Consider the following 72,089-nt stretch of genomic DNA (forward strand, 5'->3'; position numbering starts at 1 on the left):
ATTCATATTCATATGCAATTCTATTTTCTGGAATTCTCCTACCACTGCGTGTATTCCGAGATATTAGCGTCAAAATTCTGAGCTGGATCAGTCAGGATCAGCGTGACACTCTCACCGACGTGACGCGACGTTTCGTCTGTCAACGGCATAGAGCGACAGGTGTAGCTGATGTTTTTCTTTCACTTTCGGCTATCGAAATGAAAGAAACGCCCGACGCAACAACTGCGTCACATTAGGAGGAGTGCCGCGTCAACTGCCACCGGCTTGCATGCGTAATTACGCGAAATCAGTGGTAACTTTGAGGACGAATTATCTCGGAACACTTATGCTCTAGAAGAATTCTACCAATTGGAGCACTGTAAAAATGCGACCTCCTCTATGTTTCTAATATAAAGGTTAACGCTATAGCCGGTGTGGCTAAAACTGCATTTATATATTTTGATTAATTAAGTGCCTGACGGGCAAAATCGTTTTGGTTTATGTGGGTTTAAAGTCCCAAAGCGACTCAGGCTATGAGAGACGCTGTAGTGAAGGGCTGCGGGAATTTCGACCACCTGAGGTTCTTTTACGTGCACTGACATCGCACAGCACACGGGCCTCTAGAATTTCGCCTCCATCGAAATTCGACCGCCGCGGCCGGGATCGAACGCGCGTCTTTCGGGCCAGCAGCCGAGCGCCATAATCACTCAGCCACCGCGGCGGCCTGACGGGCAAAATCACCGTGTCACTTTGTGCTCCCCTGGCTGCATGACTCCTGTGCAGAGCTTTTTTCACACATCACTCAGTGTGTAATTTTAAGCCAGATTTAAAGCTTAATTTTGAACACCATGCATAGAAAGCGCAGAAAGCATTGATTAAAGTTTTTTTTTCGTCATTCCGAATCGATCTGTTTAGAGTACAAGGTGTTCGGACGGTTATATCTGCGGTTCGACCCAGCTGAAATGAACGTGCGTGTCACTAAGCGCGTTGTCAAACTGCCCATCAAGTAGGTTTACTGGTTTTCGTTACGACGCTGTTAAAGAACGCAGGCACAGGTTTTGAAAAATCACTCATGCTTTGCCCGCGTATGTCTATGTACAGCTTGTACTTTCTCAGCACAGTGTATTTAACTTGAACATGCGCAGCGTGATATTCTGACTTAGACTGATTTAACGGCATATTCACCACCAGAAGTGTGAAAACAATGAATAGTCGCACGTGGAAGGTGGATGTGTTTAGATGCAAACATTGAATATTTTGATGTCTAAAAATAATGCATGCGGAAAAGGCCCGGAAACCGCAGGCCGCCGCGCATCAGCGGTAGCAAAAGTTGCAGTGGCGCCATCTAATGGCATCAATGCGAAAACGGGCGGCCTGCATGGAGCCGTTTGCGCCACTAGGATATATCCTGGTTCGCTAGAATTATCACACAGGTAACTGCGCGCACACAAACAAGGACACGAAGGTAGTGAAGGGTGCATAACAAGAGCAGCACATAAACACGCTTCGCCCGTTGTGTACCATTCACGTCCTTGTTTTTGTTGACGCAGTCACCTGTGGGTCAATTTTGTGTTCTTGCCGCATCTCTGCAGTTCCTCCCAACGTTCCATTTATCATTCGTTTTGAAAGAGGTAGGGCTCAGCCTTCGCGGGCACCTCGAAGCGCAGCGCACTGTGCTCGCCCAGTATTGCCTTAGTCGGGCTTCTCTCATGGCAGCGGGCCGGCGAGAAGCGCCCAGTCATTTACGCTGAAACTCCCTACTGGGTCATCACTTGCAGTTTTAGAGGACATGAGAAAAGAATCATAGTTTTGCGCAAATTCCTCGCTCATGCTTCTCTCCCTCCTATTCGTTGCTGATAGGCACAGCGCGGAAGCACGCACATGCCGCTCAGCTTGGCTGCTATACGAATGATGTCCACACTGGCGTCACGCAAAGCGGCCCGCCGGGCCGCGTGCGGGACATTCGGTTGGAGTTTTTTCGCTGGTTTAAAATTATCGTCTCAGTATTTTAGATAACTAGGTGCATTCGGTCTAGGTAAGATTCCTAGTAAGATCACCTAAACGTTAAAGGACTACGCCAGATCGCCGGTGCCCTTTAAAGGAAATTCTCCGGCTGCAGAGGCCACTCAGCCAATTCAAACAGAGATTGACGTTTTCATGGCGGCGCCTGCTCGTGTCCACTCTGCCTGGACGGGCTTTTCTTCTGCCCTCACTCTGGAGGTGCGCACAATAGTGTGCATTTTATTGGGATTTCAAAATTTTGCAGTGCAGCTCCAAGCAAGCGGCGTCTGCCAAAATTTCACCGAGAGCAAAATATATTGCCCTGCATTTTGCTGGATTCATAACTACCTCGCCAATTGGCAAAGATGGGCACATATCAAAATCCATCGACTTCTTCAGTGACGTGAAACGTGACGTAAACGGAGACTCCGTGATTTCTGGCGGCTAGCGGTGCGTTCCAGCAGCTGCCGAAATGAAAGCTACCGCCGCCGTACGTTGAAGGCATCTATCGGGGGTCGCCACTGTCGCTTCGTTTACGTTTGCACCGGCGTCTTGCCAGCGTTACGATGTATCCTGTTCCCGAACCCGACGACGTAGTTCTCGCAAAAACTCTGGCCTGCATTTCAGCGACCTCAGCCCCACAGAGCGTGCGATGCTTTTGAGGGAGCACGGTTAGGTTAGGCGCCGGCGGGTGGTTTCCCCCTTCCTCAGAGAGCAGCCGTTGCAAACTAAATATGATAACCCCAGTGCGGGGAGCCGCGAGGGGTGCGTTGCGCCCATCGGAGGCTGGCCGGGGCTTCGGGGCCAACGAATTGTGATTCCTTGAACGGAGCGGTTGCACGGCGTAGCAGGCAGCGTCGAGGTCTCCCACGGTTGCAAGGGCGAAGTTATTTATTTTTTGCCATAAGAAACAAATGGGTGCTCGAGGGCGGTCGCGTTTAAAGTCGGCGGCTTGAAACCAAAGCCGGCGCACGACGCTTCAACGGCTTCCGATAGATCCAACGGGTCCACTGGATCTGGCTCTCTCGCCCACTTGCATGCCTTCAGATATGTACTGTGAATGGATTAAAATAGCCGAGCTCGAAAAAAGAGCTCCGCCGAACTACCGAAGCTATTGAATATAACGCGCACCTCGCCGCGGAGCCAAATCAGTCTGGCAGGGCCGGCGGCCGCTGGCGCACTCGGCGCGAAATAGATACATCCTACAAACTCCCCGCAAGTGCGGTCAGAGTGCGCCGAAGCCGCCGAACGCGTCGGCGGTCAACCGCAGTTGGAGTATAGAGGGTCTCGCTTTGACCGACGTGACTTCGCCGTGCAGGCCGCGCGCGCGCGCGCCTCGCCGCAGCATAAACGCGCCTTATCAGAGCCTGCGCTTAACCGCTAATCAACGTATTCAGCGGCGACATCCATCGGAGCCGCTGAAACCCCCCGCCCACTCACTGAATAAAAGAAAAAACAAGTCCGGTGCAGAGGTTCGGAATCGAACCAGGGCCTTCGGCGTTTGAGGCGGAAACGCTACCGCTCCGCCACGACGTAGAGCCGTCAATAAAGGCGCAATAATGCACTCTTCTGATGCAGATATCTCCGCGCTTTCGCTTGGTATATCCTGGCCTAACAGAGCTAGGCCATCAGCAATTTTTCTGAACTGCCTTGTACCTTGTCTCCCGTCCCTAATAAACGAGTTCCGTTAAGTAGTTTGAAGTTGACTGGCACAGCCGCGAATGTTTCGCCGGGCGAGCGTGCGAATACACAAGTGTTGCCTTGTACGATCACCGACCATCGTGCCATCATAGCTTTTCATCGACTGCAGCGATCATCTGACAAGTCTTAAGATGCTCCTTCAAAGGTTAACTAGCACTTGAAGCGGCACTTAGAGTTCCTCTGCTTCTAGGCGCTTGTAAATCGAAGCGCGTCAAAAACAAAACCACGGGGCACGCAAAGCTCATACACGCGAAGCGCCATAAAAAATCGAAACTCTCCTGGCCGCCTGTGGCGCCGCCAAGCATCGGTTTTCTTTGCTTCCAACTTTCAGGTTGTCTTTTGCCTGCCTTCCTTGTGTGATAAAGTGCACTATTGCTTTTAAAACAAAACTTACTTCAATATTGATCTGCGCAGCCTACCTTTGTCAGCCTCAGAGATTCGCGAAACCAAGTAGGATTGAAAATTCCTCCAAGGTGGCGTCTCTTGTCCTATGGCGTCACCACGCTTGTACTTGCGAGATTGGCGTGTGGTGGCGATACCTGTATTTTGGTTTTTGCTATTTTCTACCTTACAAGAGCTTTGTTTTCAGTAAGAGCGGCGTTTTTGTGATCAGGAGCTGGTATTCTATCGATACAAGCGAACTTCAATTTCTCTTCAGTGTCCCTTTAAGTCCCAAGTTCCCCTTGAATGAATACATTCCGTGTCTTGGGCTTGCCTTTATTGGCGCGTTCTCAGCTTCCCTCGAGACCTCACCTTTTAGCCCCTTACCAACAACGCTCTAGCATAAATCATCTCTGCCTTTCCTCAGCGCCAGACCACTGCTCACCTACACCCAGTCTTGCGGCGACCGCCCAGCACACTTCATTTCAAAGATGCCTTCGAATCCTTCATGAATAAACTGCGCGAAACAACGAGTACAGGAAACACGTACACACAGAGCGCAGACTTCCATATTTTATTCAAAAACGCTGACTGGCTGCGCGCTCTTGTCTATGAAGAAGATCCCTTCGTGGCAAACCGACGATTTTCAGAACTGAAAATGATTACTGCAGGTACCGCCGAATTTCTACGGCACCATGTGAGGCCGAAGCTTTCTTCTCGGAAGCTTGCCAACAATGCAGCCAGGGCCATCTTAGTGGAGGGCAACGTCAACATCCCTGGAATTACACAGAGCCTCCTGGAGAATGGTCCGAAGTTTTCCTTTGAACCGCTCTGAGCTTCAGGCAACAGTGCGACAAGTTTCCCGCAGCACAACCAACCAAGATAAAGGACGAGTTATCGGCGACGGAGTTAACAGCCTCATCCGCACTGTAAGCGAACAGCCACCAAAAAGCCCCCCTTTAAAGAAAATTGTGAACTACTTGAAAGACAACGACCTTACAGTCATCCTATCCGACAAAGAAGGCGGCTTCGTTGTTATGCAGGTTGGAACGTATGAAGAAAAGCCTCTGCAGGCGTTAACGAACTTCAGGCTGCCAGAATGTTATGAAACAAGCGCAAAAGAAGGCTGCCAGGAAGCTTCTGAAGAAGGTACAGCTCGAATCAATGGTCAAAGACGTGAAGAAAAATGGGTTCGTGCACGTTTTCTTCACAGGAAAAGCCCACAAGGTGAATTGCCCTCTTCGCGTCATTGTGTCAGAAAAAGACAGTTGGCAGCGTATGGTAGCGGATTTTCTAAAGAAGCACACGAGCGAAGTAATGGGACTGGACCTGTTTTAATGCCGAGCTCAAAAGAACTTCTTTCCACTCTAGATGACATGACCTCTGCCACCACGGCGTCATCTACAGACAGAGAGGACCTGTTCTATTCTATTCCGCATGAAGCCTTGTTTGCAGCAGTCAATCAGCAAGTGGAAGAATATGGTGAAGTCAGCTTCCGCAACGCAGTTCGCATGTCCTTGGAACTATTCCGTGAACAGTTGAAATTTTACCTTGCCACGACCGCGATTTTCCACAAAGGTAGTATATCCATAGGTTCATCTGTGGCATCTGTTTTAGGTAGTATTTTTCTCCTTTGGACCACCGCTTGGAATGTTGCCTCTACGACCAACATATTGTGCGCATTTTTCCGTACGTTGATGATTATCTCGTGATGTAAACCTCTCTTCTAATTCTAGACGGCCTGATTCAGTTAGTAGCATCCTTAATGTTTTCAGTTGGGAAAGAAAAGGGCTTCATTTGACGCACTAATTGCCTAAAGGCAACCAAATCCGATTTCTGTATATCGGTTTGGTTTGGTTTATGAGGGTTTAACGTCCCAAAGCGACTCAGGCTACGAGAGACGCCGTAGTGAAGGGCTCCAGAAATTTCGGCCACCTGGGGTTCTTTAACGTGCACTGCCATCGCACAGTACACGGGCCTCTAGAATTTCGCATCCATGGAAATTCGACCGCCGCGGCCGGGATCGAACCCGCGTCTTTCGGCCCAGCAGCCAAGCGCCATAACCACTCAGCTACCGCGGCGGCCTGTTTCTGGATATCAATCTAGAATTTGCGCCCTCACATATCTGTTGGTCCTACAACACTAGATCGAACAAGCAGTTCCTACCCTTTGGCAGTGCACATTCCAAGTTGGTAAAAAGTGCGATCGTTCACCTCGCCTGCCGTTCTGCCCTTGAAATGTCACGTGAGCACAAAATGAGTTGAAGTCTTAACCGTCAGATTGACAGGCTGCATGCTGCTGGGTGTCCGCGGCAACTTATAGCCTAAGTTTGCGAAAGCCTGGCACAGAGTATGAAGAATACGACCCGCCAAGCGAACGAAGAAGAACGAAAACCAGTGTGTGTCGTGCCTTACGTGTATCTAGTGTCACACTATATAAAGAAGGTTGCAGGAAGATAAGGCGTCCAACTCGTGTTTGCGGTGCCGTGTAAGCTAGCTAAAATGTGTGCAATCATGAACAGAGATGGTAGAAAGCAAAGATGCAGCTTAAATCACATCCTTGAGTACACAGGATGCTCCATAGAAGTTATTTATCAGGTTCCATTATCCTGTGGGATGATGCACATCGGCCAAACTGGGCGATGTTTCAATGAGAGGGCGGCTGAACATGTCCGCAATATCTCTACCAACTCAGGAGGCAATTGAGCTTTACATTGTAAGAAGTGCGAAAAAAGTGATTGCCACCCGTATCTCAAAATCACAAAGTTCCTGGCTACGGCTAGGACCAAAACAGAAAGGGAAATAACTGCGGCCTTCCGCAAAAAAACGCGGATAATTGTGTGAGCACACCGTCCATCATGCTCTCTGATAAAGAAATCTCGGTTTTAGAAAATAACACTTTAAGCTGTGCATCTTAACCCTGCACCTTTACTCTTTCATCCTTCATAGGTTTTAGCCTGGTTTTAGCCTTTTCAGTCCCGCGTCGCCTTTACCTTTGTTTATTGCTGTCTCCATCTTTAGCTATTGGTTTCATGGTTTTAGCCTCGTTGTTAAGCATTCCCAGACACTTTTTACATTTAATATTGTTTTGTAGAATTCATATGGTTTGGCTTTTAGTTCTTTTCTGCTTAGTTCTTAATGCTTTGCATCTTCATCTTTTACTGTTACTGTTGCTTCCACGTCTCATCCCCCTTTGCTGAGCAAGTTTTCGCTCGTGATACATGGTTATGTCTTTCATTACTTCTCCTTAAATTGTTATTTTCACCTGCAGGATCTTGATCTCCTTTCCTTTTATCTAGGTTGCGAAGGTTGTGTAGGCATGCACACATTGGTGTTTTCAGATTGCTTCTCCAGCTCATCTGGCTTTATGTACACTGAACTGTTAAACTTATCTGTTTTGTTTGACGCCAGCTGTGTCATGTGGTGGTTTGGAGCGTGTAAAAAGGAATGCTCGAAGCTCTTTCAAATAAAAGTCTGGAAGTCTGCGCCCTGTGTGTGTACGTGTTTCCTGTCTCTGTCCCCGTTCTTTCGCGCGTTTTAATCTTGAACGATAAGCACCAACTAGACTGCCAAAAAACCCTTCTCGAATCCTTCATTCTATCAGCAGAGCGTAGTCCTACCCCTGATGCAGAAGGACCATTTCACCGTGGTTTCTGTTCCACGCTCTCCTTTACGGCGATTTGCGGTGCATTTTGCGCGCTCTTTCTTTTTTTTTTTCGAATTCTGCGTAAGCGTGTCGACCAGACGGGGAGTGACTTTGCACCCTACGTTACTGAACGGAGCCATGCTTGGAGGAGACGACTATTTTCGTTGCTGCAGAACAATGCGTGCTGTGCAGTATCGTTCCGCCGCTTCTCCCTGTCGGCACTTTCGCCCGGATGGCGATCTTCGAAAGCACTTCCTCTGCACGCCGTTGTCACGGAACCGTCATGGGGCCGTGGTCCATTGACGTTGCGACCACGCGTCACGATTTTCCTCAACAGCTAACGAAACCGCGGCCGGGGGACAGGCGCGCTGTCAGCTCCGATGGGAAGCACGATAGCCGCACTCGCGCTGGGCGGCGCAGGAAAGGGGGGGGGGGGGGTGGGGGGAATGTGGGTTAGCGAAAGAAGCGCCGGCGACAACCAGGTGAACCGGTCACGTGGTGCCTCCGGCCTTGCGCGCCGCTTTCCCCTTTCAGCGAGGAAAGACGCCCTCGGAGGAAGTGCTTCCAGAAGGGCCCCCCCAGAGACCGGAGAACCATCGACGCCGGCTATTTCCGTGCGCCCATCCAGCGGAAGAAAAACATACAAGAGCAACAAGGCACGCTCTTTGCCCGCGATGATCATCGCCAGCGGAATCGTGGTGCTCACCGTAGTGGCTCTCGTCCCACTTTCGGGTGAGTGCACTCTCCTGGACCACTGTCAAACACCGCCGCTCACGACGAACGACGCCCGGCGCCGCCGTCGCCTCGGTCGTCGTCGAAACGGTGCCGCACTTACCCAGCGGCAAGCGTCTCTTCCGAAATGCCGCCGTTCTCTCCAAATTCCTCCCGAGGAATTTCGCCCACTCAGTCGTTTACGTATTTCGCCCCAGCATAACGCACGGCATCGCGAAGACAGAAGCTCCACCACGCGTCTGATGAAAGCCTTTCGGGTTCGACGTAAAATCACAACTATTCCTTATTGTGCACGTCGCCGTAATGCAGTGAGCTTTTTCAGGAAAACATTTACTTCTGATGTCAACGGCAATTTTAAATTGAAACGCAAAGCGCAATGTGCATGCTAACCTCCCTTCCCACCACCTAAAAATACATAAGCGATTATGCGCCAGCGATTTAAAGCCAGCAGTAACTATTTCTGGTTGACAGCTCGATTTCTTCGCTTCTAATGCTGTCAGTTCCCAAGTTACCGCAGAACGGTCTACGCTTCTACGAAGAGACAGGCTCCGCTGCTGCGCTTCCCGCAAGCGTGTTAAACCATTCTTACGTCACCAGTTTAAGCCTTTTTAAGCAGCTTGCACTTATTGAACTGCTAGTTCTTCTAACCATGCTGAATCACTTAACGGAAATTTTCCTTGGATAACCCCCCGAGGCTTGGATAACCCACCGTGGATAACCCACTATATTTAATGTAGGGCCTATCTCACAGCGGTGATTTTCAACTGTTTTACATTCCAACCAGCTTCAACAATACATACGTGGATTCAAACTGCGCTTATCGAACGCGACCTTGTCGCCGCCAGTGACTAATCTCGATTGCTATTATGTAGCCGTGCGAAATGTCACAGGCGTTCACATAATGTACGCCTTAGTCACCATGCCGGCAGTCGCTGCCTGGGTCTCGCATCCGCTGGTATCGCTTTAAATTTGCACGTGATTTGTTGACCTGAAAAACCTTGCTGGCTTGTCCCCACCTTACTGCATGCGTACCAGTTTCAAGAAAAATTGCGTAGCATACAAGCAGCAAAACAGCGAAGACAATGCTGCTTTGACGCCTTGCGGTTCTCGGAGGACCTTAAGGATGTGTTCGCACAAATTAGTGCTGTAAACGTTAAAAGCTTACGCAGTGCTACAGCATAATGTAATGTCATAATGACATGCTCTGCAGTGTTGCAGAAAGTTCTGAAAGCAGCGCCCATTAAGCGTTAACCTCGACTGAGCTTATTCAACCAGCTTTCGCACGCAGGTTTGTGCCAGCATTAAATAGGCGGCATTAGGCTAAACGTCGATTCCACCCGCATTATCAGCTGTATCTTATATGGATCTCATTTTACGCTGAAGCTCTGAGAGCTCCAAAAAGAAAAACTGGATCCGTGCAAGAAATTCTGCACGCAGTCATATCTGGGTCTGCATATATTTGTCAGTGGTGCTATTAGGTGTAATTTGGCAGTGCACCTGTTTTTAAGTCTCTCTTCTGTGAAGCACTGTCAAAGACTATTAAAAATACTCTTTCGTACAAAACGCCGTAACGGAAGTTTAATGAAGCGTAGCCAACGACTTCGGTTTTCCTTAAGATGTATAATTAGGTGCTCTATGCGCGATTTTTTCCTGAAACAAGCAGGCCACGCCTTAAAAATGAGAATAGAGGTATTGACATATTAGGAACATCCATACCATTAAGCCATAATAGCAGAGAATGAAATTATAAAACGGACCGTACATTACGTGGTCAGGTTTGACAGGACGTAACGCCTGTAAATCCTTGCCACCATCCCCAAAACGACGGGCGAAGTTCAACATAGCACGTTCCCGCCATCTATAGTACATATAGGCGTTTGAAGCTTCACGAAAGCTATGACGGGTACCCATGGTATCGCCTTTCGCTCACCTAATGAGTTTCGACGGCCTCGATTTTCGGTAAAAGAAACTAAGTTTTGGACATCCGTCTTTTTGATCTCCTTATACCGAATAATCATTGCTCTTCGCCAGAAACTGTCGCACTGCTGTCTCAAATGCCCACAATAACGGCAAAGAGAAAAACGTGGTTTGTCTCATTCCGTGCTGCGAATTATCTGCGCTTTAACGTAACTCTGTTACTTCTGACCTCAGCTCCGCATTGCGAAATCTGGCTTCAGTCTCAGATTCGGAACTCAAGTTTAGGTTTTGCCGTAACCATACCACGGTATAATCATTTCTAGAACTTAAGGGGATAGCGGGGTGCCCTTGTTTCGAAGCCTGTTCTTTTATGGCTCTGATGCATTGTAGTTAGTCATAGCGTTGCTACCGCTGCAAACATGAGTAACGCAATCGATAGACAGTGTGTCTGGTTAACCTCTCTGACGTTCCCTTCCCAGCTTCCTTCTTCCTCCCTCCTTTCTTCTTTCGAGGGGAAGAAAAAAGATGCGTCTTAAGAACACATCCGCTTCAGACACGCATTCACTTGTCACCATTGCATTTGCAAAAAGGGCGGCGATGCTCTCTGCAACTCGGCTGCATTTTGGTATTCGGAGCTCATTTTGCGTTTGCACAATAAAATTTATTCCACTTGTAGAAACACATAACGGCAGGCCTTCACAACCGCCGACCGACGGAAGTGAATCTACAAGTAAAAGTAGCGTAGAACTTGCGCAAAAGGGACTGATGCTTGAAATTCAGGCGCGACTGCACCTCGCTGGATTCACGTGTGTGTGCTCGAAGACAATGAGCCTCAGCGTCACGACTGTCGCTGCGTGTGACACGGCACAGAAAGAACTTGCGCGCCTGAAGGTTGCCACGTTAGTGAGATACTTTCACTCACTCGCGGTTCGACGCTCAACTCTTACATTCACTTGATTTTTCGCCACTTCCTGTGTCGTTAAAGTTAGAATTGCAAAATATTTCTTTAGAAACCACAATATTTAAAACACTCTGTTACCCATGTCGCAACATATAAATCTTCTTCATAGTTTTTCATGCCTGTCCGCGAAAATAAAAAAAAATGAACTGGAAACAAGTCAGTCCAAATGAAAGTGGTTTCAGTATTGTCAGCAGCTTCATCCTAGGAGTGCGTACCACATTGCCTGCTGGAGCACTCAACGAATGAAGCAATCGTTGTTCGCAGTTTGCGCGTATTTTTCAGCGTTGGTGAAATGTTTTAAGGGAATCCCCCAAGTTGGAGTAAATTTGTAATAAGGCTTAGAAGGCGTATTCTTACGACAATGCGGAGCGCATACATTATGCTGATGACCAAAGCAGGGTTCCACATCAGAGATAGGCTGCCTTCTAGCATATTACTGTCAAGTTAAATTTTATTAAAAAAAGGTGGTAGTCACGAAATATTTCCGGGCATGTAGCGCAGCAGTTCCCTTCAAGACGATAACAAAGATGACCCTAAAATATTCGTATGAGCTTTGTGAAATACTGTGATTCTTCGCGAGGACTTAAGCCACTCGTGGTTCACGGGACAACCCGTAAGCTTTGCCTTTCCGGAAGTCACATTCTGTTTGTCCTTCATGGAAAAAAAAAGCGACCGCTACAAAAAACGGCACGTTTGCATAGCGCAGGACAGGATGTTTGTTTAGACCGCAGCGGTGGCCTAGTCGTTTGAGCATCCGCCTGGCATGCGGGAGGTGCGGGGTTCGATCCCCAGTGCCGCCGGATACCCACCGGTGGTATAATGGGTGCAAGCTTTACCCTGCCTTGTGCTCGGCTTCTTTGGGCTGAAATGCTTGGCAAATTGGCCTTCGCCCTCGCACCATAAAAATTCACCATCATCAGTATGTGTTTCTGCTTCTTTAAGTGGGAATGCAGAGAAGGTGCAGATCTTCGGAAACGCTTTTGCCGAAGAATGCGTCGTTGTTTTTGGAAGCGTTTATTGCCCTCACTCACGGCAACAAGAAATGTGTACACTCAATTGTGGTTCCTTTTTGCTACGTCGACGTTGTAATATCGCGCGTAATTGCCAGCAGGGTGTATTCGCGACAAACAAGGCGCCGTACAACTCACCTTCGCGCGCCCACTGATCGCGCCTGTCGTGCGCGATGACGACGATGTCTCTACTTACTACCCCTAATAGAATGCTCAATGTATGTTGCGTGTAGCGGGGCAGCATCGAAGGATGCGAGTTACACTCACCAGCTATGCTACTTACGGAAGTCACTTTTATCTTCCTTTCTGGAAGTCTCCGCCGCACGCGGCTGACCTTAGGAGGCCTTCACTACACTACCTCACTGCACCTTCAACTTTCCACGTTTTCGCTCGTGGACCAACAGAGGCGACTCGCAGTGGAGCCAGGGCTTGAGGCGAAGACATGCGCTCTGGCCCTTCCATTTCTTCCCCTTGTTTCTTCTATCTCGTCACGGTGAACTTCGTTAAAAGAGAAGCGTTCGCGTTTTCACAAGTTGACAAGAACGTGGAACTGTTTCATATGCGCTGTCCTACTTCTACAGCGATAGTGCAACTTCTGCCGTACGCAAATCAGTTATCCAAAGTTCTCGTATATAGTGTAGTTCTACCGACGAGTTGGCACCAAGTCAGGCGAGAGAGATTAGAGTATCTTTTTCGTTGTGTTCTAGTGTCAAGTGAAAGTGGTCATTTCTACCCGTAAACTATTCCATGACCACTGCCCGGCCAACCTTTCAAGTTGTCTCTTATATGTGTTAGTCGCCAACGCCCGTAAGACAACCAGCCTACTACCACAACGCTGAGGGCGACAAGGGCCACGCAAGCTTCGCTGCGAAGTGCGGGACGATCTCTGCGAGGACAGCCGAAATCGGCTAAGGCAACGCTGTGGACCAGCGGAAAACAGCAGCCTGACAATGATCGCTTCTATTGCGGCAACTGGTCTGTCACTGAGACCTTGAAACAAGCAGTAACAAAGGAACCAGGATGAAGAGCGTGTGGTCGGAACGGCTCGTTCCCGAACAGCGAACGTCACAGCAAAGCTGCATTAGAGTGGTCGGCGATACTTAAAACAGAAACAAAACAGAATAGAATACAGCATTAAGGCTGAGGTTGAATGCTTTGGTTTTATCCGTGTTCGGGAAATGCATTCCCTACATGAATGCATTTCTCTTTGCTTTCAGCGTGTATCTAGGTGGTTATATTTTCACAACAGGAGACGTATTGAACCAGTTTACTCGCAGTCACTGGGTCCCACATTGCGCCTACGAAGAGATTGTTCATTGCTCCGGGCCTTTCAGTGCAGCAGCCTTGTCCTGGCGTCAAAGTATCACCTTCCGTCTTCTTGATTCCTGCAGTAACCGCATATTTGTCCTGAGTTACGCGCGTCTAGCACCGGCGTATACCACACATGCGGTGATCACTTGTATACTTTTCATTGAAAATACATGACACCGTCTGCCTGGCGTCCTTTCCGAACAAAAGGAACGCCTCCGCTATGAACGAAGGCCACGCGTATCGCCCATCTGCTCCGCACTCGGTGGCTCTATCCTTCATGGCTTCCCCTCCGATCTCGCCGATTAGTCCTAGCCACCTTACCAGTCTTATCTATTTAAAAAAACAGGTCTCACTGAAAACAACGCCTCCGGGAACAGCACGCGCATATTGGATGTACTGAGACGCGCCAGCGTCCTCCACTCCGAGGGGTGACAAAGCAAGGAATGAATGCCAGTCTTAGTTGATGCTAATGTTCACTGCAACGCAGTCTGGTTCCCGTTCGCTGAAAATAGCGCGCCTGCAGAGTTTGCTTCGCGGAATTACAAATTGGTTGTATAGAAAATGTCACAATCGTTGGAGATATTAAATCAGGTTTGGAAAAAATCAAGCTCTGTAAATGACAGTTTCTGCACGTCTTCATCAATGATGCAACTGTGGCGCAGGCATGAAATGATTCTGTACGGTTTGTGAAAACCGATGCTGGTGATAATGACCCATTTCTCGCTATCGCCTACAGAAATCAGATCCCGAAAATACATTGCAAAACATGCTTACGGTTGCTGGGCTATGAAGGCTACGCCGTATGCCACTTGTTGTAGTAAATTGGTTAAATTTTATTGAAGTGCCCTTGAAAAACATGCCTCTACTCTGTTGGCACACGGACTGGAAAGGAGATTTTTGATTTGATAACAGGGTCATACATATTCTTAATGAAGGTATTCATATATGATGCAATTATTTATATCACCATTGAATTTATTCCTATGCTTAGCATAGAATACTGAGTGTAAAAATTTGCAGTTGGACCGACCCCCAGGGGACGACTGACACCATAGTCCATTCCGTATTAATATTTTAACCATCCCTGGGGGGGCCGAATTTTAAAACGATTCTCTTCTCCGTTCAACTTTTGGCTTCGTTGCTCTCGGTGGGCCCCGTCTTCGAGAAAGGAGCTGCTGAATTTCACTCCTCACAAGCTGTAAATTATGACGTCACCCGTGGCAGCTGCCTATAATCGCGGAGGGAAATTCCAGCAATAAAGATGCGTGACAAGAAGCTCGCGTACTTTAGGCAGTACGTGGATAAAGTTCTTCGTTGCCTTCCTTTTTACATTGCTTGTTTCTTAATACTTGATGACTGCACCTTGTGATCACTTTTCCTTAATTTTCGCCAAAATCCCTTTGTTCCTGTCTTTTTCTATTCCCGTCTCTTTTCTGGCTTTTAGAATGTAGTTTCATGAGCAGGGCTTATGCGTTTGCGCACTTTGCACAAAGGGTTCGCCGCCGCGAGAAAGCGCTTCCTTTGGCGTGCCTCTTCTTGCGCGTGTTTCGCACTTCAAGCGGCTGATTGCAGCGAATTCTGCGTACCTCTTCGGAGTATGCTCGTTGTTCTTTTGGCGCTTTCTACTCGCGCGCAACCTTGCGGCTTGGGCATCGTGGAAGCAATCGCGTTCAATTGCTTGCTCCCTCAAGGTGAGCAAGTACACGTGAGAGCTGGCGAGAGCATTAAGAGCGCGCTTATTATTTCATTACGCCGTAAATAGATTCAGCTTAGAAAACCTGTATCTTAATCACGTGGGCACATTTTTGTTTTGTTTCTGCACGCATTATTGTCGCATACGCGGTATAACTGCACCACAAATCAGAATTCTCGCTCGCTTTCCCACAAGACTGACGCCAATCTTGCCCGTACATTTTGGGCTGCATTAGAGTGCAGCGGCAAGGAACGAAAATAGAAATCGAGCGTGTCCTTCCAAGCATCAGGGGTGGCTCGACTATTTCTTTATGTGGGGCTTCCCCGCCTGCGCAACAGTAGGGCACTCGCGGTCGGCAGCGCGCATACCATTGTGGCCGGTGCGCTTTTTCTGCTCGGTCCACTTAACGGGCACAGCAGCATTCCAGCGGTGACACTGTTCGCGTCCAATCTGCGGCGGGCGTTGCCGGCCGCAGCGCGCCGAGGGCAAGGCGGGTAGCACTTGCCCGATCAGCCGATGGCCACTTGCGCAACTGCGCCTGGAATGGCCCGCGGCGAGAGAGAGGAGAGATTCCGCGACGCAATACGTCCTGACTCGATAGCGATACGGGTGGGGGGGGCACTTCGTTTACTCTCTTCGCTCTCACCCTGCGCCATGCACGTGGCTGAAAAAAAAAGCGCGAACGGTCAGCCGCATTCAAGGGTGGAAATTGGCGCTCATCGGGCAGGAACGAAAAAGGAATGCCGCAGGAAAACGTCATTTTTAACGGCATGAAGCAGCGAAGAGGCTCCAGGAATTGTGCGCAAACGTGCAAGTGCAGCATAAATGGGGGATAGTGACAGGCCTTGCTCCTCAGCCTGCAATCTGTATTTCATATCAATAAGCAAGTAGTTAAAACTAGGCCAAAAACCAACCCGACACCACATGGGTCCACAAGCGTACGGCAAATATGACAGAGTGAAATAACGTAACTGAGCAGAATGCGTGATAAAATTGTTATTATAGTGTATTTCGTTCGTGTATACTATTAAGTATAGCTAAATTCCTTTCTTAAGTATTCCTTCAGACTGTCACGTCGTTAGTGGGGCTAAACCTTCGTCTGGCGAGCACACCTTTACACTTGCCAACCACGAGAAGCTGCATATTCTTCTGCAAATAAACCTATGCTGTTCATTGCCCACACGGTACGTCCAGCATTAATCGAATATCCGTACGCATAAGTTCATCCCTTCTTTTTACATGCTTCAACTGTTCTTGACCGCTATTCCTCTCGCACTGCAAAGGTACCAACAAAAATCCCCAGCACCGGAAAACGCGCCACGCGAATAACATCCGCTCTAAGGTTGATCCACCCGCTCAAGGCAAGTTCAGGTGGACACCGGAGTCCTGTTCGCGACACATTATTATTCACGCGTATGAAATGAAACAGCGCAGTGATCGGGCTAAAACGTGACGCAGGGCGGCACGGGAATCACTGCCGCGAGAGCAGCGCGACGTGAGAAGGCCGACGACATCGAAGGTAGTCATTACGAAATGTGATCCAGTACATTTCAGTAAACCTTTGTGGTGTTGTTCCGGTGGTACATCATCGAGCCAGCCGAGAAGGTTGTTTTACAGGCATCATCCGTGGCGCATGTTTGATGAGGGAGTGAGCAAACGCATCCTAGCACACTCGGCCGTTTAGCTGCCAGAGACGGACCGTGCCCGTGCACTTTTTGCGAAAATGGAGCGTTCGTACTGCACACATGTACCCTTTGCCAAACATATGCAGCCCATCATGTTTGCTTCTAGGCAGTGGAGTGTGGTTCGTTTTGCGTCGTCAGTGCTCCAAACTCTCGAGAGCTATATAGGCACTATCGCACTCGCCACTGTAGAGCTTAGAAGTTGCAGCTGTGCCACTCCACTGCACTGCTTAGAGGCAAATTTCTCGGGCTGCAGATCGTTGGCGAAAAGTGTACACGCTGCAGCGAAATAGAACGGATCTTGGTAGTTCACGTCGCCTCGCAGAATTTCGAGTTGTCTGTTTTCTTATTTCATTTTTACCACAATACCTTCTGTAGCGGTGCTGCAATCGTAGAGGTCGCTGCAGCAGTGAGCACCAGGCATAACGTCGAACAGATGTGTTCGATTACAGTCGTTGCCATTGATATCCGCCTACTGACGGAAGCAGCAATAGTGTCTTTCTGACACGATCTGCTTCTAGGAAATAAATAGGAAGAAGAATAAATAGGAAGAAGGCATTTACTGCAAAGATAAGATAACCGCTGGTCCTTAAGGGTAACGGTGTTTATTCCCAGAGAAGGCAAGTGCAGCAGGGGGCGGCAGAAAGTTAGCTGGGCAGATGAGATTAAGAAGTTTGTGAGGATACGGTGGCACCAGCTGGCAATGGACAAGGTTAATTGGAGAGACTCCGGAGAGGCCTTTTCCCTGCAGTGGATGTAGTCCGACTGATGATAACGACGATGAAAGAATGGGCAGTAAAATATTCCTTGACATTTTCTGCAAATCGTTTGTCAGTATTTTTTTTTGTTCCAGCAGGATGGCATCGCAAACACGTTGGATAACATGAAAATTTTCTGCTGCTGCCGTCTGTGTAGGGGAACCAGCCGTCAAGTTTTTCGCTGTCGCTGAAGTCGTGACTGTCAGAGCAGGGCGTTTAGTGCTTCTGGTAGCCGCGATGGTGTTTCCATCTACTAGTAGCAGTTCACCGCAACAAATTCAATTTAGAAAACTTAACTCTTCTTTAGGAATAAGTACAGTGCGTGTACAGATCCCTCCGATATGAAAAGAGAACAACCAGATAGAAAAAAAGGGCGAATTGTTTGGTTATTTCGCTACTTAAATAGAAAATTACTTTTGGACGTATACGGCACAAAAACTACCTGGAGAAAACGTGTGCTTGTAATATATAACTATTGAGTAATTAACTTAGCCCTTAAACTTTGTTCCCTGTCATATTGGAAAACCTGTGCACTGTACTGTATTTCATATAAGAAGAAAAGTTATGTTCTTCTCGATGATCAAGTTTTAAATTTGATTTGCGCCCGAGATGTTTCATTTCATCAGACAACTGGCGAACCAATGCAACACATCAGGAAACATGCGCCACCAATTTCATCGCAGCGCTGCTGCAGAGCAGTACAGGTCAATTGTTTATACTTACAAGAGTTTCATGCGCGAAAAACTGGTTCCTCACATGTCGTTGTAATGGTTGTGCAGCATTCATGGCCTCAGAATTACGCAGTAGATGTGAAAGCTTGATTCAACTGCGTTTAGATCGACGATTTACTCAGCTAGAAACGAGTACACCGCATTGTATGTGTAGCTCATGGGTGTAGCAGTAATTCTTTCATTGCGCAGTATATATGTGCTGTAATATACAGTCCACATAAGCATTGATATTTAATTCTGCAGTTTCATTTATGCCGCAATCAACCGTAATTTTGTTATGACTTCTTCCAGTAACGCTGCTCTGTTCTTCGTATTTCAGCATTTTCGAATTTTACTATCTGCGGCGATCCTTTGCAAAAGTGAGCGCCGAAGATTAAGTTTCTCTGGTGAGCAAGCGACTTTGGAAGTTAAGGCAAACTTTGAGACACTGAGCTTTGAGAACAGGCTGTCAATAAGGCCCAAAGTCTCTGCACTAACGAGGAAATGCGCGAGGGTTGTGATCTTGGATTTCTCGTGCGCCTTTCCTGCGACAGCACACCTCCCCTGTCAGTGGGAAGCCGGCAGGAGAAGTAGCTTGGGTTGCCCTGCGCGAATGCTTGCTGCGAGGTAAATGTGCGAGTGTCTTCATTCGTTTCTTGGTGGGTTTTCAATCCCTCACATTCATAGCGGGCGTTTCCTGCTTACGGGGAGCACTATGGCGAACGCTGAGAACCAGCGGTGGTTCCCGTGGCTTTGCTCGTCTACGCGCGCATTTGGTGGTGGATTCAAACCAAAGCAAAACTACCCTCCGTCGTGGTGTTTAATTGTCGCTGCACCCAGTGACGGGGAACACTATTCAGCTCGCTGGCGCCTTAGCCGACTTGCGAGGGCGAAAAAGGCTGCGGGCGCGCCGCCCTCCTTCGAGAGCGGCAGTGCTGCTTTTTGGTCGCTCGCTGCGGGTGCCGCACCCGAACGTGTGCAACGCCCTTTGAGTCGCGCGGGGATCAGGTGGGCGCGATATTGACGCGACCGCAGGCGGTTGACCCAGATGCGAGGCCGGTCTGCCGCCTCTGGGGCCCCCGCAAACTAGAATATCGGTGCGCGAGGCCTCGCAGAGCGGTTCTCTTGGCAAGGACAACGGCGCAATGCCGACACCGCCGTTGGCGTGGCGCCAGGAGCGCATTCCTTGCCGCGTCGCGCTGGGAAGGGTGGTGGCGGCGGTTAGGTGGGGATCGAAAACCGACCTTCTCCGCGCATATGTTGCGCCAGTGCGCGCGTGTGTGTGTGTGTGTGTGTGTGTGTGTGTGTGTGTGTGCGTGTGCGTGTGCGTGTGCGTGTGCGTGTGTGTGTGTGTGTGTGTGTGTGTGTGTGTGTGTGTGTGTGTGTGTGTGTGTGTGCGTGCGTGTGCGCGTGTGCGTGTGCGTGTGCGTGTGCGTGTGTGTGTGTGTGTGTGTGTGTGTGTGATCTCTCCGTGTCCGTTTGATTTTTCGCGCTGAAAAACAATTTCTTTAATGCCTCCGACTATCCCCATTCGCCGTTCACCGCGCAGCTTGGCCGAAGACGCACGCTCGTTCCCCCTGCGCGCCTGAAAGCAAAGTGAGGCAGTTCCACCACTGCGGACGAATGATTACACTCATGGCTTTCAACTTACCATAGAACTCCTAGCAGTTTACTACTGCGTCTTACAGCGTCTCTGACAATGATCTTTATACTCTATTCACGAGAAAATGCAGTCGGCTCTTTGTCGAGTGATCCGTGGCGAAACTGCGCTCAACAGACGCGGAGCGCAGAAAGTGTCGGTCGCGCCGCGTGTTTCTTCATGTATCTGTGTCAGCTACACAGCCTTCTAGTTTGCTGTTGTCAAGAGACGCCGTTTCAGTGTATTCTTTATTGAATTAAACATCACTTCAGAAGGCCGAAAATGTACGGTTGCAGAAACGGGTCACTGGAACACGTGTCGTACTGACAACCAGAAAATCTGCATTTACCGGAAAGCGTATCAAAAGCACGTGACAAAAAAAAAAACGACGTACTTTACATCTGCGTTCAAAGGAACCCAAATGTTCGTACGAAGTATAAGATGTGTAACAGTCAACGGAACAGGAAGATTAATAATGCCTCCTGAAAGTAAAAAACATGTTAATCTTCCAAGAAACTAAACTCCATATCGAAGTCGAGAGTTGGACGAAAACTCGTCTGGTCGGGGACGATCATAATAAAACTTAAAAGGAGGACACCGACGTCATTTTGTTTTTTGTTTTTACCTTTTGGTCGGCGTCCTCCTTTTAAGTTTTATTATAAACTCCATATCAACGGAGTGTGTATGCCTGGAAGAATAAATTCAAGCGAACGTTCCACATCACTTACATCGTAGGTCACCGGGACACAGTTTCCTTTCTAGTTAATTATTGTTGCAAAATAAGACATTTGATTTTCATTCTCATACTCAGAGTAAATAGAATAAAATGCCACCACGTATGCCCGTATTTAGTCTTATAATTCGGTACGATATATGATATCAACTTCAGCTACGCTGCTTAACGCGTTGTAGTGACCTGAGAAACTTTATTTAATTAATAGGGTAATTCGGCTCAGCAATGTGTGCTGAAAGCTAAACGGCCTTTGGGCGGTTGCTCATTGGTGCTCATCGTTCACTGCAAGAAAGCCGTAAGAATAAAAAGCACTCTGTAGTCTCTGCAAAATAAAGCTGCCACATTGCTAGTCTTTACAGGAGCAGATTCCGCTTTCAGTACGTGCTTCAAGAGTCCAGGCTGTAGTGCTCAGCTTGGCCTAACACCATCGACTGACGTGCCCAAATAAGAAACAAAGCCTATGTAAATATCATATTATTGCTCACACCCTTTACGAATTCTCTTTTTAGGTTGTATGGAGATGTGTACTTACTGCGGCACGAAGAAAACGTAATTTATCTGAGTTTAATTTCACTGATATAACCTACGCTTTCATCAGCTAGTAGGTTTAGTACTATAGAAAGGAATTTCTAGATTGAATGAATGCCATTGGCAAACACTGTATTGTGAAATGTTCGGTCGGCAGCTGTCGTCTATCATTCATATCAGCAAAATACAAGTTATAGCATCTATGGGCACTACTTTGCGCAACTCCAATCCCTATATGTGAAAACAGCGGATGGTTTTTGACCGAGCTCAATGTTGCGATAAATATCATTTACTGCGTTGAATAGTTACAATAAAAAGGAGCGATTTTCGACCTTAAGAATGCTAAATCGTGCACAAAGCACCTTATAGGGTTAACTTCAAATAGAGTATCCGACTGACACGAATGGTATGTACTGGTATGCGCGTACAGTCCAACCCTTGATCGTATTTTGGATCTCTTGTTCTGCAATTCGCCTTTCGGTCTGGTTATTTCAGGCATGCGTGATCATCGTGCGGTCCTCGCAAATGTGAATTCCGGAGTGTTCCTCTGGAAGGACAGCCTTTTTTTTTTTCGAGAGAGAGGGAGAGAGTGGCGAACATTCTAGTATACAAGAAAATCTCGTTCACTACTTTCCTGCATTTGAGGGTTTGTCTGAAGACTGCAATGTTCATGAGTTGTAGTTCAATCATGTCAATAAATACAGCACAGCTACAGAAATATGTTTGTATCAACCATCCAAAACTAGTCCTTTTAAAGGGCAACTGAAGAGGTTTTAGAACTCGACGAGCTTAAAGCCGTCTGATGTGTAAACTTGAAGGTAAAGCATGCGAAGTATTTTTGGGCTAGCATCACGAATGATGACGTAATCGCCGATAAAATCCGCGCCGGCGGTCAGGCAACTCCGCCGCGCACAGCGCCAGGTGAGGGGCGCATGATGGCGTGACCTACGGTGCTGGTATATTACAGCTCAGAAATTCTTGCACTGCAGGAAGAAAATAAACAACGCCATGGAAGGCAGGGCCTACGGCGCGTTGTTTGACGGCATTTGAGGACGCATGGCTAGTTATGAGCGAAGGCAGAGGAAATTTTCATCTCCCGTCCGTGACCTCATCACCGAGCTTCGCCGCACACCTCGCGTGCTGCGAGGAGAAACCTGAAATTTAATCGTCGATTGCGTCATTATTTTAAATAATACAGTAAAACAACTTCGTGTGCTTTATTCGCTGCTTACATAGTTTCAATTCTTGAATGTGAAAATCTCAAAAGACGATGCAACTGCCCTTTAAGAAACGAAGAATATCATGGATATTATCACGCGTCATGATGCTCATCCGATATGAAAAGCATTTCATTTTTCAATTTCATTTCATTTTATTTGTTTTTAGTTTTCTGCGTACAGAAACCTAAAGAATCAGAGACAAAAGGTATTGTGTACCTGACTAGGTCCCTAAACCCTTTCTTTGTTCGGAAACAGTGCAATTTTTTAGAACAAAAAAAAACATCGAACCTAGGGAATTCAAACGCAGCAACTACAAATACAACACTAAAAGAACATTCCATACAACATTTATAAAGGAGCACTTCAACAAACGCATAATAATTCAAGGAAAACATTACTCGAACTAATCAATAAAGCAGACATAATTCATCATGTAAAACAGCACAACAGATCTTTAACGAAAAGGGATAATGTATTAATAAACTGAAAGGTGTTATCGGACAGAGGTCAGCATTAGTAAGACATGAATTCATCAAAATATATCAAACAGTCCTAATTCTGTATAATTCTTCTTTTGAAAGCCGGACTGATTCGAAGTGGTAAACTTTAGGCTGTTTAGAACTGTGGAAAGCCTCCTGTAGATGAAACGTTCGCAGCTTTCGAAAAAAACACTTAATATATATATTGGCCTATAGTTGTTAAGGTCTTCCGCTCCTCCTCCTTTATGTGTTACCGTCACTCCTGCAACATTTAGAACTTCAAGGAAACAGCCATCACTCAGAATACAATTACAAATATGCGACAACGGTGCTGCAAGAACATCAGCTCCTGCTTTTATTGGCAAGGCTCTAATATCATCAGGGCCAGCTGCACCGGACCTTTTTAATGACTCAATAATCTCCTTAATTTCATCCTCATCAGAAGGTGCTAAAAATATTGAATGTTCGACATGTGTGTTCATGTATTTGCTCGGTCAGGTAGCAATCCATCATTTGATTGCCTATTACCACCTGCGAGAAAATGTTCATTACACTTTTCACGGAGCTCCAGCCGTGATGTTATTTCGCCACCTAAGTTTATGTCAGAGGGAGCAGTATCCATAATTCGAACATTTGAAAGTTCATTAAAAACCTTCAAGAGCTTATGTGGCTGGTCAGTATTTTCAAATTTGCTGTTCTGATAGGCATGTTTAGCTTTCTTGATCTAAACATTAACTTTATTGTGGAATTTTTTAAATTCCTTGAATTTTGATTGGTCCTTTATGTTAAGGTAATCCTCAAACAGCTTGTTTCTTTGTCTTATTTTCTGATAAATATCCGCGTTCATCCACGGCTTTCGTGCTTTTTTAGATTTCTTCCAATAGCATATTGGAAAAACTTTATCATATAGGTCCCTAATTTTACCATAAAAGGTGGGAAAGCTTTTCCGAGCTTCACTTTCACAAAACACGCCAGAGCATTCTGTCTCAAGAGTAAGGGTTCTAAAAGTGGATAGCGTGCTTTGATTAATTTTCCTGGCTGTATGCGCTTCTGCAGTCAGCTATCTTGTGACACGACCTCCTAATATACAGAACAAAGGCAGATGGTCACTGATTCCAGGCACAAGTGCACCGGAGGCGGTGTTGCCTTTCCCGTAATTTGCAAAGCAGATATCAATCATAGTTTCAGAAGTGTCAGTTATTCGCGTGGGACAAGCAATAGTATTTCTGAAGCCATGACAAATCATCATTGATAAAAAGTCACTCTGAGCATTGCTGGACACTTGTTTGGCGGCTGCCGCATAAACAAGTGTCCAGCAATGCTCAGAGAAAGTGACCAACGCAATGATAAGAAACCTTAGCTCAAAACATATTGAGCAAATGACCGACTACCTTAATGACCTGTGGGAGGAAGGACGAGTCCCAAACGAGTGGCGACACGCAGAGATTATCACAATTCTTAAGGCCGGAAAGCGGCCCACCCTTGAAACATTAAGACCGATCTCCTTTACATCCTGTCTCGGGAAGCTCTATGAGCGAGTTATCCAAAACCGCCTCGTGAATTTCATTGAGGACAGGAATCTCTTTCCAATGTCCATGATTGGCTTCAAGCACGGTCTCTCAACCCAGGACGCCTTTCTCTTGCTTAAGGAGGAAGTTCTTACAGGCATCCCAAGAGGAAGCGAGCATCTGATCCTGGCGCTTGACCTTAAGGGAGCTTTTGACAATGTCTATCCTCCGCGAACTGAACTCCCTGGGATGTGGACAGAAGATCTTTAACTACATTAGAGCTTTCCTCACGGACCGCACTGCAACAATTGGAATTGGAAATACCAGATCAGATACCATACCAATGCCAAACAAGGGCACTCCGCAGGGATCAATCATCTCTCCCCTCTTATTCAATATTGCCATGACAGGATTGGCTCGTCGGCTGCAGGAATTACCCGATACAGGATTTACACTGTATGCAGACGATATAACTATCTGGACGACTAAGGGATCCCTTGCACAGAAGGAACAATCCCTACAGGAAGCGGCATCAATTGTCGAAACATTTGCCGCTAGTAGTGGCCTTCGCTGTGCACCGGAGAACTCAGAAGTAATCAGGGTGCACGGTCAAAATTACAAAACCCTTGGACCAATAGAGCTCTATGTAGAAGGCCAACCGATTCGAGAGGTCTCGGTCATTAGAATTCTCGGGCTTTGGATTCAAAGTAACCTACGTGCTGGACATACCATAGAAACTCTCAAAACAACCACCCACCAAATTACACGTATGATTCGTCGTATAACACGCCACAAGAAAGGCATGCGCGAGGAAGACACTCTTCGTCTTGTACAGTCCTTGGTGATCTGCAGAATAGCATACGGCCTTCCGTATCATCATCTCACAAACGGAGAACTTAAGCAGGCCGACACTGTCATTCGCAGCGCGTACAAAACAGCTCTCGGCCTTCCTCCAAGCATCTCGACCGAACGTCTAATCAAGCTTGGAGTCCACAACAGCTTTGAGGAGATCATAGATGCGGTCTTAGCATCGCAGAGAGCCCGAATCCAACAGACCACCACCGGAAGAGCCATTCTTCAGCGCATTGGTATACCACGAGATCTACAAGAGCTCTGGCGACACACTTCCCTACCTGCAAACATAAGAAGACAGATCTCGGTGGCTCCGCTCCCAGAACATATGCATCCAGAAATCCACAAAGGCAGACGGGAGGCTAGGGTCACTCATCTACGCCGGCGTCTAGAGTCCGATCACAAAGCAGTCTATGTAGACGTGGCGGCGTACACTGAACCGAGCATCTTTGTTGCAGTCGCCCTTGACAACAATTTTCAACTACTGACGAGTGTTTCACTCCGGGCTGAGGATCCTGCCGCGGCGGAAGCCTCCGCCATCGCCCTTGCCATAAGACATTGTGATCTGGCGGACAAATCAGCTCACATAATAACTGACTCGAACCGAGCCTGTCAATATTACATTGCAGGGAGAGTCCCAAAAATGACAGCGGCTCTACTCATACCGTCGGGCCTCTCACCTACACTTCAACGCCCCCATAACATTACTTGGACTCCGGGCCATTCAGGTCTTGAAGGCAACGAGGCGGCAAACGATCTAGCTCGTGAGCTAACAAACCGAGCGGATCCTTGCCCGTACCTCACCCCTCTAAAATCAAACTATGGGGAACGGCTGGAGATGCTTAGATTAGATCGTAGAATATATCCCCCTCCCCATATTAAACTCACCACAGAGGTAGCCACATTTTGGAGGCGAATACAAACGAATACCTTCCCTAACCTGTACTTGTACAGCTTCATTCACCCTTCCAAATACCGCCCCTTCTGTCCATGGTGTGGCGATAAGCCTACGCTGTTTCACATTTCTTGGAATTGTCCCCAGAAACCACCTCATCTAAAAACATTACACACATCATACGAGCAGTGGGCGGCAGCCTTGACCAGCAATGGTCTGGAGGACCAGTGTCGCATCATCAGACTGGTCCAGGCATCCGCCCAAGCCACCGGAGCCCTGAACTGAGGAGTCCGCCTACCTGACTCGTAGAACACTTCAATGAAATAAATGTTTTATCTCTCTCTCTCTCTGGACACTTGTAAATCAATATTGATGTCTCCAACAATAGCATTTTCATCAGTTTCAGATAAGTCCATTAAAATTGTGTATAAATATTCAATTAAACAGGGTATTTTTCCTTCTGGAGGTCTGTAGACAAGTACCACAACTGCATCGTTACATCTTAAAGGGATTGTTTCATAATCACAATTAAGTTTTGAATATTCCTGTAGCACAGTGCATTGCAACCCAATCCTAACATATATAGAAACAGCACCACCTTTCTTGTCATATCTAAACAAACCAAAATGGCTATAACCGTCAAAAGTATGTACATCAAAATTATTAGCAAACCAGGTCTTCGTAAAACATATAATATCAAATTTGAGAGCAAGGTCATCAAAAAAAGCTTCGAGCTGTTCGCCCTTATTCCTTAGACTGCTAAATTTCAGTACAAATAGAGAAAGCGATTCACGTGTACATTTGTTGTCTCAGAAATACTGATTAAAGTACTCATAGTCACACTTCGTTCCGTTCATGGCCCGTATCATAAGCAGCTCTTGAGAAGCACAAAAAATAACAAGCCGATAATGCCACACGTGCAGCTATTTCTTTCTGCAGCTTTCTGGCCCGTCCCCGTTTCCACTGGACAACCGAGACTTCGCCGTCATGCGTTCGATATCGCTTAGATTTGCGATACGCAAGATAGGTAAGCAAGGCAGCAATGTGGGCTAGTTGGTGTGAATAACGCGCTACACACTAACAAAAACGACAACTGGAACGGGAGACACAGGAGAAGCGTCCACTAACTGAGATTTATTCTGGTACGAGGGTACATAAATACATTTCATGCACATGCTGAAACAATCAAATCATTGTCAATGGCCGTGTCGCACGGTTTATCGTTTCTTGATTAGATGTAACTCCTCACTTGATAACAACGCCGAGGGTGTGCTTACACACTCGTCTTCAGCGGCCTCCCATATCTCAAAGGCATCTTTTATTTCTCTTTCTTTCTTGACCTTTGCCAGAGCTAAAATTGTAGTCTGTTCAAAGTAAGGTGAACATTTGTGACTTGCGCAGTGGGGGTCAAGGTTTCCAGGATTCGTTATTTTTCCTAAGTTATTACTGTGCTCTTTCAACATGGTGTTTAGACAGCTGCCTGATTGACCTATGTAGCTCATGCCGCATGACAAGGGAATTTCTTAGACTCTACCGGTGGCACATTCTACAAATTTTTCTTGGTGTGCGATGCCACATGTGTTAGCTACTTCTTTCCTCGATTTATTCATTTCATAACAAATGCTCACTAATTTTCGGGATACGGTAAACACCAGGGGAACATCATATCTGTTTGCTACTTTCTTTAAGCCGTGCGAAACATTATGTGCATAAGGAATGACAACCACATCAGCACCCTGCTTTATGTGCTTTTTTTGCGGTCTTTTGCTACCCAGAAGCTTTTGCAGGTTCTTTTCAGCCACAGATGTTATTACCGCGTCAAGGTACCCACTCATCCTTAGCCTATCAACTTGCCTCTTGATGCTACGCTCTACCTGATGAGAACACGATTTCTTAAGACACTGAGCCAAACTGTTACTTGCTAAACTCCTTTTCACCAACTTAGAGTGCGCGTAATGATAACTTAAGAAGCTTTTTCCCGTTTTCGTCAGGTACGTCCAACACGTGTGCTTGCCACCTTCTTTTATCTCTGTCCAAGAATCTAATCACAGTGTTCCGGGGCAGCTCGAACGTGAATTCCAGCCGGGCGAAAACCTCACGGAAAACCTCATATGCTGCTTACTGACAATCGGCTCGCAATCGCAAAAGGGAAGCGAAGCAGGAAATCATCAACAAAACGAAATGCCTTTAGTAATTCAAACCGTGCCAATCTTGATTTCAAGGCCCGGTTTCCCCTTGGCATGTAGATATCCGAAATGACCGGAGCAATGCACGAGCCAATGCTAATACCAAGTGCTTAAAAGCGCATGTAAACGGATACAGTCGAGTCCAGCCTGAGCTGGGGCTCCATGCTTAGCATGTAACGTGATGCTACTTAGTCTCTAACCTGCCGGGTAGATGAGTAAAGTAGCGCAAAGTTTGTTCTTTTGTAAATTCAGTTCTGCTTTTTCCAGTTTAACTCTGTGTATGTATGTTGTAAATATATGCTCTGCTGTCATCATCTACAAGCTCGCCTCCTGTTCACCTTCCAAGCCGAACGACACTAGAGGAAGGGTTTGTGAACCATCCTCGAAGAAATGAACGACCTATTGAAATTCTGCTCCTCTTTTACATATGTCACTGGCCACAATCCCTGCAGGCACCGAGACGATAGCCGGGCACACTGTCCGTGAGCTGGGATCGTCCCTCCCGATGTGAAGCTTCCGTCGACGACAATCAGTGCTCCGATGAGGAATCTGCAAAAATTAGGCACGCAGTTTAGCGTCCTTCCTTCCTTCCTTCCTTCCGAAGCACCGCTGCCGAATTCAGCCCAACGCTGCGATTCAGTCCTCTTTTACATATGTCACCGGCCACAATCTGCAAAAATTATGCACGCAGTTTAGCGTCCTTCCTTCCTTCCGAAGCTCCGCTGCCGAACTAAGTCCAACGATGCGATGCAATCCTCTTTCACATCTGTCACCGGCCACAATTTCCGAAGGCACCGAGACGAAATCCGGGCACACTGTCCGTGAGCTGGGATCGTCCCTCCCGATGTGAAGCTTCCATCTACGACAATCAGTGCACCGTTGAGCAATCTGCAAAAATTAAGCACGCAGTTTAGCGTCTTTCCTTCCTTCCGAAGCACCGCTGCCGAACTGAGCCTAACGCTGCGATGCAGTCCTCTTTCACATCTGTCACCGGCCACAATCCGCGCAGGCACCGAGACGATAGCCGGGCACACTGTCCGTTAGCTGGGATCGTCCCTCCCGATGTGAAGCTTCCATCTACGACAATCAGTGCACCGTTGAGCAATCTGCAAAAATTAAGCACGCAGTTTAGCGTCTTTCCTTCCTTCCGAAGCACCGCTGCCGAACTGAGCCTAACGCTGCGATGCAGTCCTCTTTCACATCTGTCACCGGCCACAATCCGCGCAGGCACCGAGACGATAGCCGGGCACACTGTCCGTTAGCTGGGATCGTCCCTCCCGATGTGAAGCTTCCATCTACGACAATCAGTGCACCGTTGAGCAATCTGCAAAAATTAAGCACGCAGTTTAGCGTCTTTCCTTCCTTCCGAAGCACCGCTGCCGAACTGAGCCTAACGCTGCGATGCAGTCCTCTTTCACATCTGTCACCGGCCACAATCCGCGCAGGCACCGAGACGATAGCCGGGCACACTGTCCGTTAGCTGGGATCGTCCCTCCCGATGTGAAGCTTCCATCTACGACAATCAGTGCACCGTTGAGCAATCTGCAAAAATTAAGCACGCAGTTTAGCGTCTTTCCTTCCTTCCGAAGCACCGCTGCCGAACTGAGCCTAACGCTGCGATGCAGTCCTCTTTCACATCTGTCACCGGCCACAATCCGCGCAGGCACCGAGACGATAGCCGGGCACACTGTCCGTTAGCTGGGATCGTCCCTCCCGATGTGAAGCTTCCATCTACGACAATCAGTGCACCGTTGAGCAATCTGCAAAAATTTAGCACGCAGTTTAGCGTCTTTCCTTCCTTCCGAAGCACCGCTGCCGAACTGAGCCTAACGCTCGATGCAGTCCTCTTTCACATCTGTCACCGGCCACAATCCGCGCAGGCACCGAGACGATAGCCGGGCACACTGTCCGTTAGCTGGGATCGTCCCTCCCGATGTGAAGCTTCCATCTACGACAATCAGTGCACCGTTGAGCAATCTGCAAAAATTAAGCACGCAGTTTAGCGTCTTTCCTTCCTTCCGAAGCACCGCTGCCGAACTGAGCCTAACGCTGCGATGCAGTCCTCTTTCACATCTGTCACCGGCCACAATCCGCGCAGGCACCGAGACGATAGCCGGGCACACTGTCCGTTAGCTGGGATCGTCCCTCCCGATGTGAAGCTTCCATCTACGACAATCAGTGCACCGTTGAGCAATCTGCAAAAATTAAGCACGCAGTTTAGCGCCTTTCCTTCCTTCCGAAGCACCGCTGCCGAACTGAGCCTAACGCTGCGATGCAGTCCTCTTTCACATCTGTCACCGGCCACAATCCGCGCAGGCACCGAGACGATAGCCGGGCACACTGTCCGTTAGCTGGGATCGTCCCTCCCGATGTGAAGCTTCCATCTACGACAATCAGTGCACCGTTGAGCAATCTGCAAAAATTAAGCACGCAGTTTAGCGTCTTTCCTTCCTTCCGAAGCACCGCTGCCGAACTGAGCCTAACGCTGCGATGCAGTCCTCTTTCACATCTGTCACCGGCCACAATCCGCGCAGGCACCGAGACGATAGCCGGGCACACTGTCCGTTAGCTGGGATCGTCCCTCCCGATGTGAAGCTTCCATCTACGACAATCAGTGCACCGTTGAGCAATCTGCAAAAATTAAGCACGCAGTTTAGCGTCTTTCCTTCCTTCCGAAGCACCGCTGCCGAACTGAGCCTAACGCTGCGATGCAGTCCTCTTTCACATCTGTCACCGGCCACAATCCGCGCAGGCACCGAGACGATAGCCGGGCACACTGTCCGTTAGCTGGGATCGTCCCTCCCGATGTGAAGCTTCCATCTACGACAATCAGTGCACCGTTGAGCAATCTGCAAAAATTAAGCACGCAGTTTAGCGTCTTTCCTTCCTTCCGAAGCACCGCTGCCGAACTGAGCCTAACGCTGCGATGCAGTCCTCTTTCACATCTGTCACCGGCCACAATCCGCGCAGGCACCGAGACGATAGCCGGGCACACTGTCCGTTAGCTGGGATCGTCCCTCCCGATGTGAAGCTTCCATCTACGACAATCAGTGCACCGTTGAGCAATCTGCAAAAATTAAGCACGCAGTTTAGCGTCTTTCCTTCCTTCCGAAGCACCGCTGCCGAACTGAGCCTAACGCTGCGATGCAGTCCTCTTTCACATCTGTCACCGGCCACAATCAGCGCAGGCACCGAGACGATAGCCGGGCACACTGTCCGTTAGCTGGGATCGTCCCTCCCGATGTGAAGCTTCCATCTACGACAATCAGTGCACCGTTGAGCAATCTGCAAAAATTTAGCACGCAGTTTAGCGTCCTTCCTTCCTTCCGAAGCACCGCTGCCGAACTGAGCCCAACGCTGCGATGCAGTCCTCTTTTACATCTGTCACCGGCCACAATTTGCGAAGGCACCGAGATGATAGCCGGGGACACTTTCCGTGAGCTGGGATCGTCCCTCCCGATGTGAAGCTTCCGCCGACGACAATCAGTGCACCGTTGAGCAATCTGCAAAAATTTAGCACGCAGTTTAGCGTTCTTCCTTCCTTCCCTAAAGACCGCTGCCGAACTGAAATGCAGTTTCCCCATAAAAAAAAGCTGTGAACACAAACTGGATATAAAAAACACTAAAGACGATTACTTCTCCAGGCTAAACAAATAAATCAAAGTTAAACGTGTTTTATTAGGGTTCGACAGAAAGCACGCAGGAAGACGTGGACGAGTGAAAATGACAAACAAGCGCTTGTCCCTCGTCTTCAGCCTTCCTTGTCTTTCTCCGCCTTTTATGTTGAACATAGCTTTCCAACCAGCCCAGACCATTACCTTATTTAGTCTACAAGGGGCTACGGTTATGAAGAATTAAAAATAAATGAATTAAACATTAACGGTCATGTAGTCTCAAATGTCTAAGGTACAGCAACGTATCTGAAGAATTTCTTTTGATTGCGTAAATTTTCCAAAACGTGACCGCAATGTAGCAACGTTTGTGAGCGATGGCGTTACTAAGCGACGAGGTAAACGTCGTGTCGGCTGTATTCATAGCCTGTTTGAGAACATCGGCACACGTAAAGCAATTGGGCCTGGTCATATTTGACCGCCTATCCTCCAACGTTTCTCGGGATGAATTTTGCGCTATTTTTAATCAGTCGATAGCAAATCTCCTAAGCAATAGGCATTTTGCCAGATGGTAAATTTTGCGTGTCGTAGCTGATGATACTAGCCATTACAGACCTGAGTCAGTTTTACGAGTAGAATTCAAAATATTTCACGCAGCCGCTAATTTTCCCGCTGCTATCGGCCACAAGCGCTAATTGGCCCGCCTCAACAGACGAATGGGATCGCAGCGCCATTCGGTGGAATCCGCGACGAACGGACACTTTCCAACAGGCAGACGAGACCTGATGTCAAAGTAGTATCGCATGCCCACGTGACAGCACACCTGGCAGCCTCGCGGCGGGTTTATACCTCCCTCTGCTTCCCCTATTAGTTATGCCCGAATCGCACCTTACACATGGATGTATCACACATACACATATATCTAACCGTCCAAGTACAATGAACCATCTCAGAAATAGAAGTATTTTTTTCGAATTACCTATCACTAATTAGCATTGTCACAAATAACTAGGCACGCATCAGTAGATGTCCTTAAGACACCACGGCAAGCCAAAGACCAAAACGCATTCACTAGGTAGACCTCTATCCCACTTAAAGCGACAAAAGGAAAAAAGAACAGCGGTTTATGGGTAGCGTGCCCGTCTCGAAATCGAAGGGTCGTAGGTTCGAACCCTACCTAATTCCCCTAATGTACTTTTCACCGCAATGACTTTTCCCTGCATACATAAACGGCCTTCAGAGGTTTTCGACCAATGCAAGCACGCTAGCATCAATTTATATCCTTCACCATGCCGGTTACACGCGCTGACGGAGCATATGCAGGTATACACGAGGAGCAGGAGTGTGATCGCATGGTTTGTTTGAATTACCCGCGCGAGGTCATGTGATTGTGACGTCACGAAACGATCGGTTAGGCGCAAATACTCGGCCATCTCGCCTGACCACACTGACGCCGGTTCTTCTGCGACACGGCACCTTTGACGCGTTAATATAGATGTTTCTGGATGGCAGGAGTCTGGGCTTAGAAAAGTGTCGTAGTGACTGCCGATACGGGAATCCCGCTGTGAGAGAAGACATCAATGAGAGGGAGTAAAGATGGCGAGATAAAAAGTGCTGCGGTGGAATGCCCCGGATTACGTTATACGAGCTAGGTTTCTTTATCGTACACTGACACTGCACAGCACACGTGTGTCGTTTTCATTTGGTATGCAACGAAATGCGGCCGTGGCAGCGGGGATTGAATTCGGCGACCTGCTGCTCAGCATACGATCACGATAGCCACTCCAATGTAATTAGGAAACCCCCAAGGTAGAGTACATATTAATTTCGGGGGTAAGCCGCTGAGCCATTGTGACAGGTGGGTCATATTTCTTTCCGGGCTCCCGAGGGAACCTAGGCCTATGTAGCAAGTTGCATCACTTTAGAAGCTGTGAGTCAAGGCGTTTCAAGGCTGACTCTTTGCACATAAACGGAACGCAGCCAAGGGAGAAATCAGTCGTAAACGTGCTACATTCCCCCTGTGGGGCTAAATAAATACAAGGAATATTTGACGCACGTTTTGTCCACTTTAAAAGAGTCGACGTCTATTGAAAAAGAAAAGGAATTTAAACAACTGCGTATAGCTTTTCAGCGACTTACGGCGGCTGGTGCAACCGCCGATTGCTTATAGTAATAAAGCTATTTTGTCGGCACTGCACAGCGTTTCACATTTAGTCTAGGATGACAAAGAAACAAGGCGGAAAATCTGGCGTCAGCTCACTCGCTGAAAAAATTACGGACACACTTCCATACTGAATCAGCAAGACGCGGCGACGACCTCCAGACGTCAAAGAGCAACACTTACCGTTTGCAATATCGTTAAACGTGTGTTTCGGCTGTGGTCGGATCTCAGAACCGATGGCAGTCATGTTTGCCACGCCTTTTACGTAAGCAATGGACGAACCATGAGACACCGCTGTGAAGCATTTCTTTTCTGTAGTAAATAAACAAAAAAAAACATAATCTGTAAAACTTCTCATCATGTTTCTTGGGACTTGTGCCCATTGCTAGACAGAGCAGACAAAGTTTTCCGAGGCTCGGCATGCCATGAATCGCGCGCATTCCCATAATCGCCTGGAAACTGCCACTGGCGAAGTATTTAAACACGCACAGGACATTGGTTTCAACGAAGAGTCTGTGAGGCTGCAATCTAAGCTAACTCGAGCGGAAAGTGCACAGCTAACGCACCGCGGCTTTCGACAACCGTAAGAAAACCCATCCATTTTGCTGTATGCAAGATAACAGGAAGTGGAAGCGCAACGACCTGTGCGCCGTCTACACCCGGTTGACGTACCGAAAAACGCATTAAAACCGATGGGCCCACCCCGAAGCGAACGATCCGGCTGTACGGGGACTAGCCACTGTAGCCCCGCTTTAGACTCCGCCACCATGTTGGCCACGCTGTCCCCTTCAGCATCCGCTACAGGAGCCTACGATATCGATGTGACGTCACGGTCCGGTTTCTTCGGCACTTTCCGCTGCGTAAGAGCCGCCAGATCCGCGTCCGACGTAACGGCCAAAGAATGGATCAAAAAGGGACGCAACATGGAATGCGGGCCTGAGACGAACCTGCCCTGCTGGCTCAGTGGACAGGGCGGTCGCCTACTGAGCCGAGTACCCGGGTTCGAGCCAGGCCGCGGCGGCAGCGTTTCGATGGAGGCGAAACGCAGAAAAAAACACCCGAGTGCTGCGCGATGTCAGTGTACGATAAAGATCCAGGTGCTCAGAATTATTCCGGACTCTTCCACTACGGCACCATTCTTTCTTTCCATCTTTCACTCCCGCCTTCTTCCCTTCCCTCACGGCGCGATTGCGGTGTCCACCTAGAAGTGAGACAGGCACTGCGCCATTTCCTTTCCTCAAATCCCCTAAGGCGGTATGGGCTCCTGCACCACGTTTAAACGAACCGAGTGTAATGCTTACAGCCGGATGAGCAAGCGCTAGCCCCCTCCGTGTGCACGATAGGTATGGACCGTGTGCTCTCAAGGAAGGCGGAACAAGTGTGGCGCTCCCGGCGATGCCCACCTATACGTCACCAGTAAATGGCACTCCGTGACGCACCTGCCACGTGACCTTCAAAGCGCCACAAAGTTGCGTGCCCGGGTGGGCGTCACCGTGAGCGCGATTTTCGAGTTGCTCGTGAAATTGCAGAAATTTGTTGATCCGCAGCGAGGAGAATAGTCGCGTGTCCGAAATTCTGAAAACTAAAATAGCTACTACTAATGGCCGACTGCAAATATCTAATTCCAACCAGGTGCCTGTCTCTTATCCGTGGACGTATCTATATTCAGTGGCTGTGCCAACGAATGAGAACTTCGCTAGTCAGCTATTGGTGCAGCACTTTTCTGCACTTCGACTACCTTTGCAGCTCCATTGGTTACACGAGGCTTGTCGCGCGACAGTGCTACTCTCTTGTATCGACTGCGCACGCACTTTCCCAACACGCCAGCACGGTTGCGCAAGATTCAAAGCATCACCTCGCATATGTGTGTACACTGTGATGCTGTGGCTGGTGTGAACTATTTCTTAGCGTGCCAGAGTTTTTGTGCCGAGCGTGAGACGCTCCTGTAAAACCTGAGGAGACTTAATGCTCTCTTGGCGACGTCTCACGCGTCGTGTACCCTGAGGGCTCTCGAACCGAACTGAGTGACGATTAGTGTCACGATAACTATTGAAGTATTTAGAGGACACTGGCAGTGGCATAGCCAGAAGTATTTTTCAGGGGGTATTATACGCCGCCGGTAAAAAGAAAAAAGCCACCCCCAAACAATATCTAATTGATTTTTCAGCTTGTAAAGCCGAAGGCTGAGTTACTTCGTTGATTGTAATATCTAGATAAAAATTCGAGTGCGCACAGGACTCCGTGGGCTTGATTCGTTTAGAACATTTTTCTCACAAAAAAAAAACTCGTACGAAAAACCGCGGCTGTTTGCAATATATTCACATATTGTATAGAACACAAAAGCTTCTGCTCTACAACAGATTCAGCCACTGCGAAGGAATGTTGCTAGCTACCTACGTCCCAACGCTTGTTTACGCTAAATTCAAGCGTTTTGCGAGAATTTACACTCTTACATCCGCAGTTTTAGTTCAGCGCGATGTAACGGCGACGCAACGATAATGTCGGCTTAGTGGCGTCATCTGGTGTACAGAACAGGAACCATTTTTGTCATCAAACCGACACTCTTGCTATTTTCTTTTTTTACATTTTAATAGATCGATGCGGTTTCTAAATAGCGTGGGCGAAAAAAAAAGTCCGAAAAGAGGGGAGTGTGTGAGGCGGTAATGCAGCGCTCTGAAAATTTTCGAGGGTGTACTAATGCCTAAACACCCCCTCCCCCCCCCCCCCTGGCTACGCCTGTGGACTGACCTTATGGAACAGTGGTAGAGACGCAATGACATAAATCAGTGACTCAGGCGGAACAACTGCCGACAGCCCACTGTAAGGCTAATACCGCCTGTACATTCAAACCACCACTACTACTGAACACTCTCCACCTCGCGCACTCTTCGCTCCTTCCCCCTTCCTCCACGTTTCATCTGCCGGTTACGCCGCCGCCATCGCCACCACCGACGCTCCAGCCAGGCAACGGTGCTTACAAACTGCGCTCTGAAACCGGCGACAAGTAGGAAGACGCGCTGTACACTTAATGTTTCTCACAGGAGGAAGTGCAGCGAAAACGCACTATATAAATGGGGGGGGGGGGGGGGGGGGGGGGGCTAGGTGCCGGTGGTGCTGACCGCCAGCACTGCCAGAATGGTTTTGAGGGTGGCCGCAAGCGTCAGACCCTCCCCCTTCCCTCTCTCCGCTTGGCTAAGTGTCTGCAACATGCCGTGACACTGAAAAATAAGCTGAGGCCACTGTGTCAAGTTTATCAAACTTCGCTCCGAGCAGTTTCTTTTTATGTAGTGCCCACAGCATAAACCTACACATTTTTATACTGTCTTCGCTGTGTGTGCAAGCTTCACTGAGCTGTCTCGCAAACTTATTCACGCGTGTTCTAAGACTGAAGGCTCACCAGGAAGAATCTTGTCTGTATCTGCCTATTATAAGCGTCTGTTCTATATAAGATTGTATAGCCCGATATGGCGCGTTATTTATCGGAAATATGATACACTCCGTATAATGGCGTGTAGTTGTATCCTTATTCTTTGGAATCAATAAAACAGCCAGTTTTCGCTACTACTGACGACCATGGGGAAACTAGATGGGGATACTATTGAGAATTAGGAGTGTATTCGGCATGCATAGAAAGTCCAACATGCCAGTGCTTATGGGCCACTATGATTTTCGCGAGGGCAGACGTCTGTTATCTGTCGCAATTAATACAGAATCTTACTAATTTCACAAATATGAAGATAAAGCTAGCAAAGATTTGTCATTATTATAGAATAAACTTGTTATATTCAGTTAGGAGAGCAGAAAGTTGGGCTAGTTGGTTTGTTATATTCAGATTCCCGCGGTGGCTGAGTGGTTACGGCGCTCGGCTGCTGGCCAGAAAGACGCGCGTTCGATCCCGGCCGCGGCGGTCGAATTTCGATGGAGGCGAAATTCTAGAGGCCCGTGTACTGTGCGATGTCAGTGCACGTTAAAGAACCCTAGCTGGTCGAAATTTATTTCCGGAGCCCTTCACTACGGCGTCTCTCATAGCCTTATACCTGTGTTACACGGGCGTTTTCAACGGCAGTTCAGTTAATCGCCAGTTGAGGATTTCAACTGCCGTTGAACTCAACTGGAATCGCCAGCTGTTACACGAGCACTTCGCGTTCAGTTCAGTTAGCACTCTAACCACATGACCTCGCGTCTAGAGCAAAGTGTAAATAAGAAAAAGGCAGCGTCTGCATTTTTTTCTTGTTGTAAATGATCGTAGTGTGTATATTCTTTACTATAGTACAATTCTTTTTGTGCATTTTTTGCTTTGCGGAAGAAATTTGTGGGTGCGAAGCACACTGATTTAAGACAATCCAGTAAGAGGGCAAGTTTTTCAGTCCGTAGGTCGCCATCTTGTATGTTGGCCGTTCAACTGAGATCCCCGATATCAGTCGAACTCAACTGCCGTTGAGATTTGAACGGCAGTTAGCACTGCCGTGTAACACCGCTAACTGCCGTTCAGTTTAACTGAGAGTCAACTGAACTGCCGTTGAAAACGCCCGTGTAACACGGGTATTAGTCGTTTTGGGACGTTAAACCACCATAAACCAGAAGCCATGCACATACGTTTTTTTAATTCTTTGTAGAATTAATAATTGGTGCTCAAAAGCCTGGAATATCAAAACTATGAACCTCTTGATCTATCTGCGGATTATACGTTTAAAAATATATCAACTGCTTGCAGAGTTGACACGATTATTATCTGCGAGTTTCTTCCCTGCCATGATTCGGCGAGCAGCGGTGAGCCCCTCAGCACGGGCGGAACACAGAAAGTCACGTGGAACGTGCGCCGCAGAGTGACGCGATTTGATCGAGGTCGCCTGAGTGTTTAGCTCAAGCGCGCGATTTTTTAATTGCGTGGGAAATGGATAGAATTCTTCATCCGCAGCATCGTTGGTAATGGCGTTTTCAAAATTCTGAAAACTGATATACCTATTGCTAAGTGTCAGCTACAAATAACTTATTGAAACGAGGCTCATAATTCTAATAGTTAAAAAGTTAAGTATTAGAAATTAGTTCACCAGCTTAATAGCCACTGATTTAACGGCTCTTTTGTGTCTAAACTGGTTTTACCGTGCCGCAAAAGCCGTAACGTTACCTGAATAAGTCTGTTTTTTTTTCAACTAGCTGTGGGCTTCCTCGAAACACCTGGTAGGTACCCTACGACGTGTTGTGACAGCCTCTTCTCCACAAATGCTTTCTTCAACGCAATGGTCGGGCAGCTAAAGTCTTGGGGGCGTTTTCCAGCCCCACGTAAATCTATGCAAAGCAGATAATAAAGAGCATGCGTTTATGCGACGCTCGCTGGGATGAGCTCGAGCACACACAAAGTGGGTGGGATTTTAGCAGTCATTGTTGTAGCGATGCCACTAACTCGCAACGTGCAGGGCAGTGACGAAGACAAAGAAGAACGCTCCTGCTTAGCGGCTGTGTGTATCCTTGGCCCTGCTCTGACTGGTTTAAATTTACACCATAAACACTAATTAGCCCGAGTTGATGCCTTCCTGCAGTGATTAATGTCCTTGTGGTTCCGCAGGAGCTCAGCCTCTGATCGTGGGTCCGCGACACTGCCCGGACCCGGGCCTGCTGGCTTGGCCGCACCCAACGGCCTGCGACCGCTACACGCGCTGCGAGAACGGCACCGTGACCGAGGAGGTCTGCCCCAACGGGCTCCTCTTCGATCCCAACGGAGGCATCTACGACTTCTGCAACTACAACTGGCGCGTTGACTGCGGCGACAGGATCGAGAAACGTAAGCAGCAGTCGCCTTGAGTAACGATCGGTTTGCCGGAAAACGCTCCCTGTGCAGATTTATTCGTTCCAGGAAACCATTACATGCAGTAACACATGAGTGGTACTGGGAAATATATCGCCAGGCAGTGCAGAACTAACCATGAGTTTTCTATGTTAAACTATATCCTGCCGAAGTTCTTGAATACCTCGTTCCGTGAGCAAGTAAATATTATATCTTTATCTGCCATCCGGAAGAGCTTTATCCAACAATCTTATGCGGCAGTGACGTCAAGTGCTTGCATGTACTGTGCCACTCTGTGTTATAATTTCACAATTATTAATTACTTATTGCTGCCGATTACGAGACGTACACCCGTTTCTGTCAACACTGTTTTGTATAAGTGCACATATATCAGTACTCGTTTTGGTCCAGCGGTTGTTTATTCCTTGTGCCGACTGCTGACTTGTAGGGATGATCAGGCCCGTCAAGCAGTGTATAATTCACGGCTTTTTTCTCGCCATCGCCAGCGTGTATGTAATAACCGAAATAAAAGACTGACTTGCTGACATACACACTCACCTTCGTAAAAATAATTTTTTTACTAAATATGAACACTGACCTGAGTAACAGCCTTCTTAAAAAGAAAAAAATAAACAATAACAAGAGAACAGCCATGCAGGAAAGCGAAAAAAAACAAGATAACAATCAAGCAAACAGCCATCTATCTGTAAGCGAAGACAGGAAATCATGCCGAATAGCGCCAACTACATGACTCTGTCCATTGCCCTCGCTCTCCTCATCACCCGATGCGTGCCTGCTTACCACGTCATATGGGACGCGGGCACGCTAAATTTTGACACAACTACTTGATACTTTTCTTGGGTTCTGTTACTGCAAATTGGAAACAACCGTACCGTAGGGATGTTCAACGCAGGCCACTGTCACGGTCTTTCCGCCGTAACACACTTCCCCTTTAATGCCACTGCAGTCGGTGGCGCGACATTCGCAAATTTTACTTTGACAACTGAAAGAAAATCTCCTGCTTTACTTTTCTTGATGGTAATTCTTTCTTACTCAAGCCGCTAACAATGGCGCATTCTTCTACAATTTAGTGTGTTTTATCTAGAAATTATTGACATCAGTAATGCCTTGCAAACACTACGAGATTGCCGGAATTTCTTTACAGGTGAAGAAGATGCTCAGAAGATGCTCAGATGAAATTGGTTCCTTGAGTGTAACCAAAACCTGTACATTTCATGCAAGCTTGTCGGCGCCGTGCAAAACCTGGCTTCGCTGCGTACCCAGAAATAGAGCCGGCGCGCGTTTGCATCCCGATGCATCCGCGTGTTGGTTGTAACAAGAAGTAGTGCGGTCGCAATGCGATTACAATTTTTCAAAGGTTAGAGTTTTCATTGCGTTTTTTGATGGAATCCGTGTTAAAAACGTTGGAGTTAAGGATAGAACAGCACATGGACGCTTTCGGTTAGACAAAGGAAGACTAAGCGGGTTTGGGATCATTCAATAAAATAAGTTACATTAGTAAATAAAGAAAACAAGCGATTGGATCAGATTTTGCAAGAAGACTAGTCGCCCAATAGGAGGACAGATAATCAAACATTTTTTTTTCTGGCCAGGTCCGCAAGTAGGAGCAAGAAAAACATGGAGGAATCTTGTGAAGGCCTCGAAAGAGTCATGGACAGCCATGCCATTAGGAGCTTCGCAGTGGAACTGAACGAGGATAAAAAAATGTTTAAAAAAAGTTTACTTCATCAGTACAATAACAAGAGGCAAACGTTCGGTCGACGAGATGAACCTTTTGCGCACTGTGCTTGAATTTTTCCCCTCAACATGTGCCCATCTATTATTGTTGGTGACAGAATTCAGAAGAAAGAATTAAACGAATCTACTGAAGAAATAAATATTGAAAGCAAAGCGATGTGAAGTTGCTGAAGCTCTAGAATATTAAGACTGCAGGTGTGCTGTACAACAACCTCAGCAGTTCAGAGACTGTCCTCAAGCGTGATTATCCTGGTAGCATCCGCCTACAGCTGCCCTAAGCCTCTACATTGCAGCTGAGACCCTGTATAGGCAACAGCGGGCCTCCCATGTAGGCAATGCAATGAGCGCGCACTTTTAACCAGTATGCTGCTGAAAACGAGAGACTTTGTAGAAGTCAGTGCATTAGAGTACTTAAGATGAGAAGGGAATGTAAATGCCCCTAACTTGAGCACACTACAGGAGGCTCTTGCGGGTACGATTTATCGCTGAAAGTTCTAACCTGGCCGCTAACCACTCCGCAGCGGGTCCGATTCCTTCTCCTGACTGCCCGTGGCAGTTTGGCATCTTCCCGAGCGGCAGCTGCCTGCAGTACTTCAAGTGCGAGTTTGGCCTGGCCAACCTGACCAACTGCGAGCCAGGACTTGCCTATGACGACGTCACCCACTCCTGCAACTGGCCGGACTTGGTGGATGGCTGCGATTCCGAAGGTTTTTTTCTTTGTTCTCTTCTCAAATTAACCTCGCTTAACAATATGGTACCCATAACAGGACTCATGCCGCAGAATGCTCTGCAGTCAATTAATATGTTTTCGTGTGCGATTTTTGTAAATAGTGTCTTCATTAAACATGCGCCCTATACTTTCAGTTCTCTCAACCGCATGCCTGGAAAGTATTCTGGTCTAAAAGCTGCACTTTATCCACTGAAAGCGCATTTATTTGCAGCCTACTACAATAACAGTTTGTGCGAAAAACTAAGGCCAGTAAAATGAAGCAATGGAGGTGTGAACTAAGCAATCCAAATTTTCGCTCTTCTTTGAAGCGAGCAGTTTTGCTGACCATGGCTCTCCGCCTTTTTTCCTCCCACAATAGGACAAACTGCCAGCCACCCATACATGCACCACTTGACAACAAGTGGCAGGTTCTTATTGGTCAGTAAGTGAACACAAAGATGTTCACACACGGAGCTGGTGACTAGTGGGGTTGGCAGAATGTCTGGCATTTCGAATCTTGATATTTACCTTCCAATACCGAGTCCTCATAAGCAGGTGGATTTGTTCAGAAGACCATTTGCAATTTCAGATATTGTAGCCGCATGCCTGTGGCGACAAGAATAATAATACGGACACGCATTAGAAAGGCTGTTTTCGGATAACAATATCAAGAGCTGTCAGGCTTTCAGGCCTGACAGCTCAGAGCCCTGCAGTTTCCTGACAATTCGGAGCCCTGCATACAAGAGCCAACTCGGTTGAATCTCCCGGCAGCACAGAAAGCCTTTCTCGTTACAGCGCGAAGGGTCAGGAAACCGTTGTCAGACTGCCTTATGTAAGCCATTTCGCAAATACCTAAAAAGAATGTCAGCCAGTTTTTAGTTATTCTTTTAATGCGTACGCTGAAAACCGCCATTCTACCATCTTTCCGCTCCTGAATTTATTCACAGGACGAATGCCTGGACGAATAGATACCAACGGCCCTGATTTTTTGTTGCACTTGCTAGATTAAGATACTTGGTCGAATCTTCTTTATTTATTAATTTACAAATACGCTATAGGACAGCAGGAAGACTTCGTGTGAGAGGGCGGAATACAGATATAAATGGCTGTTTAGAGAACGAAGCAATGTGCGGAAGCAGGAGAGATCAGCAGATTCAGATAATAAATTAGGAAATACGATACGAAAGCCATGTAAAAAAACTATACATCATGCAACACAACAAGTAAAATAAGTAACCTAAAGAGAGGTAAAAATAACCGGCATAGAAAGTGCAAGCATATCTTAGGATGGCAAAAATCTAACCAGCAAACAGCCGCAGAGCAGATGACAACTAAAATAAAACATACATGAATCATGGACACAGAATTGACCGCCAAGGAGTTATCAGCAAAATTTTTGACTAGATGACCACGGAATGTTTCATGGTGGCGCTGCGAGACGGTGTAGTACAGAAGATAGTTGCACAGGCGTAAAGCATGTGGAATTGAAGAAAAATTAGTCATGAGTACCGTCATAAATACCGGAACTAGCTGGAGTTTCTATACAATCTATGTGATAAACAAGGAGGGCCCTGTAGGTGGGATAAGTGCGACGAAAAAAGTATGAATGCGTTTTTGAAAAAGGTAGAAATGGACAACGTCACGGCTGATAAATAACGGTGAGAGTGAAAGTTTCACCTACGTTTGGGTTCTGCTTGGTTGCTAACTATACTTGCATAAATCAAACGACTGACCCTAATGGGATTGCTTCTAACATGTCCATTAAGTATTTGTAATGCAGAGACTAAATGACTGGAGAAAGACTAAATGACTGAAGCCTTCTCAACCTGAGGTTACACGTAGCCCGCATGTTAGATGTAGTACTTTCTAAATTGTGACCAGGAAGCCTAATGACCTTGAATCATAAGCAGAAATGATGGTTACGGGGTGAACTCATGAGCGATTTGGTGCGAAGTCAACGCCTAAGTATTTGCAGTGTGAACCAATATGTTATTAATGTGGTATGCGAACCGCGAATTAGCTGATTTTCGGCTTAAGGAAATTAATTACACTCGTAGACATGGAGAGTCTTTATCCATGTTTTATACCATTCATTAGTGATGTCCAGGACAATTTGTAGGGAAATATGATCGTCATTATATATTAAGAATCGCTTAATAATGCTGTCGGCATCGAATATTCGCATGTTTAATGAGATATTATGCGGGAAATCATTAATGTTAATTAACAAAAGTAAGGAACTGAGGCCGCTCTCTTGCGGCGCACCTGCCGTAGCACTGTAAATAGGAGATGAGTAATTATTAACAAATATGAAGTGTTGTCGATTAGAAAGTTGCGGAGCCATGACAAATTTAGAGAGTCTAATAAAAGGGCACCAAGGCTAGATATTATGTTACTACATTGATGAAATGCATTAGCGAAGTCCAGAATGGCACAGTCTGTTTGTAATTATGCACAGTCGGTTTAGAAGTTGCTCCTCACGTTCGAAAAAGGTCAGTAGTGCATTAGAATAGCTGTCGCTCACAAGAGAAGTTATTTATAAATCCAGGTTACTTTGGGAAAAAACATTAGATTCGAGGTGACTAAATTTGAGACGCGATAATGTGCTCAAGCATCTTGCAGCAGATGCATGTTAGTGAGATGGGACGGTAATTTTCGCACGAAATTTTTATTGCCACTTTTGCCAGCTGGCACTTTTGCAATTTTCCAGAAACAAGGAAGCATGCCTGGTAATAATAGCTCCTAAAAATATAGCCTGCACTTCAAACGGAAATGGTGTCCTTTTCTATTTGAAATCAACTTCATCGACCCCACATGAACAGGATGTCTTAAAGTTACTGATCAAGCGTTCGATCTCGTAAAGTGTAATGTAAGTCTGGGTCATGCATGGACAGTAAAAACCCGGTACACAGGAAATGTCAGAACTGTCTTCTCTAGTGAATACAGATGTGAAAATGAGTTAAATGCATTTGGACGGTCAGCGTAAGAGTAAGGAGTGCTGTTGAAACTGTGTAGCCATCGCGGTGGCTGACTGGTTATGGTGCTCGGCTGCTGACCTCAAAGACACAGGTTCGATCCGGACCACGGTGGGAGCATTTCGATGGAGGCGAAATTCTAGAGGCCAGTGTGTACTTTGCTATGTCAGTGAAGGGTAAAGGTTGACTAAAGAGGATTCTGAGCTCGTATTTATACCTCGGGAACTCTATCTACACGCTCCAAACATTCTTAGAAACATATTTATTGTCCTGTGCAGCCGACTTCTCTATTAAATCGAATTAAACGTCCCGGCTCCTGCCATTTTTTGTTGTTGTTGAACTCACCTTTGAAAGCAAGAGGAGTCAACCAACACGTGAAGTGCCTTTCAGCCAGCCGCATGGCCGCTTGCCGCTGTGTCGTCAGCGGAGTGATACGTAAAGCAAAAGAGCCCACGCGTATTTTTATTTTCCTGGGCCTAATTTGCGGCTATGTTGCCTGCAACTGGAACTATTTATTCACGAAAGCCTAAAAAAACAAAACAAAAGCGAAAGCGACTGGCTGAAAGGCACTCCACGAGTTTATTTATTTCTCCTACTTTCGGAGCTGAGTTCAAGAAAAAAAAAGGCGGAAACCAGGATGTTTATTTCGATTTAATGAGAAAATCGGCCGTACAGGACCAAAGTTTGAAGTTTCTAAGAATGCTCAAGCGTGTAGATGAGTTCCCTGTGTAAAAATCCGAGCTGAGAATCATATTTAGTGCAGCTTTAAAGAGCCCCACAGGTGGTCTAAATTATCTGCAGTGCGCCACTACGGCGTCCCTCATAGCCTGAGCCACTTCTGAACATTCAACCCCAATAAAACTGTTGTTGACGCCGTATGTCGGAATGTTCCTATTCTCGCTACACTCACCTGTAACCTTCCGAAACTTGCTAGGATTAGTCTTGAGCAGTGCTGAAAGGTCTTATAAGTAGTAGTTATCTTTAGCGTCACAAATACCAGGCGAGGGCGATTTTATGTAGCTTTTGTGTATTGCAATCACTTGGAGCATTCTGACGCTTTGCGGTTTTCTACAGCCGTTGTTCTTTTTTTTTCCTTCGCTTACGAATTTGACCGAACCAAAGGCTAGATTTATTATTAGTTATTGAGATAAGTAACATGTGTTAAGCAACCAATGCTGAAAACTTTTCTCTTAACAAAAATAAGGCGGCAATGTTTCGTCGGAAAACGCTTCAAGTACTATGTTAATAATGTTTTAGTCTACTGTGTAATACACGCGAAGGTTTTCTTGTGACAACAGTAAAGGCGAGAGGAATGTTAATAGTCAAATTAAATAATTTATAGTTAGTAAATTCATGTAGGTAAGCTATATTGCTGACTTCTTCAAGGGGTGTTGTAAAGAAGAGGTTCCATTTATTGGATGCACAGATGGAATGGTTAGCTACCTGAAATAAGTTAAAAGTTAAATTCTTATTTATGAAGTTGTTTCATGCATTGCAACACGATGAGGTCGCTGTCGAGTTGACTTGAGGTAAGTAAAATCACCGAGCAATTCGGTGATATCACCCTGGAAGAGTTTGAATGCCCTCGCAATGCTTTCATGCAGTTTATTTCAGAACAAATTCTTGGAATCTGGTGCGCGGAAGTGGTTGCCTATTAATACTATAGTAGAAGGAATCATGCAAGCTCTCCAGATAACTTGAAGACCAGAATAGATATTAATTAAAAATGACGTGAGAGAGTTTTTTATAGTTAATAAGGCCCCACCCCATCGCCTATCATTGCGATCACGCGTGTATTTTTTTTAAATAGACTGGAGCCTGAGAGAACCTAACAGTCATCTTCTATGTACGGAAACTTCATATGGAGAGGTAGTCACGTTTCAATTATTAAGATGATATCGGAACCATATTATTCAAGAAAAGGGCACCATGAGCGCGCTTCGATAGAATACTGTGGATGTTAGCAAATTATAAGAGAGAAGAGATGAAAGTTGTAGCGCTTGTCCCTTCCTGTCCTCTTGTCCTTCGTCTATACCTGCGCTTTCAAATTACGGTATGTTATACCAACTAGCCCAGCAAACAACCTTGCTTAGCCATGTTTCCAAATTCATCAGCAACTTGGCGACCGTTCGCTCGAATTTCTTTTACTGGTTTTATGAAAACTGTCTTATCTTTCCTCTGGCTTTCCACGTTGCAAGTGAAAATCTTCACGAATGGCAGTCGTTGTTCCTTTGGCCAGGTGACTATATGACCAGCAGATAGGATGCGTGTCTTTTCTTTTTAGAATGCGACAACTTTGCAATTACTGGCTATCGCTTTTCAATTTCACGAATTGTATTTGACCGTCACCGAATTCGTTTGAATTGCTGACCAGTTGTACTGTTATCAGGTTTTTCCTAGCACAGATTGTTTACTTTTTGCTAAGACATTGCCGGTGCAGTGTTCTTTGAGGCCACCTTCCACTAAAAGGAAGAGAAAATCGGAAAGTTGCAGCATTTCCAGTATTGCTATATCCTGAAAACTACCAAACTGTACCTCAGTCGATCTGACGCCAGAAATAAGGCAATAGCATTTGTCCCGGCTTCCGGGGTTCTACGCGATGCAATGGCTGCTTCCAAGGCCGCCAATTTGGCGCTTAATTGTTGAGTTGTGTTCTCAGTTGCTACTGTTTTTCCTAGGGTTGGTTTTTGGTACACAATATGAGGAGCTGATAGTCTTTTTATAGCGTTTATCGGCCTTGACAATGATGCATCTGAATCCGGGGTTCAAGATCACGGCCAGACCAAGTTCTTTTCTAAGCAAATTAAGAAAACACTGCGTTTATCACGCTTAGAAGTATTTAAATAACTTGTTCCGTGACAGTCACCGTACCAGTGCAACAGACACATTGGCGCAACCGTCCAAGCAAGCCAATTCTTCGCTGAGAGTTCAAAGTCATTTATACCCGCAGAACAAAATAAGCAAACAAGCGTGGTGGCCTATGCAGTTGTTTATGTCCTTCAGTAGGCATGATTAGTTCTTCCACTTATTTCTCGAGTACTCTCACTGAACCGATCAGCACGCTGTCGTGCCCTGTTCTTTGCACACCCTTTCTGAGCAAGCGATGAATGACTAGCAGAAATTTGGAACGCCTATCTTTTATAATGAACATCGGAAGCTACCAAAGTATCTAAGTATATTAGCAGTTTGCGGGTGAGTTTCTGGATATATGATTACTTATGACTTTTCTTTAGCGACATGATTATTCAGAAGAAAGTGAACAATGAGTGTATAGGTCAGATTTGCATATTGTCACGGAGTTCTCACGGAGAGACGCTTCAACAGCTGGAGTCGGCAAGAGGAGACGGTAATGGCGGCCGATCCACGATAGCACGATCGCAACCTCATCGTCTTCGCGGACAGCTTGCGCCACCTGGCAACACTAGGTGGCATTATTCCCCCCTCCGAAAAAGAAGGGCATCGCAGTGGTGCCGCCAGCAGCGTTCAAAATTTCCTGATAGAATCTCACCGACTGCCTTGCTAAGTGTTTCAACCTTTTCTTTTCTATCAATTATTACATTTTGACTAAATCATTAATATTTAATCACACTCTTTATTATTATTCTTAAAATTTTAAAATCAAAACACTCATCCCTTTTCTGTTCATGACGAAAAATTCACCGGTGTTATGCTCCAACGTGCTTTTCCTTTTCGTTAACTGAGTTCAGTTGAATAGCCACCCGATTCTTGGCCGATCCCCCAGTGTGGGTATGTGCCATCTTTTGATAGGCTAACAACAACAACAACAGCAGCGTAGGCGCGCTAAGGTTCAGAAGGGAAACAGAGAAGAACGCGAGGAAAACGGAGCACACACAGAGTCACAACGGAGGGCCGCTAAGCCGTTATCGGGCATAGTACGGCTTAAGCCGCACAACGTGCACAATGTCAGAGCTGTTGGGCTGTCGACGTCTCGGTTGCGCGGCACCGTCGGGAACCACTTCATAGGTAACATCACTGATACGCCGTAGCACTTTATAGGGGCCAAAGTACCGGCAGAGTAGTTTCTCGGACAAGCCCTGGCGGCGGACAGGTGTCCACACCCAAACTTGTTCACCGGGATTGTAGTCGACCTGTCGGTGTCGAAGGTTGTAACGGCGCGCATCAGTACCCTGCTGCTGGCCGATGTGTACGCGGGCAAGCTGACGGGCTTCTTCAGCGCGTTGGGCAATTTCATGAACATCGGGTGCGAGTTGGTCGTCATCGAGGCATGGTAGCATCGCGTCAAGCATGCTCTGGACTTCACGTCCATATACAAGACGAAAGGGAGTAAAGCGTGTAGTCTCCTGGAGGGCCGTGTTGTACGCAAATGTGACGTACGGTAGCACCTCATCCCAAGTTTTGTGCTGAACGTCTACGTACATTGACAGCATGTCCGCAATGGTCTTGTTTAAGCGTTCGGTTAGCCCATTGCTCTGCGGATGATAAGCTGTGGTCTTGCGATGGCTAGTGCAGCTCAACGTAAATATATGGTCGATTAGCTGCGCTGTAAACGCTGTGCCTCTGTCGGTAATAACGCACGAAGGGGCTCCGTGCCGCAAGACGATGTTTTGCATGAAAAAGTCGGCGACCTCTGAAGCTGTGGCACAGGGTATCGCCTTGGTCTCGGCGTAGCGAGTCAAATAGTCAGTAGCGACTATGATCCACTTGTTTCCTGAGAGTGACAACGGAAAAGGACCGAGAAGGTCCATTCCTATTTGATCGAACGGAGAGCGGGGTGTAGTAACGGGCTTGAGAAAACCCGCCGGCTTAAGCGGTGGCGTCTTCCGGCGCTGGCATTCACGGCAGCTTTTTACGTACCATTGGACATCGTCCGAGAGTCCGGGCCAGTAGTACATGTTGCGTATCCTGGCGAGCGTCCGGGAAAAACCCAGATGGCCTGAAGTGGGCTCGTCGTGGCATGCCAATAAAATGTCGGCGCGAAGATCGGCCGGAAGTACCAGAAGGTAAGCTCTTTCTTGGCCTCTCGAGTTCTTCTTGTATAAGATACCTTCGCGCAAACAGAAAGAGCCGAGACGTCGAGCGAAGTGTCGTGGTAGAGGCATGGCGTGACCTTCAAGGTTGTCAATCAGCGGTCGGAGGTCCGTGTCAGCCCGCTGCCGGGCTATTATGTCCGATGCATTAAGTATACCGAGGAAACCGCTGTCGTCGTCGATTTCGGGACCGGAAGAGTCGAGTGGTGCACGCGACAGCGTGTCGGCGTCTTCGTGTTTACGGCCCGACTTATATACGATGGTAATGTCGAATTCTTGGAGCCGTAAACTCCAGCGGGCCAATCGTCCAGACGGGTCTCGCAAATTAGCCAGCCAGCATAGGCAGTGGTGGTCGGTTACGACTTTGAATGCGCGGCCGTAAAGGTAAGGGCGAAATTTCATGGTGGCCCATACGACAGCAAGGCATTCCTTCTCTGACGTAGAGTAATTGCGTTCGGCGCGGGAGAGAGTACGGCTAGCATAGGCTATAACTCTCTCAATGCCCTCTTGGTGTTGGACAAGGACAGCTCCAAGACCGATATTGCTGGCGTCGGTGTGGATCTCGGTGTCGGCCTCTTCGTCGAAGTGTGCAAGAACGGGAGATGTCTGAAGGCGTTGGCGGAGCGAAGAGAAAGCCGTCTCTTGGTCTATTGTCCAAACGAAGGAGGTGTTGCTCCTGGTGAGGCGCGTCAACGGCTCTGCAATCTTTGCGAAGTCCGCAATAAACCGTCGGTAATATGCACAGAGACCCAGAAAACGCTGGACAGCTTTCTTGTCAGTCGGAGTAGGAAAATTTGCGACGGCGGCTGTCTTGTCGGGGTCGGGTCGAACTCCGTCGGCGCTCACAACGTGACCGAGGAACCTGAGCTCTGTGTAACCGAAGTGGCACTTCTGGGGCTTCAGCGTAAGGTCAGCGGAATGGAGGGCTCTGATGACAGTTCGCAGGCGCACGAGATGCTGTTCAAAAGTTTCTGAAAAAACGACAACGTCGTCCAGGTATACAAGACAACTTTGCCACTTGAGGCCGGTGAGGACAGTGTCCATCATCCGTTGAAACGTCGCTGGCGCAGAGCACAAGCCAAAAGGCAGCACTTTGAATTCATAGAGGCCATCTGGTGTAACGAAGGCAGTTTTTTCGCGGTCCCGTTCGTCCACTTCAATTTGCCAATAACCGCTCTTCAGGTCAATGGATGAAAAGTACTTAGCACGCCGTAATCTGTCCAGGGAGTCATCAATGCGGGGCAACGGGTAGACGTCCTTTTTAGTCACATTGTTTAATTTACGGTAGTCCACGCAGAATCGAAGTGCTCCATCCTTCTTTTTAACAAGGACAACAGGCGAAGACCACGGGCTTTGGGAAGGTTGAACTACACCGTCGTCAATCATCTCCTGAACTTGCTTTTGGATTACTTCCCGTTCTTTGGCGGAAACACGATAAGGCTGCTGGCGGATAGGGCGAGCGTCGTCATACGTAATGATCCGGTGTTGCGTTAGGGGCGTTTGACGAACTTTCGACGAAGAAGCGAAACACTGTTTATACTCCAATAGCAAGTGCTCTAAGGCCAGGCGCTTTCCTTCGGGGAGGTTGCAGTTGATGTCGACATTCGGAACAGATTGGTCGTCAGTGGCGCGCGATGATTGGTCGTCAGGGGCCGCTGCCGCGAACGCAAAGCAGACCGGAACATCCACAACCGCTTCAGCGGTAGCGATCGCAGTTCCAGAGAAAAGGTGCCGGTGCTCTGGAGAAAAATTTGTAACAAGGATCGCAGACCGGCCAGCGCGAATTGTTAGTAAGCTTCGAGCGGCGCAGATGCCTTGAGTCAGGAGGAGCGAATGATTAGCCTCGGCGACTGCTTCAGCGTCGTGCAACTCAGCACAGGCGACTTCAATCAAAACACTGCTACGGGGCGGAAGTGTGACGCTGTCGGCGAGAACGCGAAGTGCGGCACTGCGTTGGCAGGAGTTGTCGAGTTCGGCGGCTTGCTCTGTGGAAAACATGACGATTCGGTTGCGCAGATCGATAATTGCTCCATACTCCCGCAGAAAGTCGATGCCGAGGATTAGGTCCCGAGAACACTCGCCCAGGACGATGCAGCTGACGACGAACGTGGACTTGCTGATCTGAACGCGAGCAGTGCACATACCCTTGGGCGTAACCAGATGACCGCCGGCAGTTCGAAGGTGCGCGCCAGGCCAAGGGGTAATCACGTTTTTCAGAATGGTCGCCAGTTGTCCACTTAAGATCGAATAATCGGCCCCGGTATCAACTAATGCGCTTACTCTGCGACCATCGATAAGAACGGGTATTTCTAAAGAAACGCGGTTTTTTAACTCTGGTGATGGCGTCGGCGGGTTTTTGTCGGATTGTAGCGGCGACGACGGGAGGTCTTCAGCACAGCGCCCCCCAGCGACCTCGCCCCCGAAGGTCGCGGGTTTCAGTTTTCCCGACGAGGACTTGGCGATCGGCCCGGTGCCGCTCGCGAGAAGCCGGGAGGTGTCGGGGAAGAGCGCCTCGGTGAGGGTGAGCGCGACTGCCGCTGCGCTCGGGATGGATTGCGCTGGTCCGCAAGGAATTCTTCAATTTCAGGGGGTCGTTCACCTTGACGGGGTCTCGGTGAGTCGGTGCGGAAGCCTTGGATGCCGATGCGTCGGTAATAACAATTTCGATAAAGATGACCTGGCTCTCCGCAGTGAAAACAGAGCGGTCGTCGGTTAGGTGTACGCCAAACGTCGGCCTTTCGGAGGGGTGCTCGACGATCCTCGAAGTACTGCACCGGTTGCACAGAGGGCCGCGGGGCTTGAGGCGTGGCGTGAATTGGTGGCGGCGAAGCGGGAGCCGGACGCCTTGCAACTTCGGCGTACGTCGGACGGTGGTAGTCCCCAGGCAGAGGTGGTACGTCGACCACAGGAACAGGGCCCCGGAACGCCTGTTGCACCTCCTCTCGTACAAGAGCGGAGATGGAACCGAGCGCAGGCTGCGACGGGCTACAAAATTTGTGAAGCTCCTCACGCACGATTGTGCGAATAAGTTCCCGCAAATCATCAGGATGCTGTCCGATGGTGGCAAACGATGATGTGACTGCAGCAGCATGCACGGGCCGGTCGTAACTGGCGCAATGCTGTTGCAGGACCTTCTCCATCGTTGTGGCTTCCGAAAGAAATGCAGCAACTGTAGATGGTGGGCTGCGCACGAGGCCTGCGAACAGCTGCTCTTTGACGCCTCTCATTAAGTGCCGAAGTTTCTTCTCTTCAGGCATGGCAGGATCAGCTCTCCTGAAGAGCCGCGTCATGTCCTCGACGTACATTTGTACGCTTTCGTTCGGTAGCTGGACGCGGGACTGGATTGCCCGCTCCGCTCTTTCGCGGCGATCCGCGCTGGTGTAGGCCTCCAGCAGGCGACGGCGAAACTCTCGCCAGGAAGTTAGAACTTCCTCACGGTTCTCAAACCACGTGCGGGCGCCATCCTCTAGGCTAAAGTAGACGTTTCTTAGTTTCGCGGCGTCGTCCCACTGGTTATAAGCAGCCACACGCTCGAAGTGAAGGAACCAGTCCTCCACGTCTTCGAAAAGGTCCCCGTGGAAGGCCTTGGGAACCCGCGGGGTCTGCAAGGTATAGTGGGCAGGTGTAGCACCGGCAGCTTGCGTGAGAATACCGGTGGCTGGCATCATGACTGTCGCGAGTGGTCCAAGCTCCGGTGAAAGTCCCTGCAGCCTCCGGCTGAAGCGGTGTACCGGGGTGTCAATCGGCGCAGGGCTGGCGGCACGGCTCCCTGGAGGGGTTTCTTGCATGGGATACTCGTACCCAGCAGGCTCCACCAAATTGTCACGGAGTTCTCACGGAGAGACGCTTCAACAGCTGGAGTCGGCAAGAGGAGACGGTAATGGCGGCCGATCCACGATAGCACGATCGCAACCTCATCGTCTTCGCGGACAGCTTGCGCCACCTGGCAACACTAGGTGGCAATATTATGCGCATTATTCAAAGCATTTATGATATTACTGGGCGGGATATTATGCAAAGTCTGGGGCAGTGATACTTTGTTTTCAACAAATACGAATGCATGAGCAAAGTTGAAGTTTAGAGAAATTCGAGCAACTACTGTAATTTTTGTGTGAAATGGGGTCATGAGCTCCTGTGTGATAGAACCTCATGTTACGTAAACGCAGATCAAGCTCTGGTATTGCAGTACATGAGCCTGTGACGCACGTAAGAACCATGATGGTCTGATGAACGTCGCAGCAAATCAACGCAGCGAGTGCTTTTTGCACTTTCGTACGTGAACGTACATAATGGCAATGCAGTTGCCCGGAATACTTGGAGCAGGCTATTGAAGCAAATAGTATGGTTTTATTTTAAACCTTTTCTCTGCGGTCGAGCAGTTGTATCTATATAGGTAAGGTACCCTTATGCCTGTATGCCACCGCGCTTGCTGCATGCTTTCCGGCATATACATTCCTACGAAAGGCAGTTTCATAACTCGTACTCTTAGCAGGCTATTGACTGGACGACAATGTTTCTTTAAAAATAATTGCAGCGTTGCCACCCGTTGCCTTACAACCTTAGTGGCACCACGTGAGTGGGAAGGTGGACAATGATAAGTGCTCTGAAAGCCACGTTTGTCTGATAGCAGCAGTGCGTAACACGCTTGAAAAAAAAAATTGTTCTCTTCGTTTTCAATGCGAAAGCATAAGTCGGCTCATTGATACGAAGACCCGGCGTCGCCCAAAAAAATCGCGTCGTTACAAAAACTCGCGATTAGTCGAAACGGTGTGACGTCATGAAAGGCGGGAAAATACGAAATGTTAAACAGCTGTTTATCAGCATAGTACTTACAATTGCACCGACTGCCAAGGAATAGAAAAGAATTGGTATTGAACTAGACTGGAATTGTAGTAGATCTGCAGTACTCTGGAATCACTCGCACAAGCTGTTGTCCTAGCACCATAGATTAGTAGAAAAATAAGCTTGCCTACAGCGACAGCCTGCTTCTTGCAGCTATTGTGGGCTTCCGCTGCCCGGACAAGGTGACCGGCCCCGGGGCCAAGTTCTACCCCTACCCGCGCTACCCACACCCGGTGGATTGCACTCGCCTCATCACCTGTGTCAACGACAAGCCGCGCCTCATCAGCTGCGGCTACGGCAAGGCGTTCAGCCACTACAGCTACACCTGTGAGGACGCTGCCAACGTGCCCGAGTGGTATGAAGGTTTCTCTTGGAGCTCCTTTCTTCCTTGTGTTTTTCACTTGTCTCTCCCGCTCTGCTAAGTTGTTCCTTTGATCCTCAGAACTCTGCACATTTTCGTTTGCGCTTCAATGATTTCATTTCATATTGTGTCTTAAATATTTCTTTTCGGTATTCTGGGTGGCACCTATTCTTTCCATGCCCTCTGCATAGGGCCATCATGCTTGTGTGAGCTCAATGTGCACTTATTTTCTGATAACACTTATCACGTGGGAGAAGTTCGCCCTGTCACAACTTTCGAAACGCTTGGCGTTTTTTATCACTGTTCAGTATCAGCCTTATTACTTTATATCATTTAAAATCATACAGAGCTAGAGTGGTGATACAGAGCTGCACGCACACTTATTAGAAGAATGAATAACTGGGTGCGTTTGCAGTACATTCTTTCCTGTCCTTCGCACTTTCTTTTAGAGAGCACATGATGTAGCATGCATACAATGTGTCACTCTTCAAGTTGTTGCAAGACACTCTGCTCAGTTACAGCTCAAGAATGCAGCGGCGAACGCACCCCAAAGGAGGCCCTCCAGCCAATGCCGTCGACGGGTTCTATGACGTCGCGGTTGCAATGCAGGAGAGGATAGGCAGGAGAAAAAAGGAGACTGTCCTTTGTCCCCGCGCTATGAGGAGTTGGTTGTTCTGCCTAGGGGTACAGAGGGGTGAAGGCGGGAAGATGGAGAGAAGGTTCAGGGCCATTAGTTCTGAGGGGCCCACGCCCCACGGCAAGAGAACAGAGGACCGTCCCCTGCTGTTTCGTCCCTAGCCTCTGCTGCATTGCAACGGCAACTTTATGGGAACTGTGGTCGACGCCATTGGTGGGAGGGCCACTTTTAAGGGGCATTCGCCACTGCATTCTTGACCTGTATCCTATAGTTAAATGAACTCAGTTTCCATGTGGCAAAGCTCTTACTAACTGGGTAGTCTCACTGCACGATGTTAGGACAGTAATCTCACTTTTTCATGGATCCACAAACCGAGCTCTCTGGTTAGCTCCGGCTTGTCGAAAGACACCGGCGAATCGTAAACACACAAACACGAGGCAGCGTTTCTTCGGCGTTGCGTCAGTGTCTCGTCTACCGGTGTGGTTGCTGGGCGCCCACAGGAGAGGACGACGCAACCCATGAGGACATACGAACTGGCGTCTCCAGACGGGGTGTGTGGAGAGATCGTGGATAAAACCCCACAGCTATTCCTTGCCCGTAGCTAATCATTCTGTCACCGTTCAGAGGAACCTACTGCAGGGGCAATGGGTACATTGGCGCGGAGTCAAAAGCAGCGCTCCTGACTTCGCAGAAACGGGCCGCGCCTATAGAGGTATGGCAGCGTAGATTAATCTGGAACTCACTTCCAGTGCGCGGCTAGTCATTGCTCCCCATCAATCCCTGCCTGCGAGGCATTTGCGGCGCCGACGTTGTCATCTGGAGTCGCCAAATGTCCGCGTCTCGCTGCGTCGCCTCGCTGCAAGCGCCGGAATTTTGCCTCTGGAGAGACGATGAACGCGAGACGCTGCGAGACGAGCCGAGACGCTGAAGCGACGATGAAGAAACGCTTCCTTGTGGTCAGGTCTTAAATGTCTTTTGACTACTGGCGACTGACAGCTGCAAATGCGATCATAAATTCTAATGTAGTTTGTCAACTGGTTCAATGCAACGTTAAAATTTAAGCAGCGCTAACTTTTAGGACGAATACACAGAAGACATGACAGAATATGCATAACCAACTAGCCCCGCAACGTGTTTTACTAAGCAATGCAACGTGTCGCGTTAATGTTTGTTAATAATGAATTTCCTCGTTCCTTTTGCTTAACGTTAACCTAATGGTATTCATTTAACCGTTATTTCAACACCGTGCGCTCGAAACTTCACTCTGTCCCTTCGCCTGTGCTAACCTACAAGTTTTTGGCAAGGCAAACACATGCCGTTTATTGTATTCTGTCTGCAGGACAAGAAGGTCCGCGAAGCGGTCAACTGTTGGTATCGCCCACTCATGCATGCTTTTCAATCCTTAGGAAACAAGTCGGATTGTGTTGAACCTGATTATGACGCATGGTTGGCTACCGTGTCAACGATGCTCGCGTACACCTCCCTAATGGTATGATAGATGGTAGTAGCAGCGCCAACTATTCTTTTTAAAAGCGCTTTTCTCTTCCCCGTCAACTCTTCGCCATTGCAGCGTATGATAGATACATGCTTTGGGTTCATGCGACCTCTGATTAGGCTTTTCCACGCAACCGATCACGTCATCAGCGAAGTGGAAGTCCTTGAAGCAAAGGAGAACAGCTTCTTAATTAACATGTGTGCTAACAGAAAAGTCATGGTAAATAAAGTAGATGAAAAAAAGGAACACATGACGATCTTCGCATGTTGCATGCAGTGCAATACAAACAGGCTAAGGCGGTAGCTGTCTCGCCATGCGGAAGTCGTTGGTTCGGATCGCGCTGATCGTATGTATTTCTTTAAAATTATCTCCTGTTTCTAATTGTTACCCATATCACCGCTGTTATAAGTAACATTCTCTTGTGCTTCCGTTGGGTTGAATTGCTATCAGGTTTTGTATGATATTTTTGTTAGAGTCGCCTCGCCTCTCTATCTTAACACTTGGTCTTTTCTGCAGAGTATATTTAATGGCTGTTGCAGAAAAAATAAATGCAGTGTAGTTGAGTTTGCCGGAAGGCTGCATGGACCCGCTACGGTGGATCAGTGGTAGGGCGCTGGGCTACTGAACCGAGGCCCCGGACTCAATCCCGGTCTCGGCAGCCGTGTTTCATCGACACGAAACGCAAAAGGCTTCCGTGTGCCCCGCGATGTCAGCGCATGGTCAAGAGCCCCACGTGGTCCTAATTAATCCGGAGCCCTCCATTACAGTGTCCCCTCTAGCCCATCTGTCGCTTCGGACTGTTAAACCCTAAACTTTTTAAAAGGTTGCATGACGATTGATACAAACACGAAAAGAAAAAAAAACTATATTTCAGAGAAAAAAGGCTTCTACAAAGGCATGTAATAAAGCAAATAAAAAGCCTTGTAATTCCAAAGAAGGTGTTTTGTACTATCAAAATTGTTACCGTGTTGCTAGATGGTATTTCTCGAAGGGGTGTTCGCTTCTCGTTACAGTTTTACTGGTTTGCCTTAATGTCTGCCGTAGCGTCCATAATACACACAAATGACATGGCTTCAATGCAGCTTTCATAATATCCTGCAAACCATATGAAAGTTTAAACATTGCAAAGTTGCAGAGATAAAAAATTCCTTTACATATTTATAAGTGTTATTACTGTCCTCGTTTTTATTTCGCAGTCCTATTGTCCACATCCAGAAGAAGTGATCATCCTGCATCGAAGAAGAGCGACGAAGTCTACGTGATGCAATATGTCGCCTTTTCCAATGCAAAGATCCAATCCGTTTACTACTATGCATGCTCAAGGAAGTTATGGAGTGACTAAGATATGGATGCAATAAATTTTATGGAGGGCACATACAGTATAAGGAACTTCTAGCACAACATCACTTCAAACGATGAAATGTGTTTCGTATAGCTGTTAACATATTTATTGCATCATTGTGGCGGTAGGCCACAGCATATAAGATATTTTACTAGGAAAGTGGTATATTCTTTCACTCTGGAAATTTCCACGGCCAATAAACGTTGTTTTAGCAAGCATGTCTCTTATGGCAATTGTCGCCTTCGGGACAACAACGGCGGTGGCAGCAAGTCAGTCTCGGTCGGACGTGGTGCCCAGATTAGAACAACGTTCACAGAATTCTTAGCTTGTTTTATTCGCTCAGTTCTCGTCATCAGCGGAACAGCCGGGACAAAACAGCTGAAAAATATTGCTTTACTGGCCCTTGCTTTCGCCAAGCGAAACAAAACTATAGATATTTAGCACAGCTATTCCATAAGGAGGCAGTTCCCTAAAAAATAACTAAAAAAGTATGCAGTCTTGCTCCCTGCTCAACTCAAAGAGAATCGGTGCGAAAGGCAAATCAGAACAGATGCAAGTAAGATATAAACACTCAGGCTATTTCCGCTTAAATGTCTTAATATACGCATGAACATAAAAAAATTAAGATCACTCAATATGATAAAACTACAAAAGCAAGATGGGATTAAGCACTACCATAAGCACAAGAAATGACAGTGCGGATATTGTTCGTACAAAAACAAGCAGCAATGTCCAGCTGACTTGAGTCTAATACTTTATAGTTTGAATATCTCAGTCGCATAACTGAAATTAGGATCTTTATTTAATGTTATACTGTATACGTAATAATATATATGTGCAGAAGGAGGTGGCAGAATCAGTGACTGAAAGGGCATGACCGCCTATAAAAAGAAATGATCTATGCAGGCGCAAAATGTTTTTTTATTATAGAAGAAAAGAATAAGAAATGGGAGACATGTACACAGAAAATGAAACTAAATAATGCGGAGAACAACATAATAGACATAGGAAACAAAGTAACTGCGCATTTATTAGATATTACCGTGGCTTGAAATGATTCGCTGGGCAAATTTTGTGTCAGTCGGCTGTCGGCTCCCCAGTGCAACCAATCAAAAATTAGCTGTTAATCGGCCGTACCTTATTTCCGGCTACCATAGTAGCAGATTTTCCTGGTGCTGCTAGACGTGCGGAGGAATCATGAGGAAGTCAGCTATCATATATATACCAGCATAACGAGACAGGGCTGTTTTTACAATATATCCCATGAGTCCGCAATAGAGAAGCTGTATTAAAAGTAACTTTCCTAGTAGAGACGAACCGTGTATTTTTTTAACAGGCTGGACTGGAATTAAATTCAGTGACCATGCGTCGCCCCACCACAGGGTGCTGCAAACAGATGATTGTGAAAGGATAATAAAACGAAAGCCAGTATTGGATGCTCAAGGTTGGTGGAACCTTCATTCACATTCTGAGAAAGTATGCCATTTCTTTGTTGGAGAAGCAAAGTGCAATTGAAATTCCATATTGTTATTCAGTTGAACAACAAGAAGGTATATTTGAGCGTACTCCCGTCTCAGCGTATATATCGCTCGCCCGGAACTATTATTTGACACCCGCAGCGGTAACTCAGTGGCTTTGGCGCTCGGCTGCTGATTACAATATACCAGCACCGAATCCCAGCGGCGGCAACAGTATTTCGGTAAAGGTGAAATACCAAAACTCCGTGTGCTGTGCAATGTCAGCGCTCGTTGAAGAACCACAAATTGTCTAAATTCATTGTAAAACCCACAATTTCCGATATTGCCAATAATTTTTGACGAGATAAATGAACACAGGAGTTGACGCGTTAACATTCAGTATATTCTTGCGGCGTCAGTTCGCAACAAGTATGGCGTAACGGTTTAGTTTTGCAAGAAATATATGCAAACATTTCCCCGCGGTTAGTCGTCGGCGTAAAGAACGCAGCTAGGCGGACCAAAACATTGAGGAACATCGTCCCTCATTGAAGGACATTGAGGAATATTGAGGGACATTGAGGGGCTGCTACCGAGATGCACACCGACGCTAGCAACATTGGGCTTGGTGCCATCCTCGTTCAACATCAAGAAGGCGTGGAACGTGTGATCGCGTATGCGAGTCGCACACTCTAGCGCACCTAAATCAACTACTCCACGTCAGAAAAGGAATGCCTGGCTGTCGTCTGGGCCACGATGAAATTTCGGCCTTATATCTATGGTCGTCATTTCAAAGTGGTCACCGACCACCATTCCTTGAGCTGGCTGACCAATCTCCGGGACCCATCAGGCCGTCTATCGCGCTGGAGCCTTCGCCTTGAAGAATTTAATTACACAATTGCCTATAAGTCCGGGAGTAAACACGAAGACTCCAACACGCTCTCACGTGCACCTGTCGAGCAAGCTGATGACAGCGCAGAGGATGACAATCGTTTCCTAGGCGTCGTCAGCAGTTTGGACTTGGTGGCAAGGCAGCATGCTGACGCTCACCTGCGGTCTATCATGAATCATCTGGACGGTCATGCATCCAATGCACCTCGACACTTTTCCCGCCACTTGTCCTCTTTTTGCATTCGCAATGGCGCACTGTGCAAGAAAAACTCCAGCAACAGGGACCGGAACTACCTCCTAGTCGTGCCATCAGACGTCCGCGACGACATACTTTCGGCGTGTCATGATGAGCCCACCTCTGGCCACTTGGGATTTGCACGCACGCTCGCTCGAGTGCGCCAGGCCTATTATTGGCCTAAACTTGCAAAGACCATCCACCGCTACGTCAGAGGTTGCCGTGAGTGCCAGCGTCGTAAGTCACCACCGCTCAAGCCCGTAGGTTTGCTCCAACCAATTGCGCCACAACGAACACCTTTTGACCAAGTCGGCATTGATCTTCTGGGCCCATTCTCTGTGTCGTCTTCTGGCTATAAGTGGATTTTAGTTGCGACTGATTATTTGACGCTCTATGCGGAAACCCAGGCGGTGCCGCGCAGTACATCCTCTGAAATCGCGCGCTTCTTCATGCACCACATTGTTTTACGACATGGCGCCCCGTCCTCCGTCATCACCGATAGGGACACCGCGTTTACAGCTCAGCTCATGCACGAGCTGTTCCAGCTGAGTCACACGAACCACCGCAAGACTACTGCATACCACCCTCAGTCAAACGGCCTTACGGAGCGCGTCAACAAAATCTTAGCGGACATGCTCGCAATGTACGTCGACGTGCAGCACAAGAGTTGTACGAGACCCTCCTATATGTGACGTTTGCCTATAACACGGCGATTCAGGAAACGACTCGCTTTACGCCGTTTCGCCTCGTCTATGGGCGTGATGTACAAACGATGCTGTGTGGGTGTGGACCCCGGTACGTCGCCCCGGCCTGTCGGAGAAGCTCCTGAGTCGCTACTTTGGACCATACACAGTGCTGCGCCGCATCACGGATGTGACGTATGAAATCCTCCCCGATGGCACTCTGTGGATTTCGCGCCGTCGACCACAGCCTGAGGTCGTGCACGTACTGCATATGAAGCCTTACTTTACGCAGGAACGGGCGCCCCTTCCGTGTTTTCATTTGTTTTATTTTTGCCTGCAGCTGTTCGGCGGCCCGTGATCGTTTGTTCGCCGGTTTTACTTACTTCCGTTCTCTCAAAGTGCCCCCACGTTTTGCTTTCGGTTTTTTTTTGGGGGGGGGGGAGGATAATGCCGCCAGGTGTCCCCGGGCAGCGTCTTGAGGAAAAAGAAGTGAGACGCGCGTGCTCTTGCACCTGGAACACTGCTTGAGTCCTGTGCCTTGCCCTTTTGGTTCTGCAACCTATATGCGACCATATCCTAGTCATTACTCGCATACATGATAATACACGCTTCATTTCTACGAATATAGAAGAAAACACATCAGTTCCGCTGCCTGTCTGTTATTTGAATTCGGAGCGTACTCAATGGGCTCCCAACAAGCCATGTTTCAATGACCTGAGTAATTATAAGGACACTCTAAACAGGAATCTCAGTGCATTGCTTAGTGGAAATCAGCTTTCTACTTCCAGCCGCCAAACAGCCCTCTTGTTTCTTGCGTAGTACACCTATTTAATAGTAAATTTCATCTCATATGCATTCTGTTGTGCATGCGTTTACCTAAACAGACGTCATAAGACGTTTTTGCATGTGTATGCAGGCTGTGACTCACGTTGCGGAGAGCATGAAGACAACTCATAGAGGAATAAATGTATTTATTGCTCCAGAACTTCTTTTGCAAACAAAATTCACGAAAAGAAAAGCACGAAAGTAACGAAAGGAAAGGGCACGCGCATAAATGGCACCTTGGGTCAGTGGACCCATCAATCGCGCTTTGAGCTACGTGCCCATAGTGACAGATGCGCACTGCTTGCGTTTGCTTTGACAGCGTTTTGGAAGAAACATGCCACTGGAGCAATAGGCCGCCGGAATTCGTTGGGTTCATTGGCGTCCGCGTTGAGAGCGTTGCAGACTTCGTTAATTTTGAGAAAAGGAAAGACGCATAACTGGCTCCTAGGGCCACTAGACACCTCAATCGCGCTGAACTGCCAGCAGCTCTTTACTGAAGTGCGCCAGCTTTTCGAGTCGTCGTGTGGACTGCTTCTCGCGCCAAGCCCAAGAGCAGACGCTTCCAGATAAGCGTCCCTAAGCGCATGAAATCGACGCGCCATTCTCGGACCACTAGGTGACGCAGCAAGGCATTTGTGTCAGCGGCGGCGCTTCCTATGGACTTCTGTACCCGATAGTGCATTTAAGGACAGAACCATACTTGAGAAATCTCTTCGGATTAACGCTGAGTTGTCGGACTTTTGTTGGGGTCTGTCAACGATGTATGTGAGAAAAAGAAGTGGCCTGAGGATCGATCCATAAGATAAACGTATATTAGTTATGTTACGATAATTTTATTTCAGAGTTCCTCTAGTATGCAAGTCAGCAGACAAAGGTAAGGACGAAGGTAAGGTACCTTTTTTTTGAGAATGCAAGCGCTTTCTAGTTGGTTCAGAGATGTGTAATCAACTAATAAGGTTATGTAAGTTGTTGTTTTTAGCTTTTTCATTAACAACCATCGTAATATGTCCTTACAGATGTCTCCAACCTGTTGCAGGCGTAAGCTTGTAAGGCTTTTATTGGGCACGGCACTGACGTACGTACGTGTTGGTATTTGAACGGCCTTGTCCGCGCTCTGTCCTGTTGGTTTTCTCCTCGTCCCTTGTCTTTTCTTGAACGTGACCAAATTTCTGCCCGTTACCTGGTAATCTTCATTCGAGGATGTAACACAAATGCAACTGTGATAATAAGCAACGCATTATGTAGGGCAGGTGTATTTGTTTTAGTAGATTTCGGCTCTAGAGAAGGAAAATTCATTCTGAGATTGAGGATGGAGCGAGTTTTATGGCCCCTCGCAAGTATGGCGGCCACTTCTCCGAAGACGAAAATGAGCGCTGATCATGAGTATTTACAGATTCGAGATTTCACTGTTATGCATGACCACTATGAATCCCTCATGATTGAATGTGTTAGCAATATATTTGTAGTTATGTACAGGCCACCCACTAGAATTGTTTCTAAGTTGTTAGAGTTCTTTGAACGCATGCATGATTACTGCTCACAGCTGGGTAAATCCCTGATTGTCACGGGTGATTTTAATATTAACCTGCTCTATTTCGGGCCCTTCTCACGGGCATTTTTGGATGAGTTTTTTTTTCCTTTGGCTATGATAATGTCATTACTGTTCTGACCAGAGTGACGAATGCATCTGAAAGCCTGCTTGATTTGTGCTTCACGGCGCAAACAACTGGTCTAGAAACAGGTGCCCTGATATCCGAAGTAAGTGATCATATGCCGATATTTGTATTCTTTACACCTGAAACAAAAATACGCAGACAAGGTAAACATGATGCGCGACCACCATACAGAGCGATAATTAAGAGCACGATTGCAGATTTTGTAAGATCAGTAAGCAAAATAGAATGGTCTTTCATCTACAACTTGACAGATCCTGTAAAGGCGTTCGGCCAATTTTCTACAATAATGAGAAAGCTTTATAATGAAGCGTTTCCTTTAAGACAGACCAAACGCAATAAGAAATGTAGGAAACCATGGATCGACAATGAGTTGTTAAGAAGAATAGAGGAAAAAGAAAGACTGTTTGCCACTTTTATAAAAGCAAGGCAACCAGAGCACTTAATAGAATTAAAAAAAGTGAGTAATAGACTGAGCCGAGATATAAAGTTAGCACGCGAAAGGTTTCAGAATAAATTCACAAATATTCTTAATGACCCCCAAAAAGTCTGGAAAGCATTAAATGAACTGCTTCCTAACGTTAAAGAAAGTTCTGTTTCTGAAATAAGCGATAACGGAACAATATACACACGAGATTCACTCGCGAATAAGTTTAATGAACATTTTCTAAAAAGCGGATCATCAAGTGCTTTGAACACTTGCAACCCTACCTATAGATCTTATATTTCGACTAGTATAAGCAGGTCTTTATTTCTGGCACCTTCAAATGACGCGGAGATAAGTAGCCAACTGCTCAAATTAAAGAACTCAGCAGCCTGTGGTGTTGACGGCATTACAGCAGAGCCTATAAAAACAGTTGCGGTGTACATAAGCAAACCATTGTCATACATTTGCAATCTCATATTGTCTACTGGTATTTTCTCTGATGAATTAAAAATTGCAAAGGTATCGGTAATATTTAAAGGGGGTGACACGAATGACTTTAACAACTACAGACCAATTTCGATCCTGCCAATTTTTTCTAAATTAGTTGAGCAAGTGATTAATGAACGTATCCTGAATTTCTGCGCTGTAAATAATATTATAACAGAAAGACAATATGGGTTTCGGAAGCAACAGTGTACTGAAACGGCGCTGCTAAACATAAAAGAAAGAATAGTAAGCAACTTTGAAAATAAACTGTATACAATAGGAATATTTCTTGACTTTAAAAAAGCATTTGACTCCATCAAGCATGACATCTTATTACTAAAGTTAAATGGGTATGGGATAAGGGGAATTGCTCTTAACCTAGTTCAAAGTTACTGAACTAACAGGCTACAGTACACAGAAATACTTAGTTCGCGATCCGCACGGGGAGAAATAAAATTTGGTGTACCACAAGGGTCTATTCTCGGCCCGCTTCTTTTCCTTTTATAGATCAATGATATCATTAACGTGCCTCTTACTACAGACATAATCCTATATGCCGATGACACTAACGTTTTTTTTCTGATGAAAATTTATGCGCTGTTCAACGAGAACCTAATATCTGGCTAAATAAAGTGTATGAGTGGCTTAGAATAAACAAATTAGAATTAAACACTAAGAAAACGAAATACATTATTTTTCGGCCTCCTGGTAGGCATATCGATGGCACCATAGTATTAAAGTACAATGAAGAAGTCATCCAGCGCTGCTCATTTCATAGATTTCTTGGAGTGTTTGAAGAACATTTGAACTGGTCAAATCATATTGACAACATAAAAACCAGTATTGCAAGATCCATCGGTATTATAAATAAACTAAGGAACCTATTACCTCCACAATTAAAAAAACAGCTATATTATAGTCTAGTGCACTCACGCCTTCAATACTGCTTATCCATTTGGGGAACGATGACAAAAACAAATATAGATAAGTTATTTGTTTTACAGAAACGCAAATTACGCATTATTGAGAATGCACCCTACATGAGTCATTGCACTCCGCTTTTCAAGAAGAACAATATATTAACAATCGGAAACCTCATTAACAGGAAAACAGCAATTACAATATTCCACGCAATCAAGCTTAATGAAAGAGAATTTTTTCAAAAATACCTCCCGAACGAACACCAACATGACACAAGGTACACAACTTACAACAAGGGTAAACTACGAACTAATTACGGCATGCAACAACAATCATTTGTTATACCAGATTTTTTAGATCGCCACCCTGCCTTTAAGACATTAATAAATCAATCATTTTCGTTAGCAGTCTTCAGAAAAAAGTTGAATGCTTATTTGTTGTCACTTTAGGAGAAATTTCACTTCCTAATCATGTCCGGTTGCTTTGAATGCCTGCTGTATATATATATATATATATATATATATATATATATATATATATATATATATATATATATATATATATATATATATATATATATATATATATATATATATATATATATTGTTAACCCTACAAAGCCGCTTTTTGTCAATGCCCGTATTATCTTTACCATTGTTCTCTGCTCTTTAGTGCATGTAACAGATTATTTTTCTCTTCACACCCCGTGCTGAGGTGTTGTGTGTATTGAGAGGCTGACACTCGTCAGGCATCTGTGCCTTTTTGTCAGCTTCATAGACAGATGTGTACTGTTTTTATTGTACCTGTCTGCCTGAAATAAACATTCATTCATTCATTCATTCATTCATTCATTCATTCATTCATTCAAGACAAATTTGCAATTCAAGTAGTCACCGCCTGGTTGTGGCCAATCCCCCTCGTGGGTATGTGCCATTTTATGAGGTAAACATCAACAACTTTCTCACGAACGGAAGCGAACGGCCAGGGCGCAGGAAGGGCTTCAAGCGCGAAACATGGTGAATCTCGACATCGCGGCAACGATCGACAGTCTTTGGCAGGAAGGGCAGGGGCAACGCCATAGTTTACAGGGGACATTTGTTCGCGTACAGTGTACAGACCAATAAAGCGGCTGAAGAATTTTTCGCACAAGCCGGGGTACGGATTGGAATCCACAGCAACACTTCATCGCCAGGGAAGACGGACGCTGCACGGTGGTTGAAGGGCCCCCAGGCACCTTTCAAGCTGTCGTAGAACAGCTTTTACGCCTGGGTGCCTTCAACCTCGAGTTGAAATAAATGCATTGAATTGCATTGAATAGGTGCTTTTCCAGAAGGCTTGGCAGGCGTCAGTGCTCAGTCAGGCAATGGTGCGACAGTGGGCAAGACGAAAAGTAAATTCTTCATAGGAGATTCCGGAAGAGGTTGTGGGGGCAAAGAAGAAATGTGCTTCGAGAGTGAAAGTAGGGGGGCGACCATACAAAAGAAAAAAAACTTGGAGAAGCTGGTTGTTATTTGCACGGAAGTGTTGTAAGGAAATATGACGAAGGGGAGCATGGTGTCGCGGTTATTGTCGTCGGGTTGGATATACGTGGACAGCGCGTCTGACAGGGTGTGATGAAAGCGTTCGGTGAGCCGGTATGTCTGGAGCGTGAAAGGCTGAAGCGGTTTGATGGACGGCTCTGGAAGCGTGAAGAACTTCGCAACGACGTTGCAGAGGAAGCATTTGCCGCGGTCACTTAGAAGGACACGAGGGGCTCATGGCACAGAAGTATGGCTTTTGAGAAGAAATAAGCGCTTTCAAAAGCAGAGCCTGATGAAAGTAGGGTCGTTTCAGGGCATCTGGAGAAGTGTTCAATGGCAGTGACAATCCAAAGGTTGCACGATGTCGTTAACGGTAAGGAAGCAGGACAGAGGTCAATCCTAATGACTTCGAAGGGTGAGAAAGGAAGGGCAGAGGTAGAAGGCCCGCAGGAGGAGACGTGGAGTGTTTGCGGCGTTGGCAATGGATGAAAGATTCAATATATTTTGCAACAGAGGTTGAGGGGCAAGCCCAAAAGAAACGACTCTTGATACAGTCATAATTTTAATGGGAGCCTAAGTGGCTGGCGATGGGGTCGTCCTGAAACGCCTGCAAAACTTCACGGCAAAAAGACCAGGGAATGACAAGCACCCAGGAGAGAACCAAGGGTTATGGTTGCTCCAAACGTGGGTGTCGTCAACTTGCTTCAAACAGCTCAGTTGGCGACGGAGGCGGGCATTTGGAGGACGCGTTGCGCCACTCAGGTGATCGATGAGAGTCCGACAGTAAGGGTCGGTCCGCTGTGCTCAGCCGCGATCACCGAGACTGGGAGCGGGCATCAAGGGGCGGCTGTCAAGGCTTGGATAGCCATTGAATTAGCAGATTTGAGGGATGAAGCAGAAAAAGTTGCGCATGGAGGTGGCGTTTAGGCGAGGCGGCGACGAGAGGGCGCGTCTGTTTTTTCATGATTGGTAGGTGACTAAAATTATGCTTCTGGAGGCGGAGAATCCAGTGTCCAAGGCGCCTGGACAAGTTCTTACGGCCCAGGCAATGGCGAGGCACTCTTGTTCAGTGATCGTGTAGTTATATTACGCTGCAGACAGGATACAACTTCCGTAGGCAATCACGTGCTCGCTCGACGACTGCTGGCGCTGCAAACGAACGGGGCCAATGCCGTGTTCACTGGCATCCGTGTGTATTAAAATCTCCGATACCTGGCTAACCAAGAGCAATAATTTTAAACTGCTTGTATTTTCAATATTTTTTTATGAATCGCAATACGTGATGTGGCGGTGGTGAACCCGTACTTGTTATGACCCAATTTAATTACGAAATGTTAAATGAATGTGTCAGTGACTTAGCGCGGTGTTAGTGCCGCCATCGCAGCCGGTTTCAAACCCGCCACCATACACTCTGTAAGGAAACACATCAAAGCTACCTAGGCATACAAGCGGGCGAAACTAGAGGAAGATGCACTGTTGTTAAATGTTGAAATGAAGCATGTTCATCTTTCTAGTGATGGGATGACTTCGGTAAATATGCACAAAAGTACACACATTTTTTTCCGCGCTCGCAAGATAACCACCGCCTTTGGATGCAAATTAAAAGTGCCAATATTGTATTACGCTTTATAGTTATGTTAAATATAGTTCTCATATTTCGTGTCCTATCCATCATTGATGTTTAAGAGCAACTGCGGTGGACATTGGTGTCCTGAAATAAGGACTCCACCTAAAATCTGTATTTTCGCCTCTCTATCCTACCTTTTTGGAATAAATGTTTTCTACTACTACTACTACTACTACTACTACTACTTGTCTTTACCTGTTCAGCAATCCTGTTGATGCCGCTGTTCAGTAACCAGTTTGGGAAGCCGAATGCCGCATTTCCGTGTGCATATGCTGATGAGTAACTCCGTGACCTTAATTCTGTCACTAAAGGTAGGTGGGAATATAAGCTGTTCTTTGCTCTTATAAATATACTCATCAAAGTTTATTACCATCTGCCGTTACTAAACAGAGCTACTGATTGTCCGTTTACCTTCGGATAACTTGAAACAAGCTATGGCCTGTATGTGACTGTACGCGATACGCAGAGGCTGCGCGGAGGCCTTCCAAAATCGTCCCGCTCGATGGTAATCGAATAAATATTATTTATAGCGAAGTTGACCGTTAGCAGGCACTTATTTTCAAACAGGTCCTATCCGCATGCGAAGGTGCTGGATGGTTCGCTAACTGCTGATTGCTTGACCAGCTTCATAGTCCTGCTTCAACTCTGACATCAGGCGGTGGAATTCCATACTATTTCGATCACCATTAACACAGCCTCGAGGGCCGCCAGACCTTCCTTACACTTATGGCGCAGGTAGGCAGCCACGGACTTGCGTAGTTCTTCAGCTGAACGACACTACATCATATAACTACCTCTGGTGTTCAACCACCGAAAATGGTGGTGGAACTTTTAACAACTATTTTCACTAACGCTTCCAGGTAATTAGGATTACTTAGCCGCAACCCTCAATGCACTACACTCACGTGCGTAAAAATGCCTATATAACATTTGTCAGACTGCAGCTAGAGTACGCTTCATCAATCCGGTCAACTAATCAGAAATACTTAATTGACAAGTTGGAAGCTATGCAGAACATGGCTTGACGTTTCATTTCGCGAAATAATGGTTACGAGTCCAGTGTAACCCAACTAAAACTCGAACTTTCACTCGATACGTTGAAATTTTCTCGAGACATTGTCCTTTTATCTGTCTCTCGTAAATACGTCCATGCCACTCATTTACCACTAGCACAGCTTCAACGTCCCTCCTACTTATCACATAGATTATATAATAACTACAGCTATGCCCGCATTTATGGAAATACACATTCTTTTAACTTCTCGTCAGTTCCGCGCGCGATTCGCCTTTGGAACGATCTCCCGGACTGCATCTCCCTCCAGCACAATCCTGAAACCTTTTGCGAACAATCTACTCCAACACATAGTTGAAAACGCTTAGCACACCATTACTCATGATTCATAACTATGTTTTCGCCTGCTTGAGACTAGACTATTGCCTCGTTGGTTTTGTTTATGCGCAGTTGCCATCATGTATGGCAGAAATGCATTTTTTTTTGCTTTTGTATGATACTTTGTGCATTCCCCTATTTTTGTTTTATGACGCATAGTTGTCTCGTACTTCATATTACTTGTTGTGAATAACGATATCTTGTTGTGTGAGCTAACACGTTTTGGTCTGTTTTGATTCACTTTTCATACGCTTTTGATTTTTAGCTTTTCATTACACCAACTTTTATATTTGAAACCCCTACCACAATGCCTCTCTGGAGGCCTGTTCCATATGTACAAATAAATAAATAAAATGCCTACACGCTGAACACATTCGCTAGGAGTCATGTTTGGGAGGACGAACTTACCGTGGCCCGCCTGGCATATGAAGCCAAGACATCTGGCGTATTTAAGCAGCCGTCAGAACTCAATTTACTAGCAGCGAGCAACGGCGCCAGCGGCTACAATATTTCTTTTCGTAGGCAGCGCATTCGTGCGTAGTTTCTGATCTTTTAAAGGGCTGAACACTGGAGCAGCAGCACACACCCTTGAAGCGGTGCGTACAAAACATACAGTGCAAGGGAAACTTCATATAAGAACTTAAGAGGGACGTAAATTGCAAAGTTCTTGGTGACAAAAGCGAGAATAATGCAAAACAAGCTAGGATTTTAACCAAGGAACTAAGGCTTAAAAAAGCCACTGCTGTTTGTT

At 47.0% G+C, this 72,089-nt stretch overlaps 1 protein-coding gene across 1 annotated transcript; it reads left to right on the plus strand.

The window, feature by feature from the left end:
- The first annotated feature begins 8,260 nt into the window (after positions 1-8,260).
- On the plus strand, positions 8,261-59,422 carry LOC144115901 (protein obstructor-E-like). The gene is made up of 5 exons (XM_077650534.1): positions 8,261-8,439; positions 39,860-40,075; positions 42,358-42,543; positions 55,525-55,726; positions 59,061-59,422. The coding sequence occupies exons 1-5, from the start codon at positions 8,382-8,384 to the stop codon at positions 59,086-59,088; spliced, it is 690 nt and encodes a 229-aa protein (XP_077506660.1). The 5' UTR covers positions 8,261-8,381; the 3' UTR covers positions 59,089-59,422.
- The last annotated feature ends 12,667 nt before the right edge of the window (positions 59,423-72,089 follow it).

Source organism: Amblyomma americanum, chromosome 1 (genome assembly GCF_052857255.1).
Source record: "Amblyomma americanum isolate KBUSLIRL-KWMA chromosome 1, ASM5285725v1, whole genome shotgun sequence".
NCBI lineage: Eukaryota > Metazoa > Arthropoda > Arachnida > Ixodida > Ixodidae > Amblyomma > Amblyomma americanum.

What these genes read in the sequence shown, in the direction of transcription:
- LOC144115901 (XM_077650534.1), top strand. Translation starts at nt 8,382, where the DNA reads ATGATCATCGCCAGCGGAATCGTGGTGCTCACCGTAGTGGCTCTCGTC. An exon ending in GGATGGCTGCGATTCCGAAG is followed by an intron (nt 42,544 to 55,524) that starts GTTTTTTTCTTT and finishes TGCTTCTTGCAG; the next exon opens with CTATTGTGGGCTTCCGCTGC. An exon ending in GCTGCCAACGTGCCCGAGTG is followed by an intron (nt 55,727 to 59,060) that starts GTATGAAGGTTT and finishes TTTATTTCGCAG; the next exon opens with TCCTATTGTCCACATCCAGA.